Raw genomic sequence first — 72089 nt, 5'->3', positions numbered from 1 at the left:
AATAGACTTCATTAATATCTATCAAACATTTCTGAGAGTGGTAATATAAAGCCATCGTTGCTCTATATGCAGCAGCCTAATGAGCCAGCTTCTCCCAGTGAGGCAATAATTTACTCAAAGGTCCCATAGTGGCTAGAGTGAGTTAAGACAGCTTTCCAAATTGACCAGTTCTTGCACAAAGAGAATTGCATTATTATGTTACTCTTTCTGTGTGATTTGTTCAACAAAGCTCTACGCAGGATAAACCTATGTGATACCTGCCCTCTAGGACTTTGCTCTGCAGGGATTTCAATGGCAGCTTCAAGGCCCTGAAAATCAGGCAGTCAGTTCTAGCTCCAGGCCAGTGGGCTTTTCCCAAACTACTGCAGTGTCAGATCTAGCCATGCATATCCATTCCTTGGGGAGGGACTGGAGGAAGGACGACTTTGGGCAATTTCTCAACCTCCATTTCTCAATAAAATGTCTCAATATTTGTGCACACAGGGGCTTTTCTGTGTCGGCCAATCCATATTGGATGATGATGTATGTCACTTAGCAGTGATGGAAGGCTGAAATGCAGAAGCCATTTTTTGGAGTCAAGGATTGCAGGCCCGAAGCTAATTTGGCAGGGGAGATATTTATGATCTTAACCATAGCACAGAGGCTCTTCATCTCCTCCTCTGAGTTTGGGCAGTGCTCTGGACACCAAAGTGTTTATCCTTCACCAGAGTTTAATGTTTGAAAGACATTAGAAGGATTTTTAGGGCCAAAATGAATCAATAAATTGATACTAAAACATTACCTAGTAGAAAAAAACACTGCCTCGGAATGCAGAAGCAAGAGTTGTCTAGCCTCTTCCAGTCCTAACAAGCCAAGTGACCTTGGGCAAGTCACTTCATCTTTCAGAGATGAAACTGTGTGACTTAACAAATAGGTTAATTCATTAGATTCTTGCAGAACTGGCATTTCTAAAACTGTGCTTTTTTGTACTGTGGATCATGGTGACAAAGATCGACATCAGTGTGTTAATGCTTGAGAATTCCCCTTTGCAAAATGCTTTCTCTTTACAAAAGCTTCCCATCTACCTTGCTTAACTGCATATATACAGCACTCACTTGAAGAAGCCAAGCAGGGTCACAGTTTCTGTTTCTCAGATGAAAACTTGGAGCCTCAAAAAAGATAAATGGCTTTCCTAATATGAATGACAGGAATGTTAACAAAAGTTTGATCGGAGTCACATGACCTGCCTTAGTGCTTTTTAGCTCTTCCCTATTAGTCTCTTTCCTGTGCTTTGCTCAGGTCTCTGCTCAATCACCAACTTTCAAGAAAAGCCTCTCTTCCATCCCTCTTGATGAAACAACATCAATCTACATCCTACTCTGGCTTCCTTCTGCCTCCTTCACAATGAACTCATCACTTTGTGTTCATTCATGGCTCAGTTTCTTGCCTACTGAAAAGTCAATTGTGTAAGGCATTTGGTCAGATCTAGTTCCTTCCTGTGTTTTTCAAACACAAAGTGCCTGGTCAGTGGTAGGCACTCAATCAATATCCGTTATGTGATAAATGAACAAATGAGGTGAAGCAAAGAAGTGACTGGAAATTTTGAATTTTATCCTGAAAAATGGAAGATGTCTTTATCCTCTAACAGTTTGGGCTCATTTCCTGAGATACCATGATTACAATCTATCTGATATATATTCTTATCTCACTTACTCAAGAAAAATATGCAGTTCTTTGACACCATTTGAACCATCTTTTTTCATTTTATCACATGGTAAAGTTCTAGTTTCCTTGTTCAGTATCCATAGGCATTGTCCACTGGTCACAAAATTGAAATAATGATCGATGATCCACTAATACAGCTCAACTACCAATGGACATTTTTAAAAGGCTAAATTCCTAGATACTATTCTTACAAAACTAGAGTTCTTGAAATCTATGATGGAACCACAAGTTTTTAGCTTCCATACATTCTCCAGCTTCTGCTCTTTGGAGAAGTCAGCCTTCAAGTCATTTCACCTGTAAAGATTCCTTCTGCTTTGGGAGTGTGGACTGAAATTTGAACAAGAGCCAAGATTGTTGAGTTACGACCACAAGATCTATATGGGAAGTGTAAGGCACAATTTCAAGATAGCTGGCCACAGAGATTTCTGATTAAGTGCATGAAGGACAGAGGTCAAGCACATACATTTTCCTGATGCCAAAGATCTACCTTTAGGGGGAAAGAACCCAGTCATTTTCCTGGGAGTATAGTGAAGTTTTAGGCTTCTACAAACTGAGCAGTAAAAAGTAGGACAGCCTAAACCTAGCTAGAGGAACAGAGGTAAAGCTGCATCTCAGTGCACTCAGCCACACAATGCTTGTTGCAAAGGTTATCCAGAGCATAGTCAACTATGCAGATATTTATGGAGAATCTGTTGGTTTTTGCAAACAAAAGCTGTGGCCAAAATGAAGTCTTTGCCCCCTACAAACCTGTATAGAAATGTGACAAAAACATATTCCAAGCATTACCCTGTAGAGGATTAAAGTCACAAGGGGGTACACCCTGAGGAAATATCAGACTCAATAGTAAGATAAGGAAAGATAGTTTGAAGATAAGACCTGAAAGATTATCGGGGACTATAGGGTCCAACCTCTTGATAGCCCTCTCCCAGAGTCTGAGAAGAATCTACAACCATCTGATAATCTAACCTTTGACAATATTAAATGAATCTATGTACATGAAAGTCCATACACTTTATTCTTCTTAGTCAGTTCTCTCTCTTCCTCTTTGCTCTGATGCTTAGTTCCTCTCTGTTTCTTTTCCTCCTGTCCTACCCTAGTTCTAACAAAGATCTTTTTGCCTCATCCTTATATTTATCTTCATTTCTCTCTCTCTCTTTGTTCCTTCCCATCCCTTCTTCAAAACCTATTATGGGGATTAACAAGGCAACTCCATGTAGTTAAAAGGAGGTTTCTTTTGGGGTAACTTACAGCCAGTAAATGGGTTGGTTAAAGGAGCCAGGAGAGGTGAGGTATAGTCTGGCAGGGTTCCCTGGAGAACTCTCCTCAGTCTGCCATCCAGCATCCAGGATCACCAGGAACCAAGAGGGCTGGCAGATCTGGATCTCAGGTCTTAAGGGCTTCTCTCCTCACCACACCTGATGAGCTAGTCTTAGGTAGGCATGGAAGTTACCAGCTGCCTCACTGGGGGGTAGTACTTCCAGGTCAAAGCTGAAACAGCTACTCACTACAAGAATCGGTCTCAGCCATACCAGCAGCCTGACTGGTACAATGCAAAGTTTCCAAGGTCCCTAAAAGAGCTCTGATAGCCAGCTTCATTTACAACCCAAAAAGGGGAGTTAATAGAGGAGGTGGGGTCAGATAAGGCCTGGAATAAGTCAGAAAGGAAATTTATGTGCTCAAAGTATATTCTTATAAGTGGTTAGGTGAAATGTTACAAGTCTATCATAAGTGTGCTCAAATTACAATCTTGTAGGTGGTTAGGTAAAAGAGTCCATCAGTCACTAAAATAAAACTGCCTCTATATTCCTATGCCACCATATATTGGCAGGGGAGGGTAACTCTGCTTGGAGATAGGAAACCTGCCTCATAGCTACATTGCAACTGGTATGCAAAAAAACCTTTTCCTTCTGAGTCAACTGCTATGGAATGCCATTTGGGCTGTTTACCTTAATTCAGGAGACAGCAGTTAGTCTGTTTGCCATTTTGGCCTAGGATGCTCGAGAAGAATTTCAGGTAAAATACATTGTTAAAAATTCTTGGGGAAGTTATGAGCACACATGAAATACATAGCAGAGGACAGCTGATATATTAAAAACTGAATAATAGAAAATGTTTCTTGATATTTGGCTTCTCCAGAAGGATTGCTTGATCCTTGTAGGTATAGCTTTATCATAGACAGCTGAATCTCTATTTCATATTCCTGTGGCCTTTAGCAAAGGATGGATACAAACTGACTAAGAAAAAATGGAAGGAGGCAAAAGAGTTTAGAAGGGGTAAAAAGCAGCACAGTTATTGTTCCATACATAATTCTTGGCATTTAAGAAAATGAATGTCTAGAAAATAAAAAGGTTACTTAGGTTTGTTCTAGACATGGGAGGGATGGTGGGAATGAAAAACAGACCTGGTCCTAGTACTTCAAAGTTAACATTCAAATAATTGAGCAGCTAAAAGATTAAAAACTTTCCAGGCATAATGGGATATTCCCGTAAACCTAATACTTAAGGTGGGGAGGCTGAAGCAGGAGAATCTAGGTTCAAAGATAGCCTGAGTAACAAAGCAAGTTTAAGGCCAGCCTGAGTTATATAGTCACAATCTGTCAAGAAAAACCAAAGACCATGTCTATAGGTGGTAGAGCACATAACAGTCTCAAGGCCTTGAAGTGCAAAACAATAAATAAATCAACAAATTATGGCAGTAACAAGAATATAGACATAGTTTACAAGTAGTAATAAAGTAAAGTTTATTAATTGTGTTTAGAGAAAATGAGGGCTTGACTTACGACATTTTCTGGGAAGTAGCATGCAGAATGGGGAAGGAATTGCTTCCTTGTGGGGGGTTACCTAGCTCTGGATCTACCTAGACAAAGCTGAATTCTAAAACAAGCTACATTTAAAATATTTAAATGCTATCTATCTCAGTCTACTAAACTCAGATCAGGTTTAAATGTATTAGAAAAGTAAAGAAAAACTGCAAGGAATTATGTCTCTGGCTAACCTGATTGCCTTTAGAGAATATACAAATAAGATACATTAAAACAATTTTCCAATGTTGATGTAAATCTAAGACACTTGTTCTCTTTAAGCTCAAATGACCATTGAACTAACTTTAAAATAATGGTGAAGGTGACAGTTCAAAAAAGGGTTTAAGTCATGATTAAATCTGCATTTATCTTGTTTCAATTTAAAATAAGGTTAACTTGTCTGTTATTCCCTCAAAACTCAGATATCTGATGGCAGTACATTTTGTGAGTTATTGCATTAAGAACTTATGAATCCCTTCTCAACCTTGCATGTGGATGATTTATAGATGTAATGTGGAAAGGCCAGCTTAGAGAAAGTGGATGAGTGAGTCTGGAGTTGGACATGGACAGAGGCAAAAACTAAATCATAGCAATGAAGAGAACAGAAGAGCTCTGAAAGGGTTAAAAGAGGCTAATCAGAGTGTGTTCTCACTCTAAAAAAGAAAAGCAAGTGTATAATAATTGACAGTCTCAGGAAAAATAACAAAAGCTATTGGTAAAAGAAATACACAACACACACGTGCACACGCATATGCATCCATACACACTAGAACGAACACGTTTATTAAGAAAAATAAGGGAATCTTTATATAATAGTTTTAAGGAAATGCTCCTGTAACAACAAAAAAGGGTCAAGAACACAAGACAGCACTTTATTCCGAGCATTTTAATTTTCTTCTCAATCACTCCAGGAACTTTCTTGTCTCCCTTTCTCAAGCCTCTCTTTATCTCTTTTTTATACTCAAGCTATATTGGAATAACCTTGATCTTGTGAGTTGATTTCTAAATGTGTTTTCAAAGTAGGCTCGTCTTCACCACTTAGAAGGAGTTTTATCTGCTCTTTGCCAGACAAGCTTTTTGATCAAGTCATTTAATATCACATATTTGGGATACAGGCAAAATGAGTAGCTGAGATCAAATGGAGCTTTGCACCTGAAGTGAGTATGTAGTTGTAAACTGACCTCTAAGGAAATGCAATGCCCTCTTCTATTTGGGAGCTGAATGAGAGGACCATTTAACACCTAGTTTCATGTTTTATTTCTAAGACTATTTGAGCAGATGTCGTAAAAATCTGTGAAAATAAATGTTCTAACCGCAAAACAACATATGCAAACATTACATATACTTTTAATCATGAGAGCTACAAAAGACCCAACCCAAGCAAATCATTTGTTTCAAAGAGTAGGATAACATAAATGTGTTTTTATCAGACAGTAGTTATTGTAGAAACATCATATTACCATGTAATATGTTTTGAAAAGGATATTACAGCCTAGATTTCTTTGAGCAATGACTCTGGCAAGGCTCGTCACAACTTAGAAAAAGTATCATGCTATCAAGTAAGATACAAATAGCAAAATCAACTCTATCCATTGTTTGTAATTCAGACAAACTATGTCTAATGAATGTTACAAGGAAAGGTATAATTAATGTGTGTGTAGCTACCTAACCTGACTTTTGAGTAAGATATGAAAATTACTGGTGTTATTTGTGTATGACTAGATGAGATCATAACTCAAAGTGTGGTGATATGGAGAGTTCCTTGAAGGAGCTGTTCTATAGAGCTAACAAAAGAAAGAAAATGAAACGTGAATTTTGTGCTAGGAACTTGGATTCCAGCTTGCTTCCTGTTTCTTAGCAAGAACTCCACTACCTTCACTATTTCCCCTCTAAACTTGTGATGCTATGGATTAAATTCCACCGAGGGCTAGTGTGTGAAAGGTCACCAGCTTGTGGCACTATTTGAAGGTAGTAGAATATTTAAGAGGTAGGGCCTAGTAGAAAGAAGTTTGGTCACAATGCACATGGCCTTGAAGTGGATAGTGGGAGCTTGGGCCCTGTCTATCTCCTTCTATGCTTCTTGGCCACTATAAGATGAACAGCTGCCTCATCTGCATGCTCCCAGCCATGGAGACTGCCTCATCAGGAGCACAGAGATCAAACATAAAATTTTGAGTCACAGTCAGTTTTCCTTATAATGTGCTTACCTTGTCTATTTTGTCACAATAATGGAAAACTAGAACAAATACACGCACTTTCATAGTTTGAAAGTTATACTTTCAGTTTTCAGTAGTACAGACATTGTGGCTCATCTTGTCTTTCTATGCAGGAAGTTCATACAATATTGAGAAATTTTATCTGCTGATTTGAATACATAAGAAAGCACCTTCGGTCATTTTCACTTAAATATTCTCATTCATAAAAGCATTAGCAGAGACGACTTAATATTAAAACTGAGGTAGAAAATGTAATACTTAAAATGCTGGACCAAGATATAAAAGCCTTCTTTCTGCAGGAGCTGAAGTTTTAATTATATAATCAGTATATCTTACAGAGAAACATGGCATCAATAAAGAAGAATAATGTCCCTCTGCATTTCTACTTCCTTCAAAATACTGATCCTTTTTATTCCTAATAATTTTCCTTTGGTATTCATGAAGTAAAAACTAATTAAACCCCTCCGAGACAGTCACTGTGCAGATTCAAACATTATTATCTGGTTTTCTTCCTTCAAGACATGCATAAAGATTGTTTTACATTTCTATCAGAATAACAATACATTGTGAGGCTAACATTTTTAGGCTAACATTAAATACAATGCATTTTAAAATTCAAATTCTAGCAATAAATGTGATTAACCCTTGAATTCAACAGCTATGGAAGCCTAGAGCTAGAAGGAATGTCTAGAAACTGAGGTTTAGGCTCACCTCATACATGAATAATCTGGTGAATTGTGCCAATAGTTAGAGAAATAGAAGGGGAAATTAAGACAGCAGATTTTCAGTCCATGGCTTTTTCTTCTCTCTTCTCGTGTCTGTGTAACTTTTCCATTTTATACAAAACTGTTTGGGTAGAGTGCTGATGTCAGTGCTTTGCCAATGACCATACTGTTCATGGACAAAGGCATCACAAAGAGAAATATGATATATCCTTATATTCTATTAAAGAAGACCGGTTATTACATAATAGAATCCATGCCTAGACAACTAGAACACTGCATGATGGACAATTAATCTACCTAGCACATCATGGGTGAAAACCAATATTATCAACAAGTTCTTCCCTCAGCAAAACTTAACAATCTAAGAAGCCAGAGCCTGGGTAGGTGAGAGGCTCACTAACAATTCATAACATGTGGGATTCTTTTTCATCTTTTGGACATACTTTCAGTAGTAACCTCCCTTGGTTTCTGTGGCAATATAAGCACATATATACAGAACAAAGTCACATGGTAAACTTCCTCACAGGATCACCCACTCCTGTTGCAGCTGAAATAAATGTCTGAAGGGTTAAAATGTTTTCCAACAAGAAAATGGAATGAACTACTTTCCTAAATAACTCGTTAACCTGGAACAAGGATAAGGAATGAGTAAAGCTGACTCCTCAGAAGAGATGAATATCTATTTAGATGTTCTCTTTGGATTCTCATCTGCTTAGTGTGAGAAAGAAAACTTAATTATTATATTTCAATATTGAAATAAAATGAACGTGGATTTCCTTATTCTTCAGAAGAAATGATGCTCCATCTTTTTTGTTTTGTTTTTTATTAGTTAAAATTATTTATTTTATATCCCAATCACAGCTCACCTCCTTCCTCTCCTCCCATTCCCTCCCCCAACTCCCAACCCCACAATCCACTCCTCCTCCATTTCTATTCATGAAAGATCAGGCCTCCCATGGTTATCAACAAAACATGGCATATCAAGTTGCAATAGGACTAAGCACCTCCCCTCTGTATTAAGGCTGGGCAAGACAACCCAATAGAAGGAATAGTTTCCCCAAAGCCAACCAAAGCATTAAGGACAGCCTCTGCTCCCAACAATGGGAGTCCTGCAAATAGACCAAGAAACACAACTGTCACATAAATGTAGAAGGCCAAGGTCAGTCCCATGCAGGCTTCCTGGTTGTTGGTTCAGACTCTGCAAGCTCCTCTGAGCCCAGGTTAGCTGATTCTGTGGGTTTTCTTGTGATGTCCTTGACTCTTCTGTCTTATACAACCATTCCTCCCTCTCTTCAGCAGGACTCCCTGAGCTCGGACTGATGTTTGGCTGTTAATCTCTGCATCTGTTTCCATCAGTTATTGGATAAACTCTCTGATGACAGTTGGATTAGGCACCAATCTCACTCAGGATGATTTTTTTCTAGTTCCACCCATTTGCCTTCAAATTTCATGATGTCATTTTTTTAACAGCTGAGTAATACTCCACTGTGTAAATGGAGTTTTCTTTATCTAATCTTTAGTTGAGGGACATCTAGGTTGTTTTGAGTTTCTGGCTATTTTGAATAAAGCAGCTATGAATATACCTGAGCAAGTGTCCTGAACTCAAGAAGCTAGATATCAAAAAACCAAATAATCCAATTGGAGAGGGGCAGAACAGGGGTTGGTATGTAAAAGGAAAGAAAAAAATTAAATAAAAAAGAAAAAGAATGGGGTACAGATCTAAACAGAGGATTATCAACAGAAGAATCTCAAATAGTTGAGAAACTCTTAAATAATGTTCAACATCCTTAACCATAAGGATTAAAGACTCTGAGACTTCATCTTACACCTGTCAGAATGGCTAAGATAAAAAACACTGACAGTTTATTCTGGAGAGGGTGTAGAGCAAGGGATGTACTCCTCCATTGCTGGTGGGAATGTAAAATTGTACAGCCACTTTGAAAATCAATATGACAGTTTCTCAGAAAATTGGAAATCAATCTACCTCAAGACCCAGCTATACTACTTTTGGGTGTACACCCAAAGGGTGTTCAGTGATGCTCCATTTTTAAGTGTTCAAAATAACTGCTGAATCATCCATGAAGTAATGATCAAGGTTATTATTATGAACATACAATAAAATGAACTCAGGCTTATTTGTCTGTAAATGAGATTTGGCGTTCCTCTCACTTCATCTAGAAGCTCTATGGACACTGCCAGCCACTCACATTGCTCAAATCTCCATACCAACAAAAAAATAGCAATCATAGTAATGTATTTCACTCATATCCCATTTTTGTACCTCATTGTATGGACAAAAATAAAAATGAATGAATCACCATGTCCTATATCCCCTAAATAGTCTTAATTCTAAATATATAAATATATATATATATATGTGTGTTAATTTTTAACATATTAGTAAAGTTTAAAAATTATGTAATGAATTAAACATTAAATACCACTTAGCTATTGTACTTCTGCCCCTCTTTAAATGCCTCTGGCAAGGATTTAAATTAGATTTAATAAAAGAGTTATTATATTATTTACTTGATTATAAATAGGCAAATGAAAATACCATTCCATAAATACTTCTCATAATTAAATACTAGCTGACATATGGAGGCTTATTTAGGTACAGCTATAAGTTTATTAAGATGTATAACTCCAAACCCAATAACCATATCCTCAATAATCTATCGATAACTTAATAGCTAACAACTGTATCATATTTGAGGTAGTGCAGTTACATGCATTCTTTCCATTGAATGTTAGCTTAAGACTAATTATTAGTAGCCTATTTACTGAGTCTCAACTGGCTAAGAGATATTCATCTTAATAAAAAGGTTTTTATGCCCCAATAGATATTCATAATAATCAGTTGATATTTAATTAACATATAATAACTCTCTCATTAAACCTAAATTAAATCGTTATTTGAAATACTCAAGTTAAAGCACCACTAAAAACACTACTGTAGAAAAACAACATAGCAGCCCTGCATTGTTTGAAGAAGCAAAGTGAGAAATGTCCTCCTCCCCATCTAAGATGGAAGTTTACCCACCACAGAAGGCTGTTTAGAGTAGCCTGGAATTCATTCACACAGAACATAAAAAAGACAAGTTTGCAAGTTGGCAACATCGCTTGATAGTCTATATTTCAAATTGTCTCATAAACCACTGAACTCCATGAAATACTGAGGAATCCGATGTTCTTATTTGACCTAAAATCAGCTCAGGTGAAGGGGACATCACAGGGCATTCTTCCTCCTTCCCTGGGGATGCCTTTCCTTCCTTCCCTGCTCTGCTACAGAATTCCAAAACTTTCCCCAATAGGATGAATCATTGTGCCTTGTCTCCAGCCTTCTAATATCGAATTGGGTTTTGCCAGTTGACAGCGTCATCGGGAGATCCAAGCAGAAGAGTATAGAGAGGTTGGACCCTTCTGCTCTTCATCTTGTTTGCCAAACTGTGGTTCAGTTGCTAAGGTTCTATGAAGCCCCAGACCCTTCTCAGCATCTGGTTTTTATTACACTCAACAGCGCTCCCTTTCCTTTGTCCCTGTAAACATCCAAGAGCCAATGGAGATGTATAGCTGCCAGTCTTCAGGATTTTCTACTTTGTTCCTCATTCTATATTTTGCTGTACTAAGGATGCCAAGGCCTCGGGCATGCAGAAATTTCTACTTTTGAATATGCCATCTACTTCCTGTCAAGTCCTGAACTTACTAGCAAATTAAAGATTGAAACTAAATGTGCCTACGACCTGAAAGTAAAAGTAGGAGCTATTTAAATGAAGGAAAGTCTTCAACAAGAAAGAGCAATGGGAAATAGGGGCAGCATTGGGAGAGGCAGATGAGAAAGAACAAAGTAAACTGATACCATATACATACATACATACATCATACATACATAACACTTATATATGTATATAAATTTTATAATAAAACCCATGAATTTGTAGCTTAATTTGAAAATTAATTAAATAATAATTTAAAATATTGAAATTTTTCCAAAAGAAGAAAAGGAAAAAAAAGGGAAAGATGATAAAGTAACAACTATGGCAACAACAGCAACTTACTTTTACAATATACTCTCATTGAGTTCTAACAAGTTTTAATTTTAGGCCATTTAATTTTAAATCTGCTAAAATGAAAAAAAAAAAAAAAACGGAAATTTGGGTTGTCAGCACACAGTAAATAAAAAAGCTATCTGCCCCAGTTATGTAGCTAGATCTGTTTGGGAAACCCCTAGCAATGGAACCAGGACTTAACCCAGGTACATGAAATGACTTTTGGGAACACATTCCCTAGGGTGGGATACCTTGCTCAGCCTTGGGCATGGGTGGGGGGTGGGGGGGGCTGTGGCTTGGTCCTGCTTCAACTTAATATGCTAGAATTTGTGATTCTCAAAGGGAGGCCTTACTCTCTCTGAGGAGTGGGTGGGGGATGGGATGGGGGGAGGAAGGAGGAACTGGGATTGATATGTAAAATGAAAAACTATTTTAAAATTTTAAAAAAGGCTGTCTGCTTTAAAACAGTCTCTCCTTTGAATGGCTGCACAAACAGAATTTTTAAAAATGACAATAATAGTTGATATGTTAATGTAGAAGGGAAGAAATTTCTCAGACAGGGCCTCATCTCTAGACAGAGAACTACAGGTAACTGATGTCTATTGGGAGAAGGAGAATTAGCCTCCCCAAGGAATGAGCTCCCTTATTGGTTGTTCAATGCAGAATGGTCAGTCCTGAAACCATATGCACACAAACAACAAAAAGAGCCTCAGCAAGTGTATGTATATGCATATACGCTGTAACAATAATAAAGAAAAAGAGGCTATCAACGAGGTGGGGACATGAGAGTGGTTCCAGAGGCTGGGGGGAAGAGATGAAACAGGGCAAGTAATATAAATCTAATTCAATTAAAAACAGTAAGAAAGATATCAATGACCAGTGATTGCTGATTCCTGTTATTTTGTTGTTATTGGTGGTAGTAGTGATGGGGGAGGTGGTGTATGTGTATATCTTCCTTCTTTTGACTTTCCTGGTCTGAGGTTATTACCTTTTTATTATGGTTGTAGTTAACTCTCTTAGGTTGGAGTTTTCCTTCAAGCACTTTCTGTATGTAGTGCTGGATTTGTAGATAAATATTGCTTAAATCTGGTTTTATCATGGAATGTCTTATTTTCTCTATCTGGAATTGTAATGTGAAATAAACTTTGGACTGTCGCTGCTTTCTGAACAGAAACAGAGGAGGAGTGTATTTGGGGGGGAGGTGTGGGGAGGGAATGGGAGGAGAGGAAGGAGGGGGAAACTGTGGTCCAGATGTAAAATAAATGAATAAATTAAAAACAACAAGGAAAAGAAATATACTTTTGAAAAATGAAAAGACAATCAGTAATGAAACTTAAGGCTTCCAACCCTCTATTCTAAATATCTTTAATTGCATAAAGCAAGCAGAGAGCTTAAATTTTCCTCTACTTAAGTCACCATTTTATTAAAGTAGTCGGTTATACAAAAAAAAAAAAAAAATTAAACCATGCAATGAGACACAGAGCAGCTGTGGGTGAAGCAATATTTAATGATTTGATTTAAACTATGAGAATTCACACCACAACATCCTGCTTCTAGATCATCACAGGACCCAGTCCTTCCCAGTGACAGCATTCTCTTCACTGGACTTTGAGATTGCCTACTGGATAGTCACATGACCCATGACAAACACTACAGAGTCCTCTAAAAACTGTGCTGGGACAGAAGGTTGAGATGATGAAAGCCCTAAATCTTTGATTAGGTAGCTTAACTTTCAGATGCAGTTAAGCAGCATAGAGCCAAATACAAAAGAAGGTTGAACGAGTCAGTGCATCCTAACAGTAGGCCTCCACCTCATATGTCCAACCAAGACCGACAATGAATAATCCAGCCTTTAGAATGAGCAGGAATGGTATCACACTAATACTCTCTGGAAATGTCATTTTGGTTTGGATTGCCACAACTTAACCAAAAAAACAGACCTCTACAAAGAATATATAAATAGTTTCAAATTGACTTACTTGGTGCACAAACAACATGGCCTAGTTTGGTATACATTAGCTGAAGATACACTTATTATAAGATTATTTCTGATAGTGTTCAAGTTAATTAATTTGCAATTGTTAATTGCAAACAAACAAACTGATACAATGCAAAATATATGTAACTGCTTGTGATGCTTATGAGAAAGTTGGTGATTAAGCCCTCCATTTTTGGGGGTGTTTCACAACTCATCTTTTTGTGTCTCAAACTTTAATTCCTCAATAATCAGCAAATTAATATTGCCAATCTTGCCTTCACAATCATGGTGCTATTGTTAACTTAAAATTGGTGTTGAAATTATTTATAATGTCTAAAAAATCTACATTGTACAAGATGTAAAGCAGCTGTCAGCAGTTTGCCAAATGTCAATTATAATTATTTGAGCAACATTTTAAAGCACAAAACAATGTCACATTATATATTTGGCATGATACTCAAAAAGAGATGATGTGATTAAAAATAGGTATCATTATTTGTTTCTTTTGGTCTGTAGTTAATGTTTTGAAAGCACTTTACAAACATCAAATCATTAGACTTCCTAACAGCCTTCGGACACAGCCATGTTATAAAGGGGAACACTTCACTGTGATAATGTGGACCTGTATTTATTTTCAAGGTTTTAAAGATCCACTTAGGGAGACTCTGAGCATTAAAAATCAATTTAAAATACAATTAAACTATTAGTGTACCCGAAGAGACCAATAGCAACATTAGGCTACATCTATTCTTGGGCCAAATGAGTGGGGAGTGCAGGCACACATCCAGACACTTAGGACATAATGGCTCAAATGTCAACTGGGGGAACTGAAAAGGATGGGAAGGACTAGAGTTTTCTAAATTGACTCTTTCCAGCGAAATCTCGGTGCATATTGTACCACTTCCTTAATCCTGGTAAAACCTCTCTCTCTCTCTCTCTCTCTCTCTTCTCTCCTCCTCCTTTTTCTCCTCCTCCTCCTTCTCTCTCTCTGCTTTCTCTCCTCTCCTCCTCCTCTTTTCTCCTCCTTCTCCTCCTCCTTCTTCTTCTCTCTCTCTCTCTCTCTCTCTCTCTCTCTCTCTCTCTCTCTCTCTCTCTCCCTCCCTCCCTCTCTCTCTCCCTCCCCTACCTCTCTCTCTTTAAGAAAATTGTACTTTGGGTACCATATTATTATATCTTATTTCCAAGTTTTAAGTGAACAATGTTGTAACATTCTTTTTTCATTAGGCAAACTTCCTTATCCACCCACGTGGTAAGAACATAATCACTATCTAAATGTGGTTTTCCTCTGCTCAGCCTAGCTCAAATAATTGTTCTGATTCTGGGGAAATGCCCAAAGAAACTAAAGTGTCCTGTTTTAGTAGTCTGACTCTCTAAGCAAAATTAGTTGAAACATTATTTGTATTTTCTTGTTGTGGGAGACTTAAAAATATTTTCCTAATGTCAAAAATGCATATATATTTATTATAATGTTTTGCATGTATTTGAACATAAATGAAATGTGATATTATATTGTGCTGGGTGTTTAGAATTAGTAGACAGAGAAAAATAACTAAGACTCTTAGAATTTGTGGTATGAGATCAACACATTTTGAAACCTTCTCAAATCTTTTTTCTATCCCTTATATCTTTTTCTTTCATATATACATCCTCTAGTGACATAAAGAGATTGTCTACCTTGTGTTTATCTAGGAAATAGTGAGTATTATGATATTTTCTTGGGATCAAATTTCAGACTTATAGTCATAAAAAATCACTAGATAGTGGTTCTCAATTTTCCTAATATTGTGACCTTTTAATACAGTTCCTCATGTTGTGGTGACCCCCAACCATAAAATTATTACATTGCTACTTCTTAACTATAATTATGCCAATGTTATGAATCATAATGTAAATATCTGATATGCTGGATATCTCATCTGTGACCCCCTAAGAGGTTGTGGCCACAGGTTAGGAACCTCTCTTCACTTGAGTTCTTGAAACAAAAATCCAATTCTATTCTTTTCCCACCAAGAAGTGTATGGATTAATTTGGGCTGACTGACTTTCAATTCTAATCTCACTTCTGCCTTGCTTTGAACTTGACTTTTTTGCATCTCACTTCTTCATGAATGGCAGTTGTAATAATGTTAATTGCAACATGAATCTTAAAAGGTAAGCTTTATTGGAGTACACAATACATCACCACAGTTGATGTGATGCTTGTCTTAATTGTCAACTTGACATGATCTAGAATAACCCAGAGTAAATCCTGTGGCCCTGTCTACAGTTGAGAAGATGTCTTGAAGACTTTAAGGAAGGAGGTTCGTAGACCTGCCCACTGTGGGTGGCACCATTTCCTGACTTGGATCTAGGATTATTTAAGTGAAGAGGACTTCTTGACTGGGAGCATAATGTGGTTACCTTCTTCAAGAACCTGCCACTGTGACTTCTCTGCTGTTGATCATCTTCAACCTATAACTATGAGCTTAAACAAACTCTCTTAAGTTTCTCCATCTCTTTCTCTCTTAAGTTGCTTCCATCAGGGTATCTTATCTCAGCAACAGAAAGGAAGCTAAGATAGAGAGGAAAGGACTTAGAGTTGCAGCTCCAACACCAGAACTGAACAAGAGTATTGGCTGTTGGCAAGCATTCAGGAATGATACCTCATCTGGTTGGCTCGTACTTAGCTTTGGGGGTTTTATTTAGCCATCAGCAATTCATTCTACATTCTGCCTTCTTTTGGAGGGGGTGAGGGTTTTGAGACAGGGTTTCTTTGTGTAGTTTTGGTGCCTGTCCTGAACCTCCTGGACCTCGCTCTGTAAACCAGGCTAGCCAGGAACTCACAGACATCCGCTTGGCTCTGCCTCCGGAGTGCTGAGATTAAAAGGCACTCGCCACCACCACCTGGCAGATTTTGCCTTCTTATCAAATGCTTCTACACTTGCATGTAAGTATTTGTCTGTCAGAGATAAAATTAATGCTTATTATTATTATTATTATTATTATTATTATTAATTATTTTCATTGCTTTGGCAAAAAACCTAAGAAAATAAATTTAAAAGATGGAAAGGATCTTTGACTCATATTTTCTAAAGTTTCTTTCCATGTTTGCTTAGCTCCATGGCATTCGGTTGTGTGTTGAGGCGGAGCATTACGATGGGTGCACATGACACAAGAAGTTTGTCATCTTGTGGGCAGGCAGGAACTAACAGGAAAGGAGAGTAAGATGTCAGAGTCCCAGCATCCCCTTCAAGGGAATTTTTGCCAATGATATAACTTCCTGTGATGAAGTGCCACCTCTGAGTGTTTCACAACCTCCCAATAATACCACAGCTCAGGGACCAAGCCTATAGCTTATGAGCATCTAAGGAACACTTCAGAACTGAACTAGAGTAACATGTCTTACAATTATTAATTTAGTATTTGTAATATCCATCAGATTAGGAGTGAAGATTATATTTTACATCTTTATTCATGGTACATAACAGTGTTAGGCAAGCTCTAGTTCTTTAGTAAATATTAGTGAAATGAATAAAGAAAAGTGAAAGGTAGAAGGACTTTTTCTTACTATATTTTAAGTTTTTTAAAAAATTAAAAATTTTAACTATTTTTACATTAAAAAATTGTACATATATGGGTGTTTTGCCTGCATGTATGCCTGTGTACCATGTGTCTGCAGAGGTGAGAAGAGAGCACCAAATGCCAATACCTGGAGCTACAGTGGGTCTTCCAGAAGTGTAGTAAAGGCCCTTCACTGATAACCCATATCTCCAGACCCCACTTCTTATATTGTTAATTCTTTATACAACCAATGTTTCATCAATATGCCCTTTGGTTACTTGGCCTCTTCCAAAAATGCCAGCTGTCTCAACCAAGATGCTGACTTATTTTGCAAACAGAGGTTAAGCAAGATTGTCTTTAAAAATCAGTATTCAACATTCAAGTGGTTGTAACAGCATGTACAAAACCCATGCAAACACAAACCAGAAGTCTTGGCAAAGAAAGAGAAGTCAGACACACTATTCCACTGGAATTCTGTGCAATTGTTAGCTTCTAGAAGAGGAAGAGACAGTTTTTTCTAAGACTGTAGCCCCTGTTAAACCTACCACTATCCAGTAATGAGATCACATCTAAGAATATTTGGATAACACAAACTCATCTTAAAGGAGTAAGACAAATTATGACTGGAAGTTGAATGGATAGAGAAGGAGAATGAATTAGGTCAGTGAGATGAAAATGATCAAAATATGCTGTTTGAAACCTGCAGCAAACTAATACAAATTAAAAATTAAATAAAAAGCATCTGGGAAGACATGGTATGGTTGGAGCAAAATATAATTAATGAACTTTCTGTAAGTAGCTTCACACTAATTCTAACTCAATCTCTTCTTCGTTTCCCCAGTAGCAACATAATAGATGAACAAATTTCCTTTATATTTCCTCAAGTCAATCAATGAGCATGTGTTTTAAGCCCACTATAGCTTAAATATTGTAGCAAGGTGCTCAAACATACTTTGTACCTCTTTTGATTTCTGTAGGATATAATCATGTAAGACCTCAATAATAATTAAATACATGTTAACATTATTTAAAATGGAAACCACAAAATAGTACCAATTTTAAAAATAAATCCTCAAGTCTGAGTTCCAAATAGTTCACTGCCACAAGGAAAATAAATGACCTAAACATCTCCACATGGAATGGATGCTGAGAATTCCAAATACAGTAGGATACTAGAGATGTCCACATCTGAGAAGGCTCCTCTCCATTACCATGGAAACCATCCCCCACCCACTTCTCAGGAGGAAACAGCAGCTGTTCGACAGCAACCAAAAAAAAAATGTAAATCAGTTGGATGCAGAAAAAACTCAAGATTCATTTAAAGTCATTAAAGGGATAAAATTTGGGGTAAAGGAATAAGATTAAGTGGTGATTTAGAAAATTAGGCTATATTAGCCTTCTGTGCATCTGGAAGATTGCTGCAAGGCAAAGGTGTGAGGTGGTCAGAGATCTCCATCAAACATACCATTGCATCACCATGTTGAGATAATAACTGAGGAAATTTTGCAAAGTTAAATTGCAAGGAGAAAATTTTTTTTTTAAGAACGGGACTGAGGAAATGTGGGGATTCATTTGGAAGAGCAAAGAAGGAAAACATTAAATAATATCATTCATACCACACAGAAAACTGAAGAAAAGAGGCGATTGTTGTACAGATGAAATATGAAATGTTGAGTCTTTGCATTTGCAGAATTTTCCATTTTCTTCTGGTATCTACAAGAACTGCATATAATTAATATATAAAATGTGATAAATTTGGACATGCATGATGCTCAGATGTTGGCATCACCACAATCGCCATACATAATCCATGTGTCCATCACTGCTGCTGTCCTCTCTCTGCCAAGATTTCCTTATACATATTAGCTTATTGGTTTCGATTTTGTTCATTTTTTGTTTGTTTGGTAAAGCTGTTAACATGAAGTCTTCCCTCTTGAAAAATTTGTAAGTGTGCTATTCCTTGTGAACTCAAAATACTAGATTGTTCAGCAGATTTCTGCAATTCATACACCTTATATAACTAGAAGCTTAAAGATGGTGAAATTACAGTCTTGGACCATATAACTCAATGTATTCAGTAAAGGTCATGTCAAAACTATTCTACATATAAATATATACTCAAATGCTATGATGGTTAAATGAAGAGGTAGGTACTAGGTAGGAAAAATTCAAAATCTTAGACTGTGTAAGAGGGTTTCATAACCAGAGTAAAGGAAACATGCATTAGATAATTTGACATTCACAGACATGCAAGCTCCTCAACATCATAAATGGGTTTTCATTAATTCCCACCATATTTTGGTGAAAATAACCTCAGTTATCCTTGGGACTGCCCCAATGTTAAGCTAATGTTCCAGGTAATTACACTGGAGAACTTGGTGAGTTGGTTCAGCCATTAGCTTATGGTGGTTGAGGATAAAGACCGTCTTGGCATTTTCAATCTGCCATTGCTGAAGTTCTGTGCTACTTTTGAGGGTAAAACAAACAGGAGTATTTGCTTGAGCTATGAATACTTTAGAACCTACAAATCTTTTTTTTAGAGTAGAGTGCATAGTTTATTCTACAATTTTTAAAAATCATTTGTATCTTTTGCCTATATTGAAAACTGTAAAACACATTTGTGCAGCCATCTACTAGTACAGTACACTCTAGGCTTAGAAATCGCAAGGATTTCAATACAAAAGCACTGGATGATATATACTTAGAAAAGATAAGGTCATGAGATCTTTTAAATGTACATTTTTTAATATCTTAGGAATTTGTGTGTTTGGAGAATAATATTCATGCCCTCTTACATGCTAGGCAAGTGTTCTTCCATTGATCTATATATTTTTTTATTTTTTTTCTTTTTCTTTCTTTTTTTAAATTTTATTTTACAATACTATTCAGTTCTATATAATAGCCACAGATTCCCTTGTTCTCTCCCTTCCTGCCCCCTCCCCCTCCCCCCAGCCCACCCCCATTCCCACCTCCTCCAGATCAAGGTCTCCCCCGAGGTCTGGGATCGACCTGATAGACTCAGTCCAGGCAGGTCCAGTCGCCTCCAAATCTTATACCATATTCTCCAAATGGTCCCAAGGTATCACCATGAAACCCTCAAGCTTCCTTTGACTCACAGACTGAGGAATCATTCCCTAGATTGAAGTCAGTACTCTGTCTGTTTGTCTGTCTGTCTCTCCACCATATGTTTTAATGTCAACTCACTCTAAGGTAAATGCCAAGATATCTTGCATCTTGCAAATTTTTACTGACTCAGCATAAGCTTCTTCATGGGCCAAAGCACAGAGCCTGTTTAGCTGTGTGAATATTGGGGAAGATAAAAGATTAAATAATAGAGTAAGAGTAATTAATACATCCAATTATTTCTAGCCTATACTCATGTAGTTTTTCTCACTATTTTTCTAGGATTGGACATCAAATTCTGTGGAATACAAAACACAAATTTGAAGGACACATACCAAAATATCTTTATGGAGCTGAAAATCTCCAGGTGATAGTTCTTTATGACCTAATGCAGAAAAATTGGGAAGGCTTTGCAATTACAGATGGATTTTCAGACAGTTATATATCTGAATCATTCTTTAATTCACTACACATCAATAGTGATGCCAAATACCTCAGGAAGAAAGTTCTGTATACTGAATTCCATTAGCCAGTTGACTTGTGCAAGAATGTGAACAGTGTTCCAACAGAAAACATCTGTGCCTCGAGGTATCATAAATCCACAGTATGGTGCAATAAAACTTTTAAAGTACATATTTAAAAGAAAAATGCTGATTTCCTTATAAAATATTAATACTGTTACTCAAATTAAGTCACTAGATAGGAATTCAAATTACCCAAAGTTATTGCTCTGTTTAGATCAATAGTTTCACAGTTGGAAAGAAAAAGGGCCAGGGTGCTAAATGACAGCAAGGACTTGATTGCGATGTTCCTCGGCATCTTTCCAGCCCTCTGTAGTGTCTAGGAAGTCTGACCTTGGTGGGAGATCTTGAACAAATACAAAAGAGTCAGAGGAACAGTACAGAAGAATGCTGGGAGTTTAATTACAAATTGGGGAACAGGAAAGAAACATCTAGAAACATGACCTGGAAAATAACTAACTCTTGCTTTTCTTTCAAAACACTCGTCCCTCTAGCATATAACTTCTTGAGCCCTTTCTGATTATTTTCTATCACTTTATCATTTTCTGTGGGTATAATAAGTGGCTTAAGATAAAAGTAGTTTGGGACTCATATATTATTAAATACATTATAAAGATGCTAATATAATTGTTAATAATATCTATGCTATATAAAGACAAATTTTTACTTTTCCCATTTAACAAGTGATGCATACTGTTTCATTTACTTTAAATTAATTATGTAATAAAAGCATGAGTTGTCAACAAATAAATTCAAGAATGACACATACTGTTTTTGTTTGGAGAACTAATGGGTTTTAAAATGTAAATTAAAATTTAACTGTGCCTCACCATTGCACACATAACAAAAAAAAAAAAAAAAAAACAACCTTGTGGTGATTTAATTTGGAGACCAGGAAACTGCATCTCAGAGAAACAACTGATTTATTTTTTAATGTGTTCATAATTTTATTTTTCCACCTTATTAGAACTAAATGTTGTAGGTTATCCTTTGTCAGTGGTTTTTAAATATAAGGTTAAGTATGTGGCTGGTGTTTATTTCAATGTATTAAAAACCAAATTGCATCCAATTGTCACCGTCTTAAAGTACCAAGTGTATCGTGAAAGGAAGTTTGACTCATTTCAGAAACACACCATGTCCCTGGGAGGAAAGACATGGTTTTATAAAGATAGACATTTAAAATACAACAAGCAAAATTCTAATTACATACCTCCCAACCTCTGTAAGACTTTCCCAAATCTTGATCAAGTGATTAAATTTCTAGAAGTAAAGATACATAAGAATTTCTAAGGCCTTTTTAAAGGTAGAAAAATGATACAATAATGACAAAAAGCAAGGTTGTCTTCAATGCTGATGGAAGTAAAATCAGCCCGATAAGGGTTAGCAACAGAGAAATAGGCCAAGGAGAAGTTATAGGGAGTCTATAAACAAACCCATGTAAATACACACATGTGCTAGGCATTAAACTTGATATATGATTGCAATTCAGTATATAAATCAAGTTGGCTAATCAACTGTGAAAGCAATAAATTATCTCCTACTTAATCCTAGAGATATATATACCATAAAGAGTAAAATTCTAAATAAACATTTTAAAAGGAAAACAATTAGGCAAAAATATAAGAAAGACAAAGCAGTAGTAGAAATCTTATAGGGAACTGATGGGGCAGAAAGGGCTAAATTGGGGTGGGAGATGATATTCCGAGTAGAAGAGGGAATATAGGGAGGGATTAATAATTCTAAAGATCCGTCCAAAAAAAGTTATATAGAAACCTATCTATTACTATCAAAGCTTTGTAAAATACGTATGTATGTATGAATGTAATATACATACATATATATAATTATTATTTAATGGAATGATAACAAGCCTACTAGATACCACAGGCTGACAAATGAAAAGTCTAGTGCCAGGAATAACTTTTCTTTTTTGGAGCTGTTGACTAATGAGGTCTTGTGGACCCTCAAACATTAAAGGCTATTGCCAATGCTATTAGTTACCTTCCAGAACTTGTCAGTAAGACTTTATTGATAAAGACAACATGTATTTGAGCCATAGAACATGGTAAAGTCAAGCTAATAATCACATGGAAGCTTTATCACTACTAGCTTGCTCCCACAGAGACAAGTGCTATGCATGTTACTGGAAAAGTAACCATCATTGATTCTGAGAATTATAATAATGATTGTCTTGCAAAGGCATGGCCCCCTGGGACAATAGTTGTATGAATGCCATGAGAGTAACCAACAACTTTTCTGATTAGATTTAAGCCCTGCTCCAGAAGGTGAGATTCATACCTGACTCTATTCCTGCGCTATGAACCTGTGGCTAGACAGGTCATTGGCCCTAGGGGGGAATCTTTTGCTATTATTCTAAATGGACATAATATTAAATTGACTCTTAAAGACTTATTGTTTTATCTATAGATTAGTACAGCTCTCAAACCTCATCAGAGAAGCTTGTATTTGCTATAGGTGGTGATTAACAAAGATAGCCATACTAAGGTGAGAAAATTAGAGACCACAGGATATTCCATCCTAAATTGAATATAGACTTCACCTCCTCCTACAAAGGCATAGAGATCACTGAGGAAAGCAGTGTGGAAATATTATAAAGGCAAAGGTGGTGAATGAAACACAACTGGGCAGTTGTATCAGTAATGATTAAGGAAGAGACCATGAATTTTGGAAGGGGACACAGAAAGAGAAGGAAAGGGTGGGGGTGATATAGATACAATACTTACTTATGAAGCTCTCAAAAATATAAAATTAATTATAAAAGCAAACAAAATCTTAAAAAGAAGAAAAGTAAGATTAGCTAATTATTAAGAACTCTACAATTGAGATATTGCCACAGCCCCACACAAGCACTCCTCTTTTTGAAGTGCTGGAATTTGAACATTGCATTCTGCACATGCTAAGCAACACATTTCTGTTGAAATAGACTTTAGCCCTATGAAGAAATATTTCCATCTCACAATTTTAACATCAAATCATACCCGAGTTTCCAGTCTGACCTGGAATTTCAGATGTCAGACACAATCCCACAAGATCATATGAGCACATTCATCCTGTAAATGGCATGAAAGACAGAGAGACAAACAGAAAGGTAGATATCTAAGGCCCTTTGCCTACAAATAGTAAGGACTAAGAGAATATAAACAAGACACCAAATGTATCTGTTACAAAGGATATTTATAAGAACTTTGAATTTTTAATTTTGTTTGTTTGTTGTTAAGTGAATCAAATAAAGCCCTGATAAATCCTAATCACCACTGAAATGAAAATTAAACACTGAGAAAACATTTCTTAGATAAACCTTGGGGTGAATGTGTGCATGAGTCAGATGAACAACCTCGAGTTTCAAACAGGCAGCTATAACCTTATCAGGTGTTTGTGAGTATCAGGAACATTAAACTATTTTTATACTTTACTTATTTACAGCCTTGCTGATTTAAAGATGGGAACTCCCCAAAAAGCAAAGATTAAATTGCAAGTTAACTGTCATAAAAGTAGGAGGCCTGTGAGATGGCTCAGCAAGTGAAGGTGTTATGGACAAGCTTCTCAACTCTAGTTCAGTCCCTGGGACTCACTTTGAGAAAGAAGAGAGCTGACTCTTGCAAATTTTCCTTTGAACTCCCCATGAGAAAAACAGCACTCACATTCTCCCATAAATGAATAAATATAATAACAAATTTAAAAGACCAGTTCTCCATGACATTTAGATGATTTAGTTGGTCAAAATCTTTTAATATATATCAACACATTTTGTAATATTTTACTTGCAATATCAAATGAATTCTTATTTTTAAAATCTAGTAATAATATGTCCAAGAATTAAATGCCAATGTAGTATTTATGTTGTGGCTTTCACCCTCTCTTAGCCTTCTTCTGCAGCTCAGATAAAGACTGGCTCTTTAGAATTACATGTTTACAGTTTTGATACAGACACACATACATACACACATGATGTAGACTATAGACAGGGAACAGTCTTTGAAAAACTAAATGTCTACAGGTACTGATGGATTTTGGACTTCTCTCCTTCATAAATGTTCTTTTAGCTTCAAATTTGTATTTCTAACATTATGAAAAAAAAAACCTTCCTTGCAATGTATTCAATAAAGTTCATTATTTCCAGTAAAAATAATATTCTATTTATAAATGTATTTATGCACAAATACTTGTATATGAGTGTGTGTGTGTGTCTGTTTGTGTGTGTGTGTGTGTGTGTGTGTGTGTGTGTGTGTGTGTGCTCATCTCATGTATAAAGCTTAAATATGACTTACTAATGTGCTCCTTGGAGCTTCATTAAAAGAGTGATGCTGAACCAAAGATGAATAGAATCCAGAGTCAAAGAATACATACTAGCTAGACCAGTCATTCTTAACCTTCCAAATGCTGCGACCCTTTAATATTGCTCCTCATGTTGTGCTATTTTTGTTGCTACATCATAACTGGAATTTTACTATTACTATGAATCATAATATAAATATTTTTGGAGATAGAGGTTTGCCGAAGGGGTCATGACCCACAGTTTTAAGACCACTGGGCTAGACCAAAGAAGCAATGTGTGAAGAGACTACAAATTAAATAAAAGGGATCAATAATCCCATGGCCAGACCTGAAGGATTGCTTATCTGTAAAATGTCTGAGAAAGAGATTGTGATCAAGACACATTATTATTATGGAATACAGAAACAAAGTCACTGGCTTTGAGGATACACACAGTCAATATATTGTTCACTGTGGTAAAGCCCAAGTCTAGATCCATGTTCATAATGAAAAGTTTAGATTTAGTTATTGTAAGCTGATTCACTGTGTCAAATCACACTCTTGTTTCTCACCCAGTAAGGGGGCTCTTGAGTCACTCTCGTAGTTAGCATGTTCAAGTAAATCAACTTCAAGAAATCTTGATGCATTAGAGTATGTTTTAAAGAGATCACTGGGACATCTGGGCATTTGGCTGTATTCAGAAAACTTTCTGACATGTAGCATATACTCATAGCAAATTCAGACATGGAAGAGAACCATTTAAACACAGGTCTAACAACAAAGCTATGCATCTGCATTCTCCCTTCAAGTAGAAATTACTCTCACTAATATAAAGTGACAAGTCACCCTTGATCAGCTTCTCTTTTGATCTTTCATTGCCTCAGTAACAAAGTCAAGAAGTAATTTCCTACATAAGTTTTTATTTCTAAAACAGCCTACATGCTGTCTTTATTCAATACAATAATGAAGAGAGTGCTCGATTACATTTTATAATCTCATTCATAAATGTAATACTGCTATGTCATTGCATTTATGATTTTTCAAAACAGGAGCTAAAATTAAGTAACAACAACCTCAAAGCAGATAGTTGGAAAAGTGGCCGATTACTTATGTATGTATTACAATAGAGGTATTATTCCATGATGTGCATTTCTTGCATATATACTCATGAATGCATGCATTCATATTTCCTATATATGCAAGCATATGTCTGCTACAGCTCCTTTCACATATTTCACTTTAGGCAAATACCATTTTAAATATCATATATATGATATAATATATCATATTATGACAGAATATATAGCATACAGATCAATAATAAGCAAGAATATATGATATAAAAGAACATGCAATATACATATGGATGATAAAAAGAATGTGTATATGGAATATACACACAATATTTAATTATGTACTTGTAATGATGAATCTATCAGTAAATAATTTGGAGACTATGCAATTTGCATGCATGTCATACATAGGGATAAAAGATTTGAGGATATATTTAGATATGTATGTGCTTACATGTATATATGCAGGGACATTAAGCCTCAACTCTTATTTTAGCAAACAAGCTAATGACACAAAGAAAGTAAATGACTCAATCAAGGTCACAGGAAAAAAACAAAACAAAAAAAAAAAACAAAGCTTAAGCGACCTGATTTCAGCCCAGTGTTTTGCTCCCTTAACATTCTGATTTCCCATTCTCATTTTTAAACACAGAAAATAAACTGTAATTGATACCTTTTCACTCTACTTTTTGGCTGACTGGTCTGTGGAGATTTGCCTTCTCTGAGATTTGGATTTTTATCATAAGGCTCTGTTTTGGAAGCACCAATTGCCATTTTAATGCAACTTACTGATCGTGCAGACAGCCAGCCTCTCATAAATCATGTAAAGTACCTGAAAATATGATTTATGAGCTAAGTTATGGGAAATGGGGTCCTTTAATATTCTTAACCCTTCAGGATGTTGTTGCTTATCACAGCCTCCTCTCTGGTCCAAAGAAAGCCGGTCTGAGTGCTTCATCCCAAAGTGCCCCTACCTCTCTGCCCCTCCATCACTGAGTTTCTGTATACTTGCCTTCTTCCATGGATAATGAGCATCTCCTTTAAGTGTGTCACCTGACTGTGCATGCTTGAGTTTAATGCCTAGTCTGCTTGTGGCTATTACAGAACATGATCCTGACGCACTGCCTCACACAGTAATTAAAGAACAGCACTTAATAGCCTCTTACTGTGGAATTAAAAGAGCAGGAATATTAGAGTTTGTTGCAGAAGGCAGTCGGTGAAAGATCCTAGAAAACCCAACATGAAACTAATTTAAACCGTATGCCTTGTTGAAAAGAAATATGGAGAAAATGCCTGTAATGTGCAGTAAATGAGGCCCATAACTCATTGGAACCTCCAATGAGTTATGTACTAAATTCATATTTCACAACATGGTCATACATTTTTTAAAAAAATCTTCCTGTCTATTAACCCTTTTCTTTGTGTGGGAGCTTATATAAGAATAACATGGTTGGTTGTGTGCACATTAATAGGTTTACATATGCAAATAGAAATCATATACCAATGGGTTATTTTTTACCCCCTCCCTATGGCTCAATATATTATCGCTTCACCAAACCAACAAATTAAAAATAATTTCCAATTTCTTCCACAAATATCTAGTGGCTAAATGTTATTAATGCATTTGCCTGAAAGGCACAAATTCAAACATTGCTCAGTTAGGGAAGAAGACTGGATAGTGCTGATTGCTTGCAATCAGTTTCAGTAATCTATATTTTCTTCACAGAACTGAAAGTTTGTCTCACCATGGAACAACAGTTATAATTTTGCTTCTACCATTCATCAACTCTGGTATTTCCGAGTCTCAAATCATCACATTCTCGAGCTACAGAGTAAGCAAGCTGTTGACAATTTTCTTTTTAGCATATTCCTTTAAAAATGTTTGTCTGAACATTATGGGTTTATCTCCTGTGTGAGAGACCCTAATAAATCACATTTGCTTTCAGCTATCCTAGTTATTATGCTTTTATAATCATGAAATAAACCCAATAGAAGACTACTATTTTCAGAAGATTGGAAATCACTAGGTATTTTCCTCTTTGTATGATTACATGCTTCCCTCATTTTTCAGGAGGGCTATGTTACCTTTAGAGTCTGTCAGCATATTGCTTGTACAAACAATAATGCTTCCAACCAATTGTTGTTCTGAAGGGGTGGGGATGGGAAGCCATGCATGAAACAGAAAGTTCCAGAATCACAAGAAGTTTAGTCATTTTTTTTTTTTTTTTTGCCATCCTGGAATTAAAAGCTTGAAGTTTCTCTTACAATATAAACTTCTCAAATTGCTTTCTTTTTTACCATTTCTCTTCATATACAATAATTTCTAATAATCCTTTGTAGAACAATGCTTTGAAATCCTTTTAGATTTAAGTGAGTACATGAAATCCATCAAACATGATGAAGGCTCTAAAGGAGATTTATGTGAATTATTTTCCAACACAATCACCGTAATTAGATACCCATATACCTTTGTGCCTTTAATATTGTAATTTTTATGGTGCAATGATTTGAAGGAATTCTCTGCTCAAAATAGATCTAAAATGGAGGGTTTGGATGGCATTCTCAGCTAAAGTAATTGTCCAAATGAAGAACAAGGCAATGAGGACAAGTGTCAAGGTCAGTACAATTGCTAAATTTTGAATCTTGGTTAATATTTTCAGCTGTTCCATTTATAACTTAAAATGTCCCAACTGCTCCTGACAGAAAACTCAGCTTTAGCTTTTCTGCTGTGTATGTACTGTTTGGTTTTTTTCCAATGGTGTCCCCCAGTGAACTTCAATTTGTCAAAGGAGCAGAACCAAATCTACTTTCTTGTTGACTCTTCATCATATCGAAAGATGCAGATGTGAATGACAAAAGAAACAGTTGGCATGATCCTCACCAATGCGTGCATTCCAAAACACAGCTCGTAAAAATCATTTTCATCCCTGAGAGAGGAGACGGGCACAAAAGGGAATGGATAGAAGAAGGAATTGTGATGCTGGTTTGTTTACCTATCTAATAGTCCTGAAATTAGTAGATAGCTATTTTCCTGGATCTCTTTTCCCTATCAGCCTCAGACCGTCTGTATATCTTGTGTGATAATTGCTATGCTCGAGCCTTATTCCGAATGGCAGTCATTGCCATGAGGGAGCCATATTCCGAGTGACATTCATTGCCAGGTTTTATGCCTAACTTCCTGGATGAATACTGTTTCAAAGGGATGCAAGTATGTACACCATAAACAGAATTTCAGAACTCTGTTCACTGATCTTGGGCTAGGATAAATCAACAAAGGTAGAGAGATGCTGATTAAAAGGCACACTTCAATGGAAAATTATTTCAAAGCCAAAATTAATAGAAACCACTCAACTAAAAAGATCTAGGGACCTGGGGGAAAATTATAATTCATGCAATAAAATGAGAAAATGACAATGCAATCTCTCATTCTGTAATAATATCAATAATAATACACAATTTCATTTATACTTAGCCTTCATCTATACTTTCCATAGCCTTGATCATTCTCATTTTTTTCTGAAAATGGAATAGTTGAAATGTAATCTATTTACCATGATGCTTCTGTGACCCCTAGAGAGTTTGGATGGCAAGCTCTTTAGGTATAATTGTCCAAGTGGTTTCTGAAAATAATTGGCTACTTCAGAAAGTCACCCTCTGCCTCAGGCTTGACTACCCTTCCGTCCCTACAGTGCTCTCCTCTGCTGGCAATCTGCCTCTGTCTGTCCTGAGTTACTCCATCTTGACATTGAGCTTGTCTCTTGCCAGTTGTAGAAATTCTTCTCTACCAGAAACAAACATTTAAAATGCTGATTTAGAGACATTTCTTAAATTCTGTCAAAAACGGGGGGGGGGGTGTCTTTTCATTTCCCCCTCCCTTTGTCCTGGAAGCTTGCCTCTATTTTTCATCCAAATAAATAGAGAGCTCTGTAAATCTTGTCCAGAAGACACGGACTGAAACAATTAATCAAAGTGTTGTTTATGAGCTGCTAAGAGCAGATTAAATGTTGTGTTGACAACACAATTTTCAAATTATCTATCAGCACCAACAGACATACAGAAATGAGCTAAGCCAATTGGATACCTTTGGTCACAAGGAGAGTATGTATTTCCTGGTCTTGTTTCATAGTTCAGACATGTAGAGAGTTTAGCTAACATTTCTTTTTTGGTCTCATTGCTGCAGATATATTCCTTTGTAATTTATTTTTGTCAATGCCAGCTTTATCTCTGCCACAAACCTGTCAAATTTCTTGTCATAATCTAAGCATAGTGTTTCTTCCAGCCCCTATATATCTGCCCCACCTGCAAATCACTGTTACTTTCACAACTGGATGACCATCAGATATCTATCCTTTAAAAATATCCATAGCATCCAATCCCCAAAATAACCCCAAACATCTCCAGGCACTTATTGTCTTCTTACCATTGTGTATAGCCCTGTCATATACAACAAAATCAGAATACATGGCCAACAAAATGGGGTAGAAATCATGCTACAGCATGCAATTAATATTGCATCCATATTATGTTCATGCATGTTTTTGAAAGGCTGCTGTGGATTGAATATGATATAAATTCTCCACGGGTTTGTGTTATGAATGTTTGGGCCCCGGCTGTTAGCAAAATTTTGAGATGTCATGGAAACTTTGGGACGTGGGGTACATCTGAGGAAATTATGTCAATAGGGACCTGCATTGAAGGTTATACTGGGGTCCCAGACCACTAGTGCCCACTACTCTCCCTCTCCTCCTCTTACTCTTAATTTTTCCTTCTCTCTATCTTCTCTTTCCTTCCATTCTCATCCCCCTTCCTCTCTCCCTAACATGATTTGAACAGGTCCCATCAACTGTGCTTTCCCATTCATGACAGACTGAAATCTCTGAAATCTGAGTCCAAACAAATGCTTCCTCCCCTAGTTGTTTATGTCAAGTATTTTATCACAGCAACAATGAAAGACAAGTGGTATTTTCTTGCATAAATATTGGAAAACTGGATTATATATTTCCCATTGATGGACATTAATAAAGTTGTCCATTTTAACAACTGTAAAAAATGTGCTATGAATGTTATTTGTACATAATTTGTGGTCATATGCTTTGTATTATAAAAACTGAAAACCTTTTTCATTTTAGTCTCATCAACAAGCTATGAGACCTCTATTTGCTTTACATCTTTGAGTGCTTTCATGGGTGTACAATGTTCTTTCATAACAGTTTAATTTGTATTTATTGGATGCCTACATATGTTGTGCATTTTTTCACACATTTATAGACTATTCACATGCCTTCCTTTGTGAGGGATTCACGTAAATAGTTTTGTTCATTCTTAGCCAGTTTGTTAGCATCCTGTGAGTGAGTTGACAAAGATTTGTTTGTATTATCTATTCCATAAATTTTCAAAGGATTTGCCAGTGAAATCATCTGAACCTTGAAGTTTTCTTGGGATGTTTTTTTATTTCTGTTTAAAAAGGATATAGAACTACTGGTATTTCCTAGTTCACTATGGATTCACTTTAGGTCAAGTGAATCTTTCCAGGCTGGTAGACACTCTGCCTACATATTGCATTTATTGGCAGAACCTTGCTCATAATATTTGTTATATACCCTGAATTACCTGCAAGATTTTTTTAATGTGTCCTTTTATTTTGTTATTGACAATTCTTGATCTTATCATAATAGTGAGGTGTTTCCTATTGTTCTAACCTTTTAAAAGAAGAAACCCTTGCTTGTTTGGTTTTTTTGTTCATCTCCTCTAGCCTTTTTTATTCTGATTCATTGATTTCTCTTATTTTTGTTACCTGCTTATTGTCTGCTTAATTTATTGTTTTTTTACTAACTTTTTGGTTAAAAAAAAAAAACAGATCAGCGATTTTTTAATGTTATAATTTAATTTAATGTTAATTTAATTTAATGTTAATTCCCCTGTCCTTCCTCCTCCTGAACCGCCCCCCCTTACCCCATCCTCCCCACAATCCACCTCCTATTTCCATCTCCTCCAGGGCAAGGACTCCCCTGGGGATTCAGCTCAGCCTGGTAGATTCAGTCAAGGCAGGCCCAGTCCCCTCCTCCCTTCACCCAGGCTGACCAAAGTGTCCTAACATTAGCCCCAGGCTCCAGCGATTTTAAAATTCCTCCATTTCAAGTGGGTCTTCAACACCCTTGTATTAAAATGCCCTTGTATTTTCTGTTCAGAGACTGCCCTTTGACTTTGTATGTGAAATACCCCTGATGGTCTTACCTATTTGAACACTTGGTCCTTAGGGGTTCTTTTTGAGAGTTTCCAAAACCTTTAGGAGATGGAGCCTTTTGGGAGGAAGTGGGTCACTAGAGGCAAGTCCTGAGGTTTTATAGCCTGCTCCACTTCCTGTCCAGTCTCTGCTTTTTGAATGCTGTGGTAAGGTGACCAGCTCCCTCACACGCACCCCATCATGCCATTCCTGCCATGATGGCTGCCATCCTTCATTGAACTATGAGCCAAAGTAAAACACTTCTCCTTCAAACACCTTCAGTGTTCAATATAATTGTGTTATAATTCAGTATAAAATGTTTCTGAGTTCCTTCTAAATTCTTTTGTCATCTATGGGATACCTAGAAGTATGCAATTAATTTCCAGACATTTAGAAATCTTGGTTATCTTAATTTTATTAGCTTGGGATTTAACTCTGTTGTTGCCTAATATTAAATATGATAAGATTTCAATTTTTTGAGATATAATGAGCTCAGTATGTGGCTGATGATTTAGCATGTTTTTGTAAACATATGCTAACTTGAAAGTAATGTTGGTTCAGGTTTTTTTTTAACAGTCTTTTGCAAATATTGATCAATTTGATTGGCAGTGTTGTTCATAGCTTTTTTATTCTTACTAATAATAGCCTCATTTCTGACATCTTAATGAGAGGGACCAGTTGTCAATTTCACTAGCAATTATCAAAGATTTATTTACCTTTTCATTTACTTCTTCCAAATTTTGCTTCATGAATTTTAAGATGTTGGTACCACAAGCATATATCTTTATGACTGTTACTGTAGTAAAATTTCCATTTATTGCTACTATTTCTCATCCTTAAGTCTGTATTGCCTAAAACTATTATATACTCAAGGTTTTTCTTTGATTAGTGTCTCCATATTATATATTTACATCCTTTTTCCTTTAATCTATGAATTCATTTATAGTTCACATATATTTCTTCTACATAATCTTTAGATTGGAACTATTATCACCACTGTTAATATTTGCTTTTAATTTAAATGTTTAGTTTATTTTATATAATCATAGAAATGGTTAGATTTAAGTCCATATTCTTGTTAATTTTCTCTGTCTCCTCTGATCTTTATTTGCGTTTTCTTTTTGAGCTTGTTCTATTGGGTGAAATGGGCATATTTTATGCCTTCTTTTGGCTTATTGGCTACATGTCTTTTATTTTTAGTTAATACCTTATTATTTACAGTGTTCATCCCCCATGTGATGGTCTATTTAAGTTCACATATTGTACTTCACAATCCACACTTGATACTTTACACCTTCTATTTCTCCCGACATCACTGAAAAATTCTCATTTTACACTTTGCTGTTCCCACTTAACAGATATCATCCCCAGTGCCTTTCATTTTACATTGCTGGTATTTCTTTACCCTGGTACCAATTTTAATTCAGAATCCTATTTTACTATTTTGATTGACCATTAACTTTTAAGTAACTTATAGCAAGAAAAACAAAATTCCTTTTGTATTTTCACATTTCCAAATTTCTCTTTGATTCTTACAGATTCAATTTTATATCTGGTGTTTTCTTTGTTGTGCTTCTGGAAAGCATGCAATAGCATGTCCTATAGCATCTGTCACTCTGCTGCTGATGTACAATATCATCTGCCATTTATCAGAAAAATGCATTTAAAGTATCCCACTAGTTGCAGGAATATTTTTTTCAGATTCAATTCTAAATTGAGTTGTGGTTTTTCATGTCATTTAAAACATGCCATTGGGAGAAGATAACAATTATTTGTATCATTGTTCACTTTTATACCCTTTGTCTGTGCTCTCTAGATGGTTTTAATATTATTTTCTTTACCTTTAGGTTTTAGTAGCTAATATACGTTACTGTGAAGTGCTTTTGTGTTGTTCTTCCTTAATAGGCTAAGCATCTTTGGTCTTTGAGGGTTATCTTATATCACATTTAGGAAACTACAAGTCATTATTATTCATATTATTCTAAACCATTCAATGTCTTCTTCTGGAATTTCAATTAATACTGTCATCAGATCTGTATAACTCTTACAATGTACTTAATCTTTTCCATTTCTTTTCTAATTTGGATAATATCTATTTGTCTTTACATTTATTGACTCTGCATGTTTCTATATCCAATTTGTTACTAAGATCATTCAGTTAACTTTTCATTTTGGCTGTCATATTTACCACATTCTAGATTTTCATTTAGCTTTAGTACAGTTTCAATTTTCTGATGAATGTATTCATGCATTTAGCTATTTTCTATTAATTACTTGAACATGCTTCATTATAATTGTACATGTTCATATTAGTTGATTCAGAGAATGTATCTGCTAACTCCTCCATCAGGGCACCTTGGCTGAAGTTTCTAATGTCTGTCTTTTTTGCTTTTGGTAGCAGTTACATTTTCCTTCTTCTTTGCAATCTAGTTATTTTTGTTGATTATACAATGGGAATAACATTGTAGAGATTTAGGAATCTATCACTTTCTTTTGAAGGTTTTTTTTTTGTTTTATATGCGTACCAATTATAAAATGATCATCTTTTAAGTTGTTTTATCTAGCCTTGATTTTAAATGCTGTTTTAGATGGATTTGTGGAAAACCAAAGAAATTTCTACTGAAACTCTGCTCTATACCTCCAAATCCTCACTTCTAAAGATCATTAAACTCTGCTCAGCTTATTGAGGGCTGGTACAGAACAGGCCTAAATTCATGGATATAGAAACAAGTAGAGTCAATAAATGTAAAGACAAATAGATATTATTCAATTTAGAAAAGAAATGGAAAAGATTAATAAATGGGTCTCGTGCATTCAGAGATGTAACTGACACAGAGCCTTACAGAGCCTTCCCTTCCAAGAAATATTGCTTTCTCATAGCTCAGTGAGACTCCCCAAATGTTCAGGAAATTGTTCTATGTGGGCCAGAACTCTAATTCTAGCATCACTTGGTTCTATTTATGTTCTCAGCTCTGATGGCACATCTATTAGCTTCTCTTTAGTAATCCTGAGTAGTCTTACACTGTTCTTGTCAACAAAATTCAATGAGGTACTTTCTGGGAGTCTCTGTCCCACAAAATTATTGATAATGCTAAAGTGATCCTTTATCTCTAGTGCTCTGTTTTTTAGACAACAGTCTTTTGGTGACTGTGTTAAATTGCTTTTGTTATAGTAACACAATGAATAAGATAAGCAACTTTCAAGGGAAATGAGCTTAAGTAAAACTCAGACTCTCAGAGGATTCAGACCCAGGCCAACTTATAATCATCATTGAGAGAACCCATTATGGGGAAATCTGCTTACCCTCTGTTATCTGGGGAACATGGAAATAAAAAATGAAGGGCCTAAGTTGTCAATATCTTGTTCAAGGGAACACCAATAGATGTCCAGAATACATCCTACTAGGCCCAACATACTTAACAAATTCCATTACTTCCCAATGGGGTTACAGGCTGAGGAGCATATCTTAGGCACAAAGATCTTTGGAAGACATTGTAGGTCCAAACCACAGTAGGTCCTTAGCTTCTTCAGTTGACTGAGAAATGTACCTTTACATTGTTAGATTCTAGCTCCTTGTACTATACAGTTAAAAATTTGTCCTGGAAAAAAAGGCAGAGAAAACTATGGGGCTTCCTTTAGTAAATCTTCCTTTACCTGGAATAGTTATTTTGTGTTGCCTATTATCAAAGTTTCAAACACAATGATTTATATACATGTCCAGATTTATGGTTGGTTTTCATTAGTTGTGATTTGACGATCAAGCTCAGTATTTTATTGTACTTTTAGTAAGGTTTTTAAGAAAATAAATGTCAGTCCATCATTCATACTTATAAATTATTCTGCTGTATATCCCAAACCAAGCTGGCCTTCAATATCAATGCAGTACATTGGCCTACCGAGTTTGATTTGAGTTAGCTCAAATGAGTCTTTGAAAAGAATGCTCCACCTATGTTGGCATTGTAATACCTATAAAGAGACACACTATGATAGACACAAATCAAACATCAGCATGGTAAGTATTATTTGAGAGTCTCCAAAAGCATGTTGAAATAGTATAGTTGCATAAACAGAAGATTCAGCATTAAAATACTGGACTTGTTTTGTTTTTTGTTATTTTGAGATTATAATCATATTATTTTTCTCCCCCCTTTTCTCTCTCTAAGCCCCCCATAAACTCCCATGTTCAATTTCATATTCATTGGCTCCTTTCTCATTAATTGTTATTATATGCATATGTATATACATAAATATTACTAAATGTAACCTGCTCAGTCTGTATAGTGTTATTTGTATATAGCTTTTCCGGGCTGATCATTGGTATTGGTATTGGATAACCAATCGGTGTTCTCTTCCTGAGCAAGACTGTTTCCCCCATTCCCAGCATTCTTTGGTTTCCTGTGGTTCTTTGTGTAAGGTTGAGGCCCCCTGGTCTTTCCCCATCTATTGTCATTGTCATTGTTCTGCTCATGTTTATGTAGTCATGTTGGTGAATGTAGCTTCTGAAATGACCAGGAGACACATTCTCACATCAAATTCCTGAGTCCTCTTGAGTACAATTTCTTTGCCCCCTCTTCTGCAATGTTTCCAGAGCCTTAGGTTTGAGAGTATTTTGTGGATGTATGCACTCTGACTGGGCTCCACAATTCTGCGTCTCGATTGGTTGTGGTTTTCTGTAATCATCTCCATCTGTTGCAAAGAGACGTTTCATTGATGTGGGGTGAGAACTAACCACAATTATTTGTAGGTATAAAGACAAATGTTTAGAATATAACTAAGGATTGCACTTGTTTCCTATAGTAGTGGCTGTAGGTTCTCCTCCAAGATCCATGACTTCATTAGCCCTGATAGTTGACTAGGTTTCTAGTACCAGGCACACTTTCTCTATTGTTGATTGGTTCTTCAGACCAATTAGAGAGTTCTTGCTACTGCCAAGGAATGCCTGCCACTACTGCACCCTTAGGGTCATTTGCTGTGGGATAATGCTTTTGTACACTAGTTTAATAAAATGCTGTTTGGCCAGTAGACAGACAGGAAATATAAGCAGGGTGAGCAGACTAAAGAAATTCTGAGAAGAGGAAAGCTGTGTTGGGAGATACCAGCCTGCCATCCAGGGAGCAGCATGTAACAACACACAGGTAAAGCCACCATGGAACATGTAGCAACATATAGATTAACAAAAATGGGCTGAGTTTAAGTGTAAGAGCTAGTCAGTAGTGAGCCTGAGCTAATGACCAAGCAGTTTTAATTAATATAAGTCTCTGTGTATTTACTTGGGTCTGAGCAGCTGGGGGACTGGTGGGTGAGAGTGATTTGTCCTGACCACAGGCCAAGAAGGACACAGGAAAACTTCAGCTACAGTTATTGTATCATGCTGGTCATTGTAGTTCATGTGCATCATAGATGGGTAGGACTGTTGGGTGCCCCCTCCTTTGGAAGCTTTTATGATGCCTTCAGCTACAACAAAAGTTAGTCCACAGGGAGGGGGTATTTAGGTCATTTCCATCTCAAAGGCCTGTGGTCCCTCTTTCAGAAGTACATGGTGTCTTCAACAATAAGAACTTATCTTCCACTTCTAGGAGGCAACCAAGGGCAATAGCAATAGGTTTTGTGCTTGGGGAGTCTCTTAGACAGTCCTGCCCAACAACTCAAAAGAGGTCTTCCCATGTCTGGTATTGGAATTTTTATTAGATGGTCTTTAGTTGTTGGATGAAAAATTATGAGCCCAAGTGAGGAAAGTTGCTGTGGGATGTTCTGTATGTCCTGTGGGAGCCCGTTCTTGGGTTCCTTGTGGCTTTACCCAGCAGGTCCACATAGAGGATGAGTAGGATCATGGGCTTGAGTGCAGGTGTCTGAGATGGTCTGCACTTGGCTGTGCTGTGGGATGGTCTGTATGTCAAATTGCTCTGATTGGTCAATAAATAACACACTGACTGGCCAGTGGCTAGGCAGGAAGTATAGGCAGGACTAACAGGAGAAAAGAAAGAACAGGAAGGCAGAAGGAGTCACTGCCAGCCCCCACCAGGATAAGCAGCATGTAAAGATGCCAGTAAGCCATGAGCCATGTGGCAAGGTATAGATTTGTGGAAATGGATTAATTTAAGCTATAAGAACAGTTAGCAAGAAGCCTGTCATGGCCATACAGTTTGTAAGCAATATAAGTCTCTGTGTTTACTTGGTTGGGTCTGAGAGGCTGTGGGACTGGTGGGTGAGAGAGATTTGTCCTGACTGTGGGCCAGGCAGGAAAACTCTAGCTACAGAAAGTTCACTCTGTGTGTGTGTGTGTGTGTGTGTGTGTGTGTGTGTGTGTGTGTGTAGATGTATACATATATGTTGGAAATATGTGATCTATTTTTTTTAATTTTTATTTTATAGGGGATTACAGTTAAGAAATTGCATGAATCTCAGAAGAGACTTTGAACTTTAGACTTTTAAACATTGCTAAGACTCTGATAGACTATAGGGATATTTGAAGTTGGACTGAAAGCATTTTTATATTATTATATGGTATCAAGCAATTTGGGGCAGGAAGTGGAATGTGGTGGTTTGAATAAAAATGACTCCCAAAGGAAGTGACATTATTTTAGGTATGGCTTTGTTGGAGTAGGTATGGCCTTGTTAGAGAAAGTGTGTCACTGTAGGCATGGGTTTTGAGGTCTCCAATGCTCAATCTACTCCCAATGAGACAGTATACTTCCTGTTGACTTCTGATCAATATGTAGTCAGCATCATGTCTGCCTGCATGCTGCCATACTTCCCACCATGATGATAATGGATTGAACTTCTAAACTATACAAGCAACCCCAATTTTCCTTATAAGTGTTGCTGTGGTCATGGTGTTTTCCTTGTAAGTGTTGCTGTGGTCATGGTATCTCTTCACAGCAATAGAAATAAGTCAGAAGTTGGTACCAGGGACTGGGGTATTACTATGATAGGCCTGACCATGTTTTTGTTTGGAAGAATTTGGACTTTCGTACTTAGGGTTAGGAAAGCAGTGGAATTCTTTAAGCATTGCTTAATGGGCCACACTATCACAAGAATGAAAGACAGCAGTTATGAGTGTGATTTGATGAGCTGTGGGGGCATTGCTCAAGAAGTTAAAGAGGAAAAGAATATTAATGTATTGCCTAGAGATATATTCTTGTGATATTTTTGTGAAAGATGTGGCTGCTTTTTGCCCTTCTCTGAAATGTCTGCCTGGGGCTAAAGGGAAGAGGAATTTTTTTTTAATTCCATTGGCAGAGGAAATCTTAAAACAGCCTAGCATAGACTCTGTCTTGTGGTTATTAGTGTTAACTCTAATAAACATTTATAATGAAAAGGAGCAAGCTGAGCAGGTAAAATACAAAATGTACAAATTGAGAAAAGGGACACCAAGAAGTGGAATAGAGCTAAATCCTGTGTTCAGAGAGATAAATAGATTATGAAATGGAATTAGTGGAGTGGGCAAGATCTCACCCAGCTAAATCTCCAACTTCTGGAAAAGAATTAAAGAACAGCTTAGAGCCTGGTGTGGTGGTACATGCCTTTAATCCTGGCACTTGGAAGGCAGAGGCTGGCAGATCTCTGAATTTGTGCCCAGCCTGATCTAGAGATCCAGTTTTCAAGACAGCCAATATAAGATTACTGTAGACACAAAATAAATTAATTCTTCCAATTACAGAAGGATCTTGGTAATCTTCTTCTAGTACAGCCTCTCGTGAGGACCCAAGTATGAAGAAGTGAACAGAGGGCATCCCAAAAACAAGATGTGCCAGTTTTTTTGACCCACAAAACAATGAGATAATTAATACATTAATATATGTTGCTCTAAGCCAGTTAATGATAATCTATAATTCAGAATATGTAAGTAATACAAGGGGCAAATTAAATTATTTAAAGTCACACAGCTTTCAAATGGCAACAACAATTACCAAATCAGATCTATTTGAATTCAAAGCATTTATTCTGTAGTAAGTACTAAACAATCTCATCACTGAAAATTTGGTATCACTAAGATTTTCTACTGCAATATAATGCTGAGTATATAATAACTTTAAAGCTTATCTCTGACATCTGCTTATCTTTTTGTGAAAGGATGGCAGAAATCCCATGTGTGATGTGTGATTGAGGTTTCTGTGTGTGAATAACTGTTCTCAGGATCTATGTTCATTAATTCATTTGATCCTTTGACTTTAATAGGAGGTGGGCACTATAAATATTTTCTGATTTAGGACAAGCTGCAAGCTATAGAGGTTATAAACTTTGAAAAAGATCATGTAGCTACCAAGCAACAAAGCAGAACCTGGGCCACTTTTATCCTAACACATGGAGTTTTGAGTCAGAGAAATATACAAGCCATCAAAAGAGTCTCACATCTGGTCTATAAAATGAAAAATATAGAAAATGATGCAGGTTGAAACTGCAATGGACACTGTTTAATGTGATGTGTGAGTAGCTCCATAGGGCAGATGGATACCACTTATTGATCACCATGATCACTACACACTGGACAGGATGCCATAGAGTATTAATGATAATAATGAATCTTACCTATCTACTCTGCAATTACTACTGATTTTGTTCTGTGTTGCAAGGGCACTACAGTCACTGAGAACAGAGAAAGAAGGGGCATGACACAAGACTGCGAGGATCTTGCCATCTTATGAAAAGGAAATAAAGTGAATTAATTATAACAAATGCCCTAGGTATTGAATATCTCTATTTGTAGACTTTATTATAAAGTAATGAGAATGGCCCTTGCCTGTCCTAGTTTGTTTTCTATTACTATGCTAAAATATTGACCAAAGTCACCTTGAGGAGGAAAGGGTTAATTTCATCTCTTGGCTTACTGTCCCTTAGGAAGGGAAGTCAGAGCAAGAACTTAAGGCAAGAACCCAGAATCTGTAGCAGAGACTAAAGAATAAGGCATGGTGGAATGCTACCAGCTGTCTTACTTCTCATTTCATACTCAGCCTGTTTTGTTTATATAATCCAAGACCATCTACCCAGGGGTTTCATGACCCTCAGTGGTCTGGATCCCCACACATCAATTACCAATCAAGAAAATTTTCCACAGACATATCTATAAACCAGTCTGATGGAGGCATTGTTTTAATTGAGGTTTCTTCTTCCCAGATGACCCAAGGTTGTGTCAGGTTGACAAAAAAGCTAACCATCACACTGGCCAAATATATAAAATTCAAATAACTGGAAACCTATTTTAATGGTGATTTACTTTTAAAAGAGTACCATTATTATTTTACATATAAAGTTATCTTTACTGTAATCAAACCTCCAATTAAATGTTAAAAATAATAAATTTATATTCAATTTGTAATAATATTTCTTTTTTTAAAGATTTATTTGTTTATTATGTATACAGAAGAGAGTGCCAGATCTCATTACAGATGGTTGTGAGCCACCATGTGGTTGCTGGGAATTGAACTCAGAACCTCTGGAAGAACAGTCAGTGCTCTTAACCTCTGAGCCATCTCTCCAGCCCTGTAATAATATTTCTAATAGAACAAAAGTAGTCATTACAAAATATTTAAAAATAACACAAAATTTTTGAAAATCATGTCTTTTTACAATCATATGGATAATCAGTTGTGGTTTTCAAGATGAGATAAGAAGAAAACATTAGGACTCATATCCTGAGCCTCTGGGTTCTGTCCCTTTAGGTCAGATAACATGTACATGCTAACTATCCCTGTGGTATGTCTTACAGTAAGACATGGGGCCTATAAACAACATCAGTGTCAACTTGCCAATCAGTGAGGGAGTTTTTGCAAGAAAAGTTTCCTATCTCAGTCATACTATCAGGTAATTCAAAACTCCAGACTACTTTATACTTTAGCCTGTAATCTTGTGAAGAGACTAACAGCCAAATCGTTGTTCCTGACCCACAGATATAATAAAAATTATAGTTATTTTAGATTATTGTTTTTCCCACAAATCAAAAAATAACTAATTCAACTATTAGATGTTTAATAAGCCAGTAATTTTTAGGAGAGATATAAAATTAATCAACTAGCATCTTCATGGTTACAAAGACCTTACAATCTTATTAAAAAGATAATAACCATCAATGAAGCAAAACACTCCCTTCCACGTATATACTTCTCACCCAAGACTGCATCATTCATTACTAACAAATACAGAGTGTACTATATTAACAAGGTTAAACTATGCAGTTCAAAAATAGTTATAAAAGTAGCTGCCCACCATTCTTATGACCAAAGTTTGTAATATATATATATATATATATATATATATATGATATATATAGAAGATATATATAGAAGATGATCATATATGTTAGTCAAAATTATATTTAAAATTTTAGATTACATCTTTTTTAAAAGATTCATTTATTGATTATATGCATAATTGTGTGTGTGTGTGTGTGTGTGTGTGTGTGTGTGTGTGTGTGTGTGTGTGCTCATATGTGCAGGGTTTCTCTGAGGCTAAAAGAGTGCATTACATCTTCACAACTAGGGTTACAGGTAACTGAGGCCAGGAACTGAACTCTCGTGTTCCGCAAGAACAGCAAACGCTCTTAACAACTGTGTCATCTCTCTAGACCCTTAGATTATATCTTAAGTTCTTTACTTCTTATTGCAAAACTTGAAAAATTGCCTCTTGTTGGGCTAGTGGAAAGTTTCTGGCTCATTAATAAATAAACTTTCTATTAAAGATAGGGAAACTATGCAACTATCAATGGATTTTTGAAATGCCAAGAAGGTAGCAAAGTTGAAACTATGATCAGTCAACAAGCAGCAATTTTTGTGGTTAAAACTTGGAGTGGGATGTGATTGCTAACCTAAGGAACCTCTAATTATTAGGAAACAAAAATTCAACCATTCTCATGAGAGAATTAAGAAATAGTAAGACAAAAAAATCATACAAATAAAAAGTTAAAAAAAAGATTGATGTTTCTGTCACCAAAAATAAACAAACAAACAAAAAACAAATAACAAAAAAAAAAAAAACAGCTATATAGAACTCAGGCAATGGTGGTCCTTGCCTTTAATCCCAGCACTCAGGAGGAAGAGGCAGGCTGATCTCTGTGAGTTCAAGGCCAGCCTGCTCTACAGAGCTAGTTCCAGGACAGCCAGGACTGTTACACAAAGAAATCCTATATGGGAAAAAAAAATCAAAAACCAAATAAACAAACCAAAAAACTACAGAGAACCTATAAAGTATAATAAAACAGGGACTGAGGATCCCTTAATATAATTCCAGAAATTCTCCTGATATTTTGACTGGGTTCTGCAGGACAAATATTCTAATATGTGAAAAATACACTCCTATATTAGCAATTTCCTGGAGGACCAGGATCGGCTAATGCCAGTGACTTCATTAAGCTAATAGATCGTCTTGGATTAAAACTAACAATCATCCCTGCCACCTGTGTCAGTGGAAGCTTTTCTTCTGAGCAGCTAGTTAAATACATAGTGTTGTCTTTCTTATCACCATTTCCGTGTGAAATGCTTAAGAATAGAGTTCCTGAGCTCAACAGCTGGAAAGCCTCCTTTGTGAGATAAGAGAGGTTGTGTTCATCCTGACATAAAATGCAGCATTGTAAAGGAATTTGTAGAAATAATAGAATCTACGTGGAGATGCTGACGACAATTTAACAAACATGTCCAGACATTTATGTTTAAGCCCCTCTTCGCAACCCTGCGCTGCATTCATGCCTGCTATCTAACTGAGGCTTGGCTTCAGCTTTGGGTAATCACATGCAACTGCTTTCTCTTGCATGTAAAGCAACAAAAATGGCATTTAACAATCAAAACTGAAAAAAATAATTAAATAGTTGGGTTTTTCGACATCTAATAATAATGGCTCTTTTAAAAAAAATGAATATTTAAGGTTTCTAGTTAGCAATAACAGAAATAACAGACTGCTAGTACCAGAAAGAGTTAAAACAGTTTACTTAAACTGACTTAGTCTAGCTATTAAACAATAACCTTGCGGTGCAGCTTGCTATGACCACCCTGCCCCAATTTACAGATAAGGACACTGAGCCATGGTAGAATTACAGGGTGAATGAAAGGTTATTTAATAAGCTTTCTCCCCTGCCTCCAGAATTTATAAACACAATGCATGATTTACTAGAATGTATATTCCTGTTTTTTTTTTTTTTTTTCTTTTTTCTACTTCAGTGTGTCACCAGTTAGGGATCAAAACTATGGACAGGGCTGCCTTCTTCTGAGTGACTAAACTAGACGGAGTTTTGATTTTTTTTGCCCATTGTATCATCAGTTATATTCTTAAAATATGTGTGTAAATTAAGCATTTTGTACATTGAACCTTTTTTTTGTGTGTGGTTTTGTTATTGTTGTTGCCATTCTTGTTTTGTTTTTGCATGTTTCTTTGTTTTGTGTTCAGTTCATTTTCTTTGTATCATTTTTAGAGACAAGGTCCTAATTTCTATCCCAGACTGACCTGGGACTCACTATGTAGTCCTGGTTGAGTCAGAACTCATGGAAATCCTCATGTGTCTCTCAAGTGCTCACCATACAGACATGAGCTGCCATAGCAGGCTTCATTGTATTTTAAATAAACTAAGAGAGCTCTTGTTTAAATTTCTTTTCAAAATAAAATTCAAATTGTCATAACTGGGGCATGTTTAGACTGTTACTTCACAAATGAATTTTTCACACTTTTTGGATAAAAGGGAAAAGAAAGAAATTGAAAAGAGGTTAGAAGAAATGCCAAATTACAATAAAGAAATGCCTTCAAAATGATTATTTAGTCATAGGACTTTTAATTAAATAATATCAATAATTTTAAACTCCTGATTGTAGTGGTTTATGTGGTTTCTCTTAGTGCTATCAAATACTTTTATTATTTGATGCTTAGAATGATCCTGTCCTTTCCAAAGCTCAAGTGTACTTTTAACCAGATTGTATATGGGCAACTATTTGTCTGATAGTCTGAAAAGAGATATGTCTAATTCACTCAATATCCAAGATCTTAATTGTGGTGATATTTTATTTGTGCTGAAATGTGGTGATATTTTATTTGTATGTTAATAAATAAAGTTTGCCTGGAGATCAGAGAAAATAGCAAGCAATTAACACAAAAGTCAGGCAGTGGTAGCACACACCCTTAATCCAATCACGTGGCAGGCAGGGTCTCTGTGTGTTCAAGGACACACTAGGGAACAGCCAAGGGTGGTGACACATGCCTTTAATCCCAGTACCAACCATAGAGACCTGGAGGTCTGCACAGACAGGCAGTGACAAGGAAGTGAGGTAGCTGGGCTAACAGCCAATGATAGGGCAGGACATCAAGGCAATAAAGGTGCGGGTAGACAGGAAGTAGCTCACTTTTGGCAGTTGTGGAACTGGAGAGGTAAGGTTGGTGGCTATCACTCTTTCCCTGACTTCTAAGGCTTTCATGTTTATATTTGGCTCGGTGTTTTTTTATTTAATAAGACCATTTAGAAATTCAGCTACACTTAATGTAATACTAAAAACATAGATGACACTTAGTAACTAGCTCCTTCATAAATAAATGAGTTAGTCATTTCAATGAAGCAGGAATGAGAGGTCAATATTTTGATCTCATAACAGACTATCATGTTACCTAGCCCAGCTCTACCACTTAAATGTTTTATTACTTCAAGCAAACATTTTAACATTTTTGAATCTTGGTCTGCTCATGTAAGCACAAAAATTGTAGAAGTGGCCATTTTATTGTGAAAATAGAAGATGGCATGGTGAGCTAACCTATGCAAATGAGATGAAACAGAGCCTGATATAGATCAGGTGCTCGGTATATATTTAGCCAATTGGTTTAAAAAAAAAAAAAATTAGCAATTAAGTGAGCTAAAACTCAAACTACATCCCTGACTTCATACACAGGTCCTTATGGAAGGTTTACTCAAGAGCTCTTCAAATCCTGTGCAATCTACCCTCGGGATTTCTTTAAGCCCTTGCTAATGGGCTGACTCAGGCACTAACCCAAGTCCTTAGAGAATTCTGAAGATCGTGGCTGAGGGCCTCTTCCCATGCTCCTTGCATCTTTAAGTCCTTTAAGCTTTCTTTTCAATTAGTCCAGCATTGTTGGAGTCCTATCTTAATCCTAACAGCTTAAGTTAAATTTATATGACTTAAATTTATGATTTTTAAACTGTTTGCTATCAAATTACAAGCACTTTGAAGGTGAGGACCACTCTACTCTTCTCCCTGGGACTAGACCACCACACATTCTCTGGCACAAAATGGCATTTGCTTTAAAGGGATTCTTGAAATGAATTGTCAGTGCACAGAAATCTAGTGGTGCAAAGAGTAGCTTCGGGTCCTCTAAAGGGTATTTTCCCCAATATTTATTTGTAATTATTCTATAAGTGATGATAAAAATATTACAAATGGTCAAATGTACTCTATTCAAAATTTCATTGGATACTAACTCAATGAACCACACAGTTAGACAAAGAAGTATGGGTACTGACTTGAATAAAGTGTTTTGTCTCATTTTGCTTATTCATTAAACTGAAAAAAAAAATATTGATTGACTAGCCTGACCCAGGAACCATCTAGGTACTTGATGGTTGAATAAAATAGTCAGACATTTCCTCTTTCATTATGCTTACCTTCCAATAGAGAAACAGACGTTAAACACTAAACTGTATGGATTGCTATATTGGAATGAAGTCCTATAGGCTACAGCAGTGTAGGTAGAAGTTGCAGTGTTCATTAGTATAGCCAAGAGAGTCTCACTGAAAAGACAACATCAAGCTGAGACCTATACCAAGTGAAGGAATAGGCCAGGGATGTGACTGAAAGAAATAATTGTATTAGAAGATGAGAGGAAAATAAAATTATCCTATACCATATACCATAAGATGTCTTTGGGGTGGAATAAAGGCCAAAATATAAAATAAAATAATATTTTTAAAGTAATATAGAATGATTTTTATAGCATTGGGTTTGAAGATTTTTATAAAGCATGAGAGTTCTAAATACAAAGGAAGTACTTGTGTATTGGACTTGATTTTATTATTTGAAACCATTCAGAAATTAAAATGTTAAGGCTATTTCCCTCACATACAGCAAACATGAAACTAATAATTAGAATATGGAAAATTTCCCCAAATCTATAAGAAATGAAAATAGTCAAACAGAAAATCAACCAGCAAGAAACACGAACAGATACTTCTCCAAATAGCTTGTGACTGTATGAAAATCCATCTATCCAACATTATTAGAAATTATGAAAATGTAAATTGAAAACACATGGATTACTACTGCAATGCTATGTGAGCAACAAAAATTATAACCAAAAATAATAAATATGTGCAAGGATTTAGATAGGCTGGAACTTCTGTGTACTCCCTGTGAAGTAGTAAACTGACACACTTTGAAAAGTAATATAGCCTTATTAAAAGTGAATATGAGAGTTTGTGCCTAAGCAATTTAACTTCCAGTTTATATCACACTGAAGTGTGTATAGATTAAAAGTCAAGAGACATGAGCAAAAATTCCCATCATTTAATATAACTAAACTCTGTAATCAAATCAAATGTCCACCGTGGTAAAATTGGAAAACAACACATGCATCTAATGCACAGCAATAGCAAAGAACATATAGAATAAACAACTAATAGTAGATCTCACATACATGGAGTACAAGAGTCTAAAGCACATGTGGGCACAGAAACTCCACAACTCACATTGCATTCATTTGAAATAAGCTAAACTCCACTGTTAGAGGTGTATAGCATGGGTGATAAATCTATGGTATCTATAAAGATTAATGTAAATGGTGAGGAGAATGATTGAATGTTGGAAGAGACGTGGCTTTTGGATTAGAATATACATATGAAAGAACTTGGAGAAGCTGGAAATAACAATTTCTTTATACTGCTTGTTATAAGGTAGAGAGAAGAAACACCTCTCTCTGGACACTGGTCAGGTGGAGAGCACTGTTGAAGGACTGTTAGAATCTGTACAAAACAATCACAGTAAGTGTTTTCAATGTTTATTTACATACATGCCTGACAGGATCAGAAAATTTGACTCTACTAACATCTCTTCATTGCTGCCTTGACTGCCTTGAACAAAGGGTCAAGCAGCCAACTGGACTGCCCTTACACCAATAACTGATTTGTGGAACATGCTATAAGCATTTTGTGAACTAATAACTAGAATATGGGAAATTTCCCCAAATCTATAAGAAATAAAAACTGCAGAATAATCACAGCTGATTTCTCAGGACCCTAAAGGATAACCTCAACAGGAGCTATCTGAAACAGTTTGTTCTAAGCCTTTGGTTATCACAATCCTTGGTGAACTCTGGGGGATCCTGAAACTCTGTCTGGGGTATGCTTTCCCTAGTTGCCTTGTAGTGGGATTTCTGGGATGTGTGCGCTAAGAGATAAGGTTTTTGAATGGTCTAATACATAAGTCTCAGTGGCTGTGATTGATGCTAAGATTTAAGGCTATGATTATTGACCCAAATGAGTGGTTTGATTGGTCCAAAGAGACTGTTGGGTGGTATTTGAGTTCACTTACTGAATTAGCTTGAAGACTATTCTGTGCAGCCTTATCTAATGATACATTATAGTATCATTATATATATTTCTTTATATATATTTATATTATTATGTAATGTTTCTCCTCAAGTGTTACTTCTCTTGTCTACTTTTACTCATATACTCATACAGATTGAACTGACAACATGAATAAAAAGCTAGTAGAGACATCAGGAGCAAGAAAAGAAGCTGGAGAAATTCCAGAGACAGTAGTGATAGCAGAGGCAGCAAAATGGCAGGGGCAATGAGAGCTGAGCAAACAGCTGGCTGAGCTGTAAGAGCAGCAAGGCAACAAGCTGCTTCAAGTAGAACAGCTGGACTACCACACTAGAACAAATAAGAGAGGTAATAGAAGAAAAGCTGCAAGAGAGGGCAGAGAGCTAAAGCTGAGGAAGGATTAAAGGCCGTGAGGAGACTGTCGGGAGGATGCGGGGACCTTCATATGATAGTTGCCAGAAGAGATTCAGAAAACTGTCAAGTCTTCAAGGTTCTAGGTCTCTCCAACTCTGGGCCAAGAGCTCTAACACAGGCTGGTGCTAAGGCTTGAGGATTCCTGAATCCATAGGCCTGTTCAGGAGATAAAATACTGACTGCTGATAATGCCTAAGGAATCCTCAGGCTCACACACAAGAGCTGTGAGAGAACTAAGGACCCCCATATGAGAGGCTGATATGAGGGTTCTAATAGAAGAGGGCACTGATTGTTGCTGCTCCCACCTGCCTACTGCCTCTGCTTACCACTGCCAAGCACTTGAAAGACACCAGAACCTCTCTTTCCTTTCCCCAAATATCTGTCCGGGTAACTCAAATGTACTCCTCATTACTGGCTTGGGAACAGTGTTGTTTTCCAAATAACCTTAGAAAATGCCCATGATTACTATGTCCAGGCAAAATAAAATGTAGGGAAATGTTGTAGATCAAACATCTTTACCCCATGATGACTAGAACAAAAGCGGTGGAGAGCTAGAATTTCAGTATTGCCTTGTAGGGCATGTCCATAGGTGACTGAGCATCTTTCCATCAGACCCTGTCTCCTGAAGTTCCAACCACCTCTCCAGTGTACCACTAGTTAGGGAACAACCATTTAGCACTCAAGCCTTTGGTAGAGTCTTTACATTTCAATTCATCGCAGTGGTTTTCATGAGTTTCTTTGTAATAATTTATTGATATTTCAATATTTCACTTTATATTTTAGGTAATTCTGTCTGATGTTATGTTTAATAAAAATGTTCTGAAGTTTAAAAAAAAGTACCAAACATTTAAAACTTAAATAAAATAAAAAGAAGTAGAGATCCTGAGTGCAGGAAAGATTTTGAGTAATTTTGTTTCAAAGGATAGCAAAGAAATGAGGTAGTGAGCAATTGGGAAATTTATTCAAGAGGAGAATAAAGTTGGTGAGGAAAATCATTCCAGTCGAAAACATGTAAGGCCTGAGAATGTAGCTTGGTATAGATCCCTGGCCTAGCTAAGGGTAGGCTAAGGGTCCCATTTTATATACAAACTCTAAATTCTTTACAAATACTCATGACCTGTCTATTGTTGCTGGGTGGGCTTCTATGTGCTGGGTATTTAGCAGTTATCAAAAGAGACAAAACTCTATTTAGAAAATATAAATTGCCAGGAAGTAGATTACAGAATGTGTTGGAAAATGGCACACTTGCTAGTATGAGGTCCTGGGTTTTACCCTCACAGCTGAAAACCAGCAGGGGGAGGAAGAGAAGAAAATGTAAGACATATGTAATCAAATGGCAAAAGGCAGATCTTTACACAAGCAAAAAGGGGTGGATCCCAGGGAATATACAGAACAGTTGGCATTGAATAGGAGTATAAGCACTTATCTATGGGAAGAGGGGTCTACATTATGAAGAGACTCTGGAAGGGGGTAATCTACGAGTATTGCTTTCAACAGCTTCTACTTCCTTAGGGAAGGAAAAGGCACTTGCTGGAAGTGATTGGATGAAAAAGAGGTATAAAATTTTCCTCTAGTAAAGTAAAAGCATAGGCTGGGGAGATCTGATATAATCGGCAAGTAGAAACTGGAGTGAGTCATCTGCAAGATAGTGGAAGTGCACAGAAGGGCAGAAGAATCTGTAATCTTCATATTTTCCCCCAGCCCTATTCAGTTTTCCTAGTGCAGGTTTTGATCTTAATGAACACATCCACATGCTCAGGCATACATAATGTATTTTGAACTATGTCTATTTGTATGTAAATGTGTACACACATCTATAAGTGCATGTGCTTATACCTTGTCTCACTTGTGTAGGCTGTCTTTGTTCCTGCACCTCACTTTATTCCAAGCACCTCAACTACTGCTGGTCATATAGATGATTCTCAATAAATAACTACTAAATATCTTTTTTTTATTTTATAATATAATTTAATTTTACATGTCAGCCACTGATTGCCTTGTTCTCTCCCCCCCCCCAACCCCCATTCCCATCTCCTCCAGGGCAAAGACTCCCCTGAGAATTGAGTTCAATCTGGTAGATTCAGTCCAGGCAGGTCCATTCCCCTCCTCCCAGGCTGAGCCAAGTGTCCCTGTATAAGCCCCAGGTTTCAAACAGCCAACTCATGCACTGAGTACAAGACCTGTTCCCACTGCCTGGATGCCTCCCAAACAGATCAAGCTACTGTCTCACTTATTTGGAAGGCCTGATTCAGTTGGGAGCTCCTCAGCTATTGGTTCATAGTTCATGTGTTTCCATTCGTTTGGCTATTTGTCCCTGTGCTTTATGCAACCTTGGTCTCAACAATTCTCACTCATATAAACCCTCCTCTTTCTCGCCAATTCTGGAGTTCCACCTGGGGCCTGGCTGAGGATCTCTTCATCAATCAATGGGACCTCTTGAAACTGAGAAGCTTTTGTAGAGCAAAGGATATTGTCAACAAGGCAAACGATAGCCTACAGAATGGGAAAAGGTCTTCACCAACCCCACATCTGACAGAGGACTGATATCCAGAATATATAAGGAACTCAAGAAATTAGACATCAAAATGCCCAACAGTCCGATTAAGAAATGGGCTATAGAACTAAACAGAGAATTCTCAACAGAGGAAACTCAAATGGTTGAAAGACTACTAAATATCTTAACATGACTTTTATTTATTTATTTATTATTTATTTATTAAATTACACTCATGATATTAATCACATTTGTGATATTCATAGATTATATTCACAGTATTCATTCAATTATAATTATAATTATATATATATATATATATATATATATAATTTTAAATGTCGAATGTCATTTCTTGAAGGGGGTAGGAGGTCTTAATTACAGGCTTACAGCACAATGGGGGGACCCTGGAGGGCAGAAGTTTGCTACTGATGTTTTACAATCTTGCATCTAAGCTGTTAACGCCCATTATTCAGGATACACAGACAAGGAACTTCCCTTAGGCATTCAGGAGAGTGGAACCTGGCAGGGAATTAGCATTGGGAGGATATCAAGGTCAAGGTCCGCAAGCAAGGCAACAGTTACCCAAAAACATGGGCCAGGTCCCTGCAGGTCCCCCTTTTATTAAAAAATGAGCTTCTGACTTGGGTTGCGTGGTACGTCAGCAGATCACCTTACCCGTCATGGAGACGCCTGCCCAGGCTACACAGGTGCTCTGTCTTAGGTTGGTGAGCACTCACTCACCAACCTAAGACTTATTTTTTTTTTAATGATTTATTTATTTTGTATACCTGTGTGTCAGAAGAGGGTGCCAGTTCTCATTACAAATGGATGGGAGCCACCATGTAGTTGCTGGGAATTGAACTCAGGACCTCTGGAAGAGCAGCCAATGCTTTTAACCACTGAGCCATCTCTCCAGCCCTTAACATGACTTTCTAAAACATATTAGTCTTTTGATTTCAATACAAAGGTTTTTACTACTATTACTTCAAGTAGGTAATTCATTCAACAAAAAAGTATCCTGAGATTACAAGGACACTGAAGTTAAAAAGTCAAGGGAACTGTTGTAACTACTTCTGTTTCAGTCACAACATCCTCAATACTATGTAACAAAAACAAAATTTCCAAGTAAATTAGATAATGAGATTGATCTGATTTCAGCTGTCACCCATAAACTGTGGTTTGGAAATTGTGTTGAACAATATCTGCTTCATTTAGCTCATCAAAAGAACTTCATGATGAATAAATATAAATATAATGATAACAAATATAAAATGAAATTAAACTGACAAGTATCAAATTTAAACTTTAGGGTACTGTGTAGCAATTTACTTCTGGAAGCTTCCTGTTTGTATAAAGTTTAAATACACTACTTTGGATAAAAATCACAAAGGCAGCTGCATCTAATACAGTGGTTACATGAAACTGGTGAGAATGGGAAATATATTGGGTGGTGGACCCACAATAGAAAGTATTTTGACAGCTTGAAACCTTATATTAAACCTTTAGGGCAAAATTTAATAAGAAAAAATGTGTAGTGACTACTGAGGCTCCCCAATAAACAACTGTAAAAGTAGAGCATGGGGGAAATTTGGCTTGGCAGAGCACAGGTGAAAATAACAATTGGTTTAGCTGGCAATTGCCTCAATGAGCTCCTATAATGAGATGGAATTGTCCCCAGAAGAGCTAGTGTGATTTTAAGATGTATTAATAAAAATATATCTTGAATAAATGAGATGGCAATGTTCTCTGCTCTGTACTACTGAGAACACACATAGTATACTCATTCAATTTTAAATACCACAATTTAAGGCAAGTAGAGTATCTTCAGAGGACATTGTATAAGAAAGTGAAAACATTCCTATGTCTTAAATGAAATGAGTTTTTGTAAAGTTTCAGCTTACTCAGGAGCAAAGTGACTAGGGAAGATATTAGACTGCCTCCAAATTTTTAACAACAGTATATTTAAAAGTAATCTCATGCACCAATTATGACTCAAATATTAGACTGGGACAACAGGAAAGACATAAAGAGCTATATACTAGCCTGAATGTAATAGGGCCTTCAACTGAGTCTTAAACATGACACCCTGTGAAGTGGGGAAGCTTATTTATGCCAACAATTTCTGTTTCCTAAGTTATAAAATGGAATTTTCCTTTGGACCAGATCTACACTTTGTCTGGAAGAGATTCCTCTGGTGAATTCCTTCAGTCATGCAGAGCAAGATGTGAGTTTTCTGATTGGTCCTAAGAGAGGCCAGATCAGCTGCAATATTTCAGAACCATTGAACCATCAGACGCTCTGCTTACTGCTAAAAAAGGGGTTTGGTTGTTGGGTTTGGGTTTTCCTTCTCTTGCTCAGGGGAGAGTTGGAGGCTGGACACAAATCAGGCATGGAATCGTCCTGTCAATCTGTGAATGAGGAACTGGATTCACCACACAATGCTCACATCTCAGTCTGTTCAGCAAACTGTCCCTGAACTGTTCAGTGCCTGGCACTGCTCTGTATGTCTAATTCATGATAGGCAAACAGAAGGTTCTTTCTACAGAAGTTTGTTTGCCTCTGACCCAATTCTCATTTCAATAAGATCTGCTTCACCAGTGAACACTGCCCCTTTACCCAGCATTCCTCAGCGCTCTCCCCACACTAAAATCCTGACATCTGCTTTCCTCTTCTCTTTCCTCTCTTCTTGTATTGCTTCTTCATAGCGCTTGTTATTTTCCAACACATGCTGTAATTACTTCCTTGGTGTTTATATTCTTCAAAGAGAGTATTGTCTTTTTTTGTTACTGCTAAATACTCAGCACATAGACCACACTTAGCAACAATAGACAGGGAGTATTTGACAGTAAATTAAAAATCCCTGGAAATTTCTAGAAAATGTCTTAGCTGTACTTGAGGTGACTCTCAGCAAGGGTAGTTGTTAGGCTCAAGTGAATGCTATCTTACAATCTGTCTGAAAATGGGAAGAATTTGGCTCAATTGTCTAGTCTATTCATTTTCAGACCATAGTTGCAAAGGCATATGCTATAGAATGTCATTCTATATGCTGTGAATGTGTGTTGCTCTGATTGGTTGATAAATAAAATGCTGATTGTCCAGTAGCCAAACAGGAAGCATAGGTAGGGCAAGCCTAGAGGAGAATTCTGGGAAGAGGAAGGCTGAGTCAGGAGTCACCAGCCAGATACAGAGGAAGTAAGGTAACAAGGCAGAACTGAGAAAAGGTACCAAGCCACCTGGCTAAACATAGATAAGAATTATGAGTTAATTTAAGTGTAAGAGCTATTATTCAGTTATAAGCCTGAGCTAATGGCCATACAGTTCACAATTAATATAAGTCTCTGTGTGATGTTTTTGTGTCTGAGCAGCTGCGGACTGGACATGACACAGGAAAACTTCCAACTACTTGTATTAAGAATGAAGAGAGAGCATTTATTGACCAACTTGGGAAGAAAACAGGCATATCATTAGAAAATGACTGCTTGGCTTAGGAAACGAGGGATGGGCTAAGCTTGGTAAGGGTGACAATAGGTGGGTAGCATTGTAGTGCATCACCTGAAGCAATTTGACTTCGTGCCATCTAGACTCATAACAAATAACAGCAGAAGTCTCATGGATTTTATTGTTGTTGTTGTTGTTTGGTTCATTTGGGGTTTTATTTGTTTGTTTGTTTTGGAGGGGTGGAATATATCATGGTCAGTAAATGTAAACTTTGGCTTTCCAAGATCTTTCATTAGGGAAAATCCTCTAAGAAACTGAAAATGAAACATTAACTAATTTTAGAGCTCCCACTAGCCAGACTGATTTTAGGGTGATAATAGCTCATCAGAAAATGTCAAACTAACATAAAGACATACAATATTTTTTACATTAATATTGCTGAGGCTGGTGATTTGGATCAATCATTGATCTATGTGAAAACCCAAAGGCTAGGTGTCACTGTGTACAGCTATAATCTCAGCACAGGGGTGGTAGACACAGACAGGGAGAGTTCCCTGGCCAACCATCCTAGAATAACCAATTAGTCTGGGTTGATTTAGAACCTTGCCTCAAAAAGTAAGGTGGGATACAACTGATGAAGTCACCTATTTTTGGCTTGCATCTGCATATATACCAGTGCATACACAGAGAAGCAAATAGTTATTGATATAGAAAACTCCCCTAGTCTTTATGTGAAAAATGAACAAGAACATACAAGAACATTTTTCCTGAAAGTGGGATAGCAAATGTCCCAAGTTGTGGGAAATTATTTTTAAAAGTACTCAAAGTATGTGAATAAAATAAATCCTAGTCAATCACAGATTGAAAACCTACATATCCAGTCGGAAGGCAATGTGACTATGGTTGAAACTAATGGGCAAAACGGCCAATGCTGAACTAGATGATGTCACAACCTAATGTGGTGATTTTAATTGACAACTTCACTCAGTTTAGAATCACATGGAAAGAGTTTCTCAATGAAGGATTGTCTAGATCAGGTTGTCTTCTGGGCATGTTTATCTTGATTGCCTCCATTGAGGGAGAAAGACCTGCCCATTGTGGGTAGCACCATTTTCTGCAGGTACTGTTTTGGTCCTGGACTGTGTTAAGTGAGGAAAACAGGCTCAGCAGTAAGTGTGCATGTATTCATGTCTCTCTACTTTAGACTACAGATATGATGTCATTAGCCAATTTAAGTTCATTGACTTCCCTGTTTTCATAGACTACAGCCTGAAATTGTGAATTAAAATATGCCCTTTCTCCCCTAAGGTTTTTTTTTTTTTTTTAATCAGAGCAATAGAAATGAACTTAGGGTACTGGAACACTGGAAGATTTTGTGGCTGAGCCATGAATTTTGGTGTGCCACTCAAACAGAAATTAAATGTTCAACTGTACTTACTGATGCAGCATTCTCCCTTTATAGCCACCCCCCCCATCTCTTCTGTGCTGATCTTGGTTAGAGATAGACCAAAACCCTCTGTTCCCATGGCAAACTGAAGGAAACCATACTCATTTTGTATCCAATGGAACTTTGGGAAGAGAAGGATCTCAAACTTTTCAACCTTTGTCGGTGAAGAAGTCAAGTTTACCAAATACCACATTCTCATTGTGGAAAGGACGCACCTGGATTCGGCTAATAGACCTAGGGCTAGTTTATGAATAGAAAAAGTGAGCATAATCATGGGGAAACCTCCTTTGAGGCAATGTAATGCACTGTTTTTGTTTCTTCTTTACCTCGATTATGAAAGAAAATAATGTATTATAGTCTTATACTACTCCATCGCATTGGTGCCAGAAAAAATTCTCTTGATTGAGAAGATCTACATGTAGAGAGGGCTAATAGCTCCCCGGACCCACAATCCTAATGAGCCTTTTAACCTAAACTTCTTTGTGACTGATGAGTTTGCCATTAGGAAGGTAGCGCATCTTCAGGTTTTCATCATGACCTCTGAAGGTTAAACAATCAGAATCACTTTGAAAAGCATTCTGCATTTTTCTTGTGAGTTCTTTACAAAATAAGCTCCTGCCCCCTGGATCCAGGCTGGCATTCCTATTTTAGAAGGAACCAACTTGGACTAAATGGGTGACATGCTGTAAAAGGCTCAATGAAATCTGCTTGCCAAATCGAAATGATATCTTCACAACTAAAACAATCTGACCCCAGAAACATCTAAACTTTGCAGGAAAAAGTGGCAGTGATTCCTATAGGGAAAAACTTCAAGCCCTAACAAGTTATCAACATTAGTTATCCAATTCCTAAGCCAGGTAGCTAAACTGAAACCAAGTGGTATCCAGTGGCTATTCAAAGTATAAGCCCAGAATACATACATAGAATAGAAAGGAGACATGCTTAGTTGGCACACTAGAAAAAGCTCGTGGTCATATTCAGCTCTTTGAGTATGACAAGTATGACTCTTGTTTCTAACATCTTATGTATTTGTTCTACCACTTGAAAAATAGAGATTGCCAGACTCAAGGAATCTTTTTTGTGGATAGGAACCAACACACCTGAGTGCTGCTAACACAGGCATCTCAGTCACTCCATTGGATTCCTATGGTAATGTTCAGGTACCTATCAGGTTATCTAGAATTAATCTACTGATTGAGCCTACACTCCCATGTTGATATGGGGGCTGCCCAAACCCACCATAGGAATGACAATATATGCAACATTGCCACTAGTTATCAAGTAAAAATTACTTCTGTCTGAAGCAAAGGCTGCTACTGCACACAAGACTGGAGAATCTTCACAAAAGTTGACCAGCTTGTCGTAAAATTAGGAAAAGTATATTGCAGAGTTTGTGGTGCCATGTGTTCTATGTGGATAGAGTATGTTAAACCTTGAGCCCTCTTAAGATTGCTAGGGATACCTCATCCCATTTGACACTCAATTGGTTGTAAGTAGCTGTACTAATGCAGTTAACCAATTCAAAATCACTATGACCCCTAAACCTAACTTCTGTCATGTTTTAAAATGTTTGGACCATTTGCTATTCAATAACAGTGTCCCTTTTCTTGTAAAAATCCACCTAACAATGGGCTGATAATCAAGGTATTTGATATTTCATGATCCTAACTTCAACAGATTGATCATGGTTGGAACAGCTTCCTTTAAAAATGTTTTCCAAAACTATGACTCTCCCTCTCTCAATTTCTTCAGGTGCATATCCCTTAGCAAGACAGTCACTAAATTCATTCTTTCCACAGAAGGGTATTAAGGCTCTATAGTTTTCTATTAGGTTATTGTCATGAAGAAAAGTAATGAAGATTCTGTATATCTGATTTGAAAACCCAGAACTTCATACTGATCATTCCCAAACTTGATGCTGTTTTCTTCAGATTAGTATACATTCCAGTATGTCCTACTTGATATTTCTTCAAGGTACCTGACCAAAAGAATTCTAAAATATTCAAAGTTGATGCTGGTTCATGTACCTGGATTTTTGTTGTAGTGCCATGATGCTATTACGAGGACATAACTTACCAACTACCTCTATGGTAACTAATGCAGGCTATAAGGCCGTATGTAAGAGATATCTGTACATTTTACAAAAAGGCCCTTACATGTTTTTGATATTCCAAACGAACAATGGGTGTGACTGGGAGATAAATGGATAATGGTGAAGATACACCCATTAAAATGGGCATATTGATTTTATGATGATAGAGTCAGAGATACAGTCCCAATAACCAACAACAGGAACTTGCAAGGCATGTGAGGAAAGGAGTATTAGTAGAACAGGCAGAAAGAAATACCCTGGGACATCACTCTCAAACTATAAGTTGATTAAATGGAATCTGAGCTTCTTATAGCTTCCCAACAATTTAACCACTATTTTCTCACTACTCCTTTTAGCCTTTCTGAGTATTTTAGCAATATCAGGACATGTGCCCTGTTCCTATGCCTCCCACTCCAAACACCTATCAACATCTCCAGATGTCTGCTTGCCTTCATTACTGAAGCTGACGCATTAATAAACCGTGCCTTCCACAGAGTGATTAAATGACACTTAGCTGACTGTGTGGACCATCAGCATATGTTAGAATGACTCATATCTTCACACCATCTTTTGTAACAAGGATTGTGGTCACTGATTCAAACTTAACTGGAAAACCTAATGTACATTAATCTTCCGGGGAGATATATCCAAGGCAGCTGAAATCCACATCCCCTAGCTGATGTGGATCCAATGTGAAGAGAAAAGTACACTTAGGAAATTTGCCCTTCAGGGGCATTGCAGCCACCTAGATTCTGTGCTTTTCCCACAAAAACTCGGACTTAAGTTTCCTTCCTCTCTAAAGCATATTAACTTTCTCCATGGGAGAAAGAGAATTTTCACAAGCAGTCCAAGGACATAAGAGGACATTGGAGGACATAAGAGGAAGAATTGTGAGAAAGAGTGGAGGAACTAATACTGATAACAGCTAGACGATCTTTAGATATAGGTTATTTGGGGTATAAAAAGGATGCCACCTCGTTCTGTAGTCATTGTGTAGGGCTGAGAAAATAGCATTTTACCTAGGGCAGGATAGTTAAAATGCTTCAAAGAATGAGTAAGTTTGCTGATTGTGGGTGTTCTGTGACTAGAGGCATTCTTGTATCCAATAGATGGTTATTTACTCAAAGTATTTCAGAAGATATTCAAGACTGGAATAGAGTCTATGATACTTCTTTTCTCTCAGTTTTAATATGAGAGAGGTAAAACTCCAGATTGTTGTGTACACAATTTTAAACAGTGACGTTTCAAAGTATCTGAGATTATTTTTAATGTACATATTCTTCAGCCTGGTGCAGGGGAATCTCTGGGTACCCAATAGGGGGTACCCTAGCTTAGACTCCTAGCAATAGTGGATAAGTAGGCTGAACTGGCCATCTCCTGTGACCAGATTGGTGCCTGTCCCAATTGTCATCAGAGAGGAATCATCTACCAACTGATGGAGCAGATCCAGAGACCCACAGCCAAACATTAGGCAGTGTTTGGAAATCCTGTGGAGTAGGAGGAGAAAGGAATGTAGGAGTCAGGGGTCAAGGACACCATGGGGAGGCTCACACAATTAAATAACCTGGGCTCATAGGGGCTCACAGAAACTGAACTGACAACCAAAGAGCCTGCATGAGACTGACCTAAGCACTCGGCATATATGTTACAGTTGTGTAGCTTGGTACTCTGATAGGAGTCCAAACAGTGGGAACAGGGGATGTCTCTAACTCTTTTACTGGCTTTTGGGAACCTGGTCCTCATACTGGGTTACCTTGCCCAGCCTAAATACAAGGAGAAGTGCTTAGTCTTACTGCAACTGGATATGCCATATTTTATTTTATAATCACAGGAGACCTTTCTTTTCCTGAATGGAAATGCAAGAGGAGTGGGTTGCAGGGCAGAAGGGGGAATGGAGAAGAGGGACTGGGAGGGAAGGATGATGGCAGGGGAGACTAAGGCCAGGCTGTAAATTAAATAGCAGAATAAAAAATGTACATATTCCTCTGCATCCTGCATCTTTTCATTCTCATTTAAAAAATTTTTTGAGCAACAAAGCATATCAGAAATCAAACAGCTCTACCTTGATTCATTTTAATGTATTTGTGATAGATTCCTAGATTTTGAAGAGGTTTTGTAGAGGAAGCAGGCTAAGGGCATCTAAATATGCACTGCATTTATAGGGCAAGCATACATCCTGCTCTGATCCATTCCTATAGACTCTGTGACTAACCACTGCACCTGGAACTTGTATTTTTAAACTTTCTTTTTGTGAGATTATATTTACAACAACTTCACTTTCCCCTTCCTCCCACCAAACCCAAAACATGTAAATATAACTTTCTCAGTCTATATAATGTTACTGGTATATATGTTTCAGGGTTAGCCATTTGGTATTGGATGACCTATTGGTGTGCTCTTCCCTGGGAAGACTATTTCCCCTGCTGTCAACATTTCTTAGTTGCCTGTAGGTCTTTGTGTAGAGCTGAGGCCTCCTGGGCTTTCCCTCATCCACTTTGGCACGTCTATCATTGTCCTTCTTCAGCTCATGTTGATGTAGTCATGTGTGTAAGACTTTACAGATGTTGCTTCTGATATTACTAGGAGACAGTGTTGAAGTAACTGGCTGAGTCCTTGGCTGAGAAGTAAGCTGGCAGACTCCCTGATCCTCTGGCTCTCTTTCACACTGTTCTTTGAGCCTTAGGTACAGAGTTCTTTCCTAGATGGAGCCAGTAGGCCTGGACTCCGCAACTACATTTTGATTGGTTGTGGTTTTCTGTGATGGTTTCCATCTATCACAAAGAGAAGTTTCCTTGGTAGGAGTAAGGGCTATACTTGTCCGTTGTTATAAGGACCAATGTTAAGGAGGTAATTAGAGACTAGTAAAATGGTGGTTATATGTTCTCCTCCAAATCTATGACTTCACTAGCCTTGAGCAATTGGCTAGTTTTCTATTACCAGGCAAGACTGTCCTCATATTGAGTTATCTTAATTTCAATTAGAGATCTATTTGTTACTGTTAAGATATGCATGCCACTACTTCACCCTTAGGATTATTGTACCATATTGGTCATTGTTGTGGTTACAGATAAAGGAATTAATTCTAAATGTAACTAAATGGCTTCCCCAGTTTTTATTGATTTGCAAACTAAAACTAAGAAGTATGGTATCATGATTTTTTTAAGCAGCCTCTCATTGGAGGGTTTCTATCTAAAACCCAGAATGCAAGGCAACAGTCAAATTCTCTAAGTTTACCAATAAGGTAGTATAAAGTACCATTGTAGAAACATTACAGAGTGTGGGTGCAGAGATATCAGAAAACCTAGACTCCATGGCACTAGGTATGTTTACACCACATGTACCATCCATCTAAACCAGTTTGTCAATGCTAAGCTTGTTTTCCCTTCACAATTTCCACTTGTGATGTACAACATTTATGACATGGATTACTTTTGCAGAAGTGGAGTGAAACCCACCCTGAGACTTGCCTGAGAAGTAATCTGAGGCTCTACTCCTGTAATGAGTGATAGCAGCCTCCCATCACCAGGTCCCACACTATCTCAGAAAAACACTAACACTTTTATCCTCAATCTATTACTTCTTAGGGATACCCCCAGTTGAGCCACTGTGAGGTTTAGTGCTGATTAAGCCTTCATTGTTTAAAAAGAGGCCTGTTCCATGAGCACTTCCAAAGGGAGTTGGGAAGGCTAGGACCGGCACAGTTGGTACTGTTGCTATTCCCTTCATTTCTAAATTAAAGTAGGCTGCTAAGGTGGGTAAGTGTGTGAGTTATTGTTTTCTTAACATTAAACACTTGATTTAAAGCATATTCCCTTTGAAGGAAGGTATAATTTGGGAATTATTTGAAGTCTCTAAGTGGTTGGAAACCGGGTTTAGCTGGATTCCTAGCTGTAAGCAAAAGTCAGCCTCTGATAAGATGCCGTTGTATTTTATTGATGTAAAGGCGGTAAGCACCCTCTCGGGGCTTTCTTGGTTCAAGAGCATCCTCATTGTTATTTGCAAGCTGCAGTATAAAATTCTGAATATGTTCAGATACATTTACCCCATACAACTGAGTTCTTCTCATCAAAGGCAGCTTCCAAGTAGCTGGGTGAAGTTTTAACGATATATTGGTAGTAACATGGGTTTTGTGAGGCAAGAAAGCTTCTCTCCATTACCTATTCATATGCAATATTGAATTATAAAATAAAGCATGGACCTGAAATAGATAGACTTTCCAACAGAGAGACATGCAGCTGCATTACAGAGTCAATTTCATATAGGGATCTTGTGCTGAATCATTTAGCTATTTAGGAATGCATTTCACAGCTAACTCATCCTGGCAGGCCCAGCGGAATGCAGTTCCTCTTAAAATAAATATGGAGTCATCAAACAGGCCTCACTGTGACAATTAACTGCTGGGCTTGAAGGAACTTTCCTATGGCTTTTCAAAGCATCCAGAACAAAAAGAGAGACACCATGAGTCACAGGCACCTCTATGTATGGGCACAATCTTTTGCAAATTTCAATCTTGAATAAATTCATTGTATCAGTCCTCTGTTTTTCCTAGCTGTTAAAAGTAAAAAAAGCTTCCATGCAACTGTATGTAACTGAGTTTCTGTGTAATGTGAAACTTGCTAATAATTAGTAATTACTAATAATAGTAAATGAGAAAGATTGAAAATAGTCATTAATAATATAATAATAATAATAATGATAAAGAGAAAGAATAAGAATAGTAATTAATAATAATAGAAAGAATGAGATAGTAACATGCCTAGATGTATTACAGTAATATGAACTCTAATTTCTTTAAATAGAGACTGAATTATAATTTCATTTTATGAATTGTTTAGTTGACTTGACATCACCCATTCTTAAAGCTGTTGCAATACTTTCATAGAGGAATGATACACATTAGACCAGGGTAGCAGAGGAGATGGAGAAAACTATACAGGTTTGAGATGCATTCAGGGGGTAACGATGTAATCAGAATTTTGTAACCGTGTTTATTATTATTATGTAACTTGAATGTGGGATTTTAGTCATCATGTGTGCAGAAAAATTTTATTCCCAGCTTCTGACACAGCTGGAAAGATAGGAGAATATGCATGGTGACATCATGTACAATTAATGGAACATATTATAGAGAGAAAATATCAAGTGTTCAGCAAGATCCACAATCTAGAACTTAACAGAACTCAGATATAAAATGGTTCCTGAGTCATGATATAACACACCAAGTTCGGTTCCCCCTTCCCCCAAGACTATAATGACGATGATTGTCCCACAAGTGCAAGGTGTGACATTGTCTATTTGTGTGGTTTTTGCACAGTGGAAGCTGTACATGGAGGGGAGAAAGCTTCATGATGCAAATACACTCATAGAGCATAGTGGCCGGAGTTCCTGTGGAAAGCTAATGTATCACCATAAAGTGCCTTATGCTGGGGAAGAAGTAAGTTCATTACTCGCCTTAAGGCTCATGTTTAGTTGTTTCTTCTATGACTTGGAGCAAACTGTGTGACCAGTCTGATTATTAGCATTTTACAAATGTGTCAACAATACTCACAGAAATGATATCATGTAACCTAAATCATAGGCAGTAATTGGCTCAGTTGCTATTTTGATCTATTTGTACCTCACATCAAAAGCTTCTCTCTTTCTCTAAGCACCTGGGCCCTGGGGTCAATGCATGGAATTTGAGGGTGGCTTACCTATGGGCCTTATTTCAAAGAAAACTTTTTTTTTGAACAATCAGATTTGAACATTTAGAAGGGTTGGCATGATAAAGCAGTTGAGATCCCCAACCACTGAGTAGTTCAAAGACAAGTTACTGTGCCATCCTGTGACATTTTTAAATGGCATCCCAGTATTAGAAAGGAAAAGAAGGCAACCAAACTCTTTTCACTGGCAACATTTAATTGTCTTATAATTCAGACTCAAAGAAAATGGTGGCTAAAGTTTAATCCACTGTAAAACGATGTTCAAGTCTCAGCATTTTTGTTATTAACACCAGTACATAGAAATAAACAAACCAGCTTTCTACCCTAGGATAAGTTTCTTCAGTATTTTAATTGGGCAATGTATTCTTATCTGATCATTCTTTCTTAAAATTCCACCAGACTTGAAATTCTGAACATTAGAGTCACTGATTTGGATGCATAACCATGTCTGTCACTGTTTTTAAAAGCCTATTGGATGGACATATATGCATGAAATGAGGATGGAAGGGCTCAGAGAGCTCTCCTCTCTTGTCAATGATCATATTCTCTTAGATGGGATTGTTTAACCGAACAACCAGTAGTTCCTTTGGGAGGCAGTGACACATAGACACATCATCTTTGATTGGAAGTGATGGAAATATGTGGCAGAAGGACTTTTACATTATTAATTTGTTTTTTTCTATCTTATCCCCGTCCTTTGCCCCCATTCAAGCAGGCAACAGACTCAAATCAAGAGTGGTTTGTGACAAGACTTCTTAGCTTTTTATCATCAAAAACATAAATTCACTGTGAATAGTAGAGTCTAAAGTAAGGATACTGAAAGAGATTTCCTGACTAGAAGAAAGTTGATAAAAAAAATTAGAAGGCTCCATGGTTCTGCAAGATAAGTATTCTAGCATCTTATTTTCTTGTACCACTCAATGATAGAGAAAAACACTATACATGTCGACTTAATTTGCCAGGGAGGCTAGATGCTGGGTCAAGGCTTACTACATTGTCACACACTCCTCAAACTTGTCTTTGGCTATGTGGATTAACATTATATATGGATCAACAGAGCCAGAGTTTTGAAATAGCCTCAGAGAGGAAGAAAGGGGATCTCCTGAAAGTATCTAAATTAAATTTTCTATAACACCCAAAAGTAGAAGTGGATTCAAAAATTTTTATGATGTTTTCATCATCAAAGGAAATGAAAAAAATTAAACAAGAAAAGAGATGTGTAGTGGGTAGCCATTCCAGCTTGGATCTGGAAGTTCCAACCCCCATTGAGACTCTGGCAACTGTCACGCCTACGAGGCGGGACGAGGGGAGGTGCTGGAAACCCGAGAGTTGGATGGGCGAGCGCTCTCTCTGGGCGCGCTCTCTGCGCCTGGACCCTGGAAGGTGGAGATTGACTGTGCAGAGCTCCAGAGAACACCGCTGGATTGCGATACACCTTCCCCAGACCCCCGCAACCTATCCATTCCTTCATTTGTAAGTCATCCACTAAATAAATCTTCCTTTTAACTATGTGGAGTGGCCTTTATAATTTTCCCCAATAGAGATGAGAACTCACATTCATCCCAAAGCCAAAAGGAAAAGGCAGAGAAACTGGATGCAGCATCAGAAAGGAAGAACCTACTCTGGTAAGGAAAACTTAAGGACAGACATCCCAGAAAAGAATGAGGCCATGGTTGACAAGCCCTAGATAGCAACTAATTCTGAGTATAATGGAATACCAAGAGAGTTTTCTATATGTACAATAAAAACTTCCACATGGCTGATCAGCAAACTTACCTGTCAGATTGAGATTCTCACATATTTTCTAGGAAAATCCTAATTTTTACCTTCTTCCAAAGGCTAACACGAGCCTAATTCAATGTGACACGTTCACAGCCAAACTGCTTTAATCCTCACAGCTTGCTAAACCTGAACATCAAAATGAAATTTCAAGTAAGAAAGCATACATGAGGGAGGCTGTTTGGTTTTGTTTTTCCTTCATTGTCTTTCTGTCTTAAATTTTGTCAAAATCTGTGGTAATCTATGATAATGAAAATGCTATCGTGCCTCCCGGGGATAAAAGGGCTGTGTCCATTAGTTAAACTCCAACTGTTAGCATCCTCTACAGGCAAAAAAAGAAAAGAAAAAAGAAAAAAAATTAAGGCCTTCTTGTTACATAGCTGGACTCAGCTATCTTTCATTTCTCCTACTTACCCTGCTATGGAGGGAGTCTCCACTGTTTGCTGCCACTGTTCACTCTCCTATATAAAAGTTGATCCTCTCCTCAGGAAGTAGGGTTATTTCAGTTGTTCTCTTTGAGTCTGGGCTGTCCTTATAATGAACAGACTGTTCAGAAATGACACTGTGCCGATTTCAGGCATCACACTGAAGACTCCTGGCAGCTTCTCCTGTATGTTCTCTAAGAAAATCAGTCTATAGGTTATAAAGGAGCTAGGGCTAATGGTAAATGATGAATCCCAATGCACAGAAAGAGAGGAGGAAGAGAAGAAGCAGGTGACATGAAGGAGATCAGCTGTAGGCAAGTGAATGAATTCATTCCAGACCTTCCAGCCTGTTCTAGATTCAAGTGAATTAAGACACGGGAATAACCCCAATGACACCATGTGGAGCAGGAGAGGTGACCAGCTGGGCCCTGTCTGAACTGCTGTCCACGAAAAACAAGTCGTTGCTATTCTATGTCATTATGCTTAGTGGTTGTCAGTTATATAGCAATGAGATAACTAAAATAAAATTCTAGGGTTCATGGTATGTTATTATTTCAGCATTCTTTCACCACACTTCCCCTCTCCTGGAAGTCTCTAATGAGTATAAATTAGAACATCTATAAATACCAGCTAGATCCTTCTGGAGAAAACTTCACCAATGCAAATGTACTCTGCCCTCAACTGAACTTCGGTTTCTTTAAATAATTCTTGATTATCATCCTGTATGCTTTACAGTGACCATTAATTGTGCTTATTCATCCCTCCTACTTTGTTGCCTCCCTGCCTCCCTCCCTCCAACATTATTCTCCATTTAAGTTCTATCTTGTAGAGGAAGGGCATCCTGGCCTCTCTTTAGGTGCTCTTGGCCCTCCATACACGACCCACTCAGTGTGGACAGTCTGGAAGATGTTCTACTGGCCAGTCTTTCTCCAAGGCTAGAGCATTAACAAGTTTGCTCAGCCCTCACAGCTGCATGGCCCAGTCAACTGAGCAATAATAAAGCTATCATTTTGAGTTTCATCTTTCTACTTCCGTGTGTTATTCTTTTCATTCTAAATTCATGAAAAACAAACCTGAACTTCCTTTCATATTTACAAACAGCACCAGAATTTCAACTCCAAAGAACAATGACGAATTTTCTTCTTTGGAGGCAATGCTTCTATGTAATTCACATCCCAACCATTATTATTCCCTTAGTCTTACGTGAGACTATCCACTCTTGTGCATTTTAAACTATTCCTCTATACTGAATCTCTGCTCTTCAAAAGCATTCCTTGTGTAAAGATTACTTTCATCTCAGGTCCATTTTTGTCCACTACCTTATTTCTTTGCTTCTTCTCTCAGCTGAATTCTTGAAGATGCATCTCTAACAGCAGTCTTTCCCTGTCATGTTGTTGAGACTTCTCAACATCCTGTAATTTGGTTGCCACTCTCAATGGATCCTACATTGCATCAGTTCCTTAGTGAATGGGGCAAATGCTGGGTTCTCTGTGCCTTGGTTTCCACATTTTTCCTAGAGTGCTTTTCATTAGTGGGCATCCTTTCTGTCCTTGGCTTCTCTACAGTGCCACCTTCTTCTCTGCTTTTACATTTACCATGATTCAGCATCCTGCTGAATACTTTCCTACCTGATAATGAAACAGCAGCTTTGCCTAGCTCACCAACATTGTCTCCTTTCTCTGTCCTTGCACATTCTTGTTGTACCATCATGGTAATAGAGCAGTTGTCTAATTACAATTTAACCATCACTACCTAAATCTTTCTAACTTATCTCATAAACCTCCATTCTTGGATTTGACCATATATATATTTTTTTAATTACCTAGTGACTTGTCTTTGGAATTGTACAATATATCACAAACACAACATTTCTTTACTTAAAAATGTCATCAAGTCTGTTCATTTTTAAATTCCTAGTCACATAAAATAGTATGTGATTAGTATAGCCCAAGTGGTGCCTCAGTCTCAAAATGTCATAATCTCCTATATTCAATTTCCATCCTTGAATCCAATTTGCTAACACATACTAATTCACATGGGGGCCACCTTTTAGATATTTCTGACATACAATATCACCCTTTTCTATATCCATTGCTTCCATTAACACACCTTTCAATATCCTATTTACAGTATCCTTCTATGCTTCTAAAGGTTCTCTGCTCTCTTTACATATTTTGGACATCACTGTACTTGAAAATCTATACCTGACTCTTCTTCATGTATATAAATTATTTGGGTGAATCTTGTTGCTTACTAGATGAGTGAACAGTAACTATCTGATTCCTCTCTACTGCTCCATCTAATCATCTCCTCGTAGGTCTCCTATAAGAAAGCATTTGATGCAACCCCTCCCAAACCTACTCAAAGTGACTTATTCTCACTCATCTGCTTTGCTCAGGCACTGTTCTAGGCTCAGGAGAATAAATTACTGAACAAGAAAAGATCCCATTAAAGTGGGACTTACTGTCTATAGACAATGAACCATAAATGGCAGACATATGAATAAATTACATAAAAATATATTAGAAAGAGCAATAAGAACAAAAGAGCAGTAGGCCATAAACAATAACAATGTAATAGAAATACTAGGGCAAAAGGAACCAAAATCCTAGGGTAAAAGAAGAAAAGGGAAAGTTGATATAAGTTTCAAGCACGATAGGCAGTAATCATTGACAAGATGAGTTTTAAGCAGGCTGGAGGAGATGTTGGTCAGCCACTGAGGTGTTAAAGAGTAGCCTTGTCATATCTAGGGGAGAGCAGAAAAGATGAAGGCAGCGACAGAATGGAGGGTTCCATAATGCACAATGTTCTAGACCTTGCTGTTGGGGAATATTATTTTAGGGTGTATTACTTTTATTTATGTTGCATTTGTTTAACTCTGTGAAGCTGTGTTACTGTGCCTGTCTAAAACATCTGATGGTTTAATGAAAAGCTGGATGGCCAATGGCAAGGCAAGAGAAAGGATAGGTGGGGCTGGCAGGCAGAGAGAATTAATAGAAGGAGAAATCTGGGAAGAGAGAAGGAGAAAGAAGGAGAGGAGAAGGATGAGGACTTCAGGGACCACGCACCCAGCCACCCAGCCATCCAGCCACCCAGTCATCCAGCTAAACAGCTAAACGTAGAGAAAGGAGGAAGAAAAGGTATACAGGAAAAGAGAAAGATAAAAACCCTGAGGTCAAAGATAGACAGAATAATTTAAGTTAAGAAAAGCCGGCTAGAAACAAGACAAGCTAAGGCTGGGCATTTATAATTAAGACCAAACTTCTGTGTGTGATTTATTTGGGAGCTGGGTGGTAGGTGCTCCAAAAGAGCAGAAACAAGCAATAAAGCCTTGCAGAGGATTTGAGATTTGCCTTGAATGAAATAGAAAACCAGGACAGGAGGGTGAGCAAATGGGTTGCATGTTCTGCCCTGGGTGACAGAACCATACCTACACTGTTGAAAATAGGCTGGAGGAGCAGTGGTTAAGTCCGGGAGACAGTGTGGCCATTGTGTCAATCTAAGAGGGAGGATTTAAAAACATGATGGAAGAGAAAGAGGAAAGAAGTAAAGTAGGGAGCGAGATGTGAAATAGAAAGAAGAAAAAGCAGGCGCAAGGAAGAGATATAATAGAATAAAAAAAAAAAAAAGCAAAAAACCATTTTGCTCCAACTGAATCATTCGGTAGCCCATCAGCATTCTATCAGTTCCCAGCTCAATGGTGCTCATTTCTCCTGTTATGGAGTTAGCAGCTACTAACCTGGCTTCCTTTTGATTAATCTGAAAGGGGAGTACTTTTCTGCTACCTGGGCTATCAAGCTGAAGATCTGTCTGCTTTTTGAACAATGAAATCAGCCCCAGAGACAAGAGCTGAAAAGAAATCAGGATCAGATGAGTGGAAATTGGGCAGCTAAACTAAATATAGAGCCACATCTGACTCCCAGCTCCCCTTCTCTTTGCCTAGTTCCTTGTGAATTTGTGTTTGGGGGAAAATTCTACCTGTTCGTGTATCAATAAAATGTTTGGGTTTTCTTAGTCTAGAAAGATGCTCAGAAGTTGATTGCCTGAACAGCAATTCCAGGTGGAAAGGGAAAAACTGATAAAATAGAACGTACTAATGCCATAAGAAAATGAACACGTTTCTGCCTGGAGTAAACTATGGCTATTGAAGCCATACTTTAAAATTACTAGAAATGACTTAGGTTCACAAGTGCAATTCACACTACAATCGTGCTAACTTTTTACCATATAAACTTCTTTATAACGTATTACTCTGGTCTCTGGCTTTGGAAAAGATACTTCTAGGTTTCTTTAGGTCTTGCCTATTTCCCACTTTTATCCCCAGCAAGCACTTCATTGCAATCCTGTTGATTTCAGGCAGACCCTGCCAGGATATTTAATAATTGCCCTTCCTGTGCTGGAAGTTGTTATATTGATCACTTTGAGAGATAATATTTACTTTTTGCTCTGCACCATTTGTTCAGAGCATTCCAAATGCAGTCACAGCAATTATCAGAGCTAATTCTTGAAAGCAGAGAAAATCGCAGTCTTTGGCTCCTTGCTATAGGTTTTCCTTCACTTTTACAAATAATGATTTATGCAAAGTCACCAAGACAGCTATTGCTTCAAAGCTAGGTTTATTATCTCCATGATGAACAGACAAGCCATTAAGTGCTCTAGGAGGATTAGTGTAGAGAAAGATCACCACACTGTGATTTTCTGGTTATGTGGTTCAATACAATAATGGTTTAAGGAAGTAAGAGCCAATTTGAGCACTGCCATTATGGAGCTGTATATATCACCAATGGGCAGTTATAAAAGCTGTGACTGATAGGCATTTCCCTACCATAAAATTCTCTTCCATCACACACTCACTAAGTGAGTCACAACAAGTAACTTCTAAGGAATGTGAACGATTTTCCAGCTTGTATTTTCTGATACATGTATTACCTATGAGCCAAGGCTATGAAGTAATGAGAAAGATTTCCCTTAAGCCTTGTGCAATTAGCTTCCTTATAACCACATTTCATGTTGCTGTGTATTTTGTAGTGTGTGTGTTTGTGGATATATAAGTGTGTCTTTTGTCTTGAGACCAGAAAAAAATTCTTTCCAACTGTATTTTTATATGCACTATGGTGGGGGTAAGGCATAGGGAAATGATGAATGAATCAATCAATCAATGAGTACCCATGTATGTCTGTTTGTTTTCCTTGGTTCTTCTCTAACTTTTTCTAAATGGTGATCAAGCTAATTGTTCTCTTACCCCAAAGATGTAGTCTGGCCTCCAATTTTCATAAAATAAAGCCCCATTTACTATTGTGCTATTATAGGTTTTGTATGGACTGTCTTCAACATAGCCTTGAACTTTTTCATCCATGTATCCACCACTTTTGCCAATTGGCCCAGAATCTTTCCACCAGGGCATAAGAGTTTCTTTTTATCTTTGATTACACTAGGGGGCCCTTCTCCTTCTTTTTGCCAGCTATTCTAAAGTCTAAGAGGCAAGCAGAAACAGCAAAGCATGGTATTAACAGTAGCAGCAATAAAGCTAACAGTTTTATAGTTGGT

This window comes from Peromyscus leucopus, chromosome 10 (genome assembly GCF_004664715.2).
Source record: "Peromyscus leucopus breed LL Stock chromosome 10, UCI_PerLeu_2.1, whole genome shotgun sequence".
NCBI lineage: Eukaryota > Metazoa > Chordata > Mammalia > Rodentia > Cricetidae > Peromyscus > Peromyscus leucopus.
Note: the sequence above shows the minus strand (reverse complement) of the source record.